Raw genomic sequence first — 72,089 nt, forward strand, 5'->3', positions numbered from 1 at the left:
CAACAGCAATTCGAACGAAATTCGAGGCACAGAAAAATTTGAAGAAAACCAAACAAGCTCGATAGAACAACTCCAAAAGTTTATAAAAGACTAAACAACAACAATACTAATTCTGATATTCAACAGTAAAAGAAGAGAACCACTTTTCAGTTTCTTCGCTCTCCAAACACTGAACCTTTTGGATTAAAAACCAACCTCTTTTTTTCTCAAATTACTGAACTTTTTAAATTTTAAAAATCCAGCCTAGACTCTAAGAAAAACTGGAAGATGAAACGATTTTCTTCTCCAAAACCAGTCCCAAACTCTCTCAAAAAAAATCACCCCAAACTCGCTCCAAAAAAATCCCTCTCTTTTGGTCTTGGAATGACCCTATTTATAACAAAACTCTTGCCTTGAAAGACTTAAACTAATCTGAAATACTCTCCCCACACTTGCACGCCTTGTTCCCCACTACTGCATGCTTTGTCTCCCACTATATTAAACAAATACATTAATTCCCACCACCATATGTCTTGTCCCCCATTATGCACTAAATAATGTATTAATTCCCACCATTATGTCTTGTCCCCCATTATGCACTAATAAATGTATTAATTCTCACCATTATGTCTTGTCCCCCACTACGTATTATTTTAATATTATTAGTACCTAGTGGACGGAGCACTCAAATTAATCATTTTTTAAGACTCAAATCCCGAAAATGCCCTTGAAAATACTGCAATTTACCATTCTACCCCATCAGCTATATCCAATCCTCCTAAGTCAGTTAACCAAACTTTAGTAGCTGTAACCAATTCATCTAATTAATTTCCAATTAATAATCAAACTCTGCATAACAAACTCGCCAAAGAAACTCCTAATCGACAACGTTCATGAATTAACAACAAAGTCAAATTCATATCCGAACAAACTTAACGGAACAAACGAGTAGATTCAAATCACTAAACTCAATTATCAGCTGACCTCAAACTAAATCAAACAACATCATAACAAAGATGAATGATTCAAACTAAATTAAAAACGAAGGACCAACACATAAACACTCGACATTAAATCACTTGATGAAAAACTAGCGAACTTCAAACAAAAAATGAACACGAATTATCTCTAATACAAACAAAGACCTGGGTTCGAATTCAAACCAACCCATCGGAACACAAACACAATCATAGAAAGAAGAAAAGGAGCGGAAGATGAATTCACTGAACGAAAACTAAAAGAAAAGAGAACGGAAACCTGCTAGTTTAAAGTCCGGGTTCGAACGGAACCTCGACGTACTGTTTGGTTGCTTGGTAGAGCAGCTGGTGGACGTAGAGATGGTTATGGTCGTTATGTGATGGAGCTGGAGGCGAGCTGACTGGTTGAAGACGAAGGGAGCTTGGGCGTTTGGTTTGCATGGAGGTCGACGAAGCAGCGGCCATGACGAAGAAGAAGAAGCAGCAACGTTTGGTTAGTTTTGTCGCCGGCTTGGTGGTTGCTCATAAGCGATGGGGCTGGATGGGGTGTTGGTCGTCGATGGTTGGAGCTCGACGACGATGGGTGAAGCAGCAGCAGCTGGTTGGAGCTCGACGAAGGCAGCCATGGGAGGGTTGATAGGGATGATGGGGAGGGTAGCCATGGATGGCGATGATGGGGACGATGGGGAGGGCAGTCATGGATGGAGATGGTTGCTGCTAGACGTGAGGGGGAAGGGGGTGGTTTGGGGAAGATGAAGAGGAAAGGGGGCGGGTGGTTTTAGGTTTTTTAGGTTAGGGTTTTTTTCAAAAAATGAAAAATGAAAATGGAAGAAGGGGGGTTGTTTGTTTGGGGTTATGGGGCGGACCGGGTTGGGTCGACCCGGTGGGGGTTTTTTGGGTTGGATAAGGGGTTATTTGGTTTGGGCCTGGTTGATTTAATTTAAAAGGTGGCCCAGTCCGATTTTCTTCTTATTTCTATTGCTTCTTTTTCTTCTTTTATTTTTCTTTAAATAAAACTAAAATTCTAAAAATCCTAAATTACCCTATAAAACTAAATTAATTTATAAGAACTCTAATTAACTCTTAATAACAATTTACACACAATTAAATAGCAATTACGATAAAATCACACAATTTGGACATTAAATGCTAAAAATGCAACGTACATTATTTTTATGATTTTTTTTTGTTCTTGTAAAACAAACTTAATTGCTCCTAATTGTAGAATCAAATCCTAAATGCAAATGCGACATATTTTTGTGTTTTTTATTAATTTAACAAATAAACATGCACGGACAAATACAAATAATTATCCAAAAATGCCACGAAAATTCTCAAAATTGCACACAAAGGAAAATTGTTTTATTTTGAATTTTTGGGAGTAATTCTCACAAAGGGAAAAAATCACGTGCTTACAATTGTGATGCAGCATGAGATGAGGTTCTCCGAGTTAGCTCGTCATGCTATTTGTATGGTTCCAACAGATAGAGAGAGGATTAAGAGGTTTGTTGATGGCCTCACTTATCAGCTTCGTATTCTCAAGACCAGGGAGAGGGTGATTGGTGCTACTTTAGAGGAGGTTGTGGATATTGCCCATGAGATTGAGTCTATTCGTCACCAGGAGCGAGAGGAGAGGGAGGCCAAGAGGCCTTGAGGATCTGGTAGCTACAGTGGTACTCCTTCGAGAGGTCAATTTCAGCACGGTAGAGGCCGTCCATTCAAGCATGCTTAGCTAGCTCGCCCAGGTTATCGTAGGGCGTCATCGGGTTATGGTTCTCACAGTTCTCATCAGGGTCAGTCATCACTTAGTGCCCTTCCAGCTCAGAGTTCGTCTCGTGCTCCATTAGTCCAGGGCTCTTCTATGCCGAGTGCATCCGCTAGTCACTCTGCTGTGAGGGGTTCCCTTCAGTCCCCTTCTCCAACACCTGAGAGTTGTTATGAGTTTGGTGAGAAGGGTCATATATGGAGGCAGTGCCCTCGTCGTCTTGCGAGTTCATCTCAGCAAATGGGTCAGTCATCGGCTTCAGTGCTAGTTACTTTACCACCACCCGCCCATCCAGCTAGGGGTGGAGGTTAGTCAGCTAGGGATCGCTCCAGAGGGGGGGTCGATCAGGTGGCGGTCAGGCCTGTTTCTATGCATTTCCAGGCAGACCCGATGTTATTGCTTCAGATGTTGTTATTACAGGTATTATTTCAGTCTGCCACAGAGATGCCTCTGTATTATTTTATCCCGGTTCCACCTTTCATATGTGTCATCATACTTTGCTCGTTATTTGGGTACGCCCCATGAGTTTCTTGCTTCACTTGTTCATGTATTTACCCCGGTGGGCGATATTGTTATTGTAGACTGTGTGTACCGGTCGTGTGTGGTGACTATTGGGGGTCTGGATACCCATGTGGATCTTTTATTATTGTGTATGGTGGACTTCGATGTCATTTTGGGCATGGATTGGCTATCTCTGTGTCGAGCTATTCTGGATTGTCATGCTAAGATAGTTACATTGGCTATACCGGGTGTGCATGGATCAAGTGGTGAGATGTGACTGATTATGTTCCCAGTAGAGTTATCTCATTCTTGAAAGCTCAGCGTATGGTTGGGAAGGGTTGTCTTTCGTATCTAACATTTGTGAGGGATGTCGGAGCTGAGACTCCCAGTATTGATTCCATTCCAGTTGTGAGGGATTTTCCCGATGTGTTTCCTGCAGACCTGCCGGGCATGCTACTGGATAGGGATATTGATTTTGGTATTGACCTGGTGTCGGGCACTCAGCCCATTTCTATTATGTCGTATCGTATGGCACTAGCGGAGTTGAAGGAATTAAAAGAACAGCTTCAGGAACTCCTTGATAAAGGGTTCATTCGGCCTAGTGTGTCACCTTGGGGTGTGCCGGTTCTATTTGTAAAGAAGAAGGATGACACTATGAGGATGTGCATTGATTATAGGCAATTGAACAAGGTAACGATTAAGAACAAGTATCCTTTACCTCGCATTGATGATTTATTGGACCAGCTTCAGGGAGTAAGAGTGTTCTCCAAGATTGATCTCCGTTCAGGTTATCACCAGTTGAAGATCAGGGACTCGGATATTCTGAAGAAAGCTTTCAGGACCAGATATAGTCATTATGAGTTCTTGGTGATGTCTTTTGGGCTGACCAATGCCCCAACAACGTTCATGCATTTGATGAACAGTGTGTCTCGGCCTTATCTTGATTCGTTTGTCATAGTCTTCATTGATGATATTCTGGTGTATTCGCGTAGTCAGGAGGAGCACGCGGAGCATTTGAGAGTTGTGTTGCAGAGATTGAGGGAGGAGAAGCTTTATGCAAAATTCTCCAAGTGTGAGTTTTGGCTCAGTTCAATAGCTTTCTTGGGGCATGTGGTGTCCAGCGAGGGTATTCAGTTTGATCCGAAGAAGATAGAGGCAGTTTACAGTTAGACCAGACTGTCCTTAGCCATCGAGATTCGCAGTTTTCTTGGTTTGGCAGGTTATTATCGCCGTTTTGTTCAGGTATTTTCATCTATCGCATCGCCCTTGACCAAGTTGACTCAGAAGGGTGCTTCATTTGTATGGTCATACAAGTGTGAGGAAAGCTTTCAGAAGCTTAAGACAGCTTTGACCACAGCTCTAGTGTTGGTTTTGCCATCAGCTTCAGGTTCATATACTGTGTATTGTGATGCTTCAAGAGTTGGGATTGGTTGTGTATTGATGCAGGAGGGTAGAGTTATTGTTTATGCTTCTCGTTAGTTGAAGCCCCATGAGAAGAACTACCCCGTTCATGATTTGGAGTTGGCTTCCATAGTTCACGCATTGAAAATTTGGAGGCATTACATGTATGGTGTGTCTTGTGAGGTGTTTACTGATCATCGCAGCCTCCAGCACTTGTTCAAACAGAAGGATCTCAATTTGAGGCAGCGGAGATGGTTGGAGTTGCTTAAGGATTATGATATCACTATATTATACCATCCGGGAAAGGCCAATGTGGTGGCCGATGCCTTGAGCCGAAAGGCGGTGAGTATGGGGAGTTTGGCATATATTCCAGTTGGGGAGAGACCTCTTGCAGTTGATGTTCAGGCCTTGGCCAGTCGGTTCGTGAGATTAGATATTTTGGAGCCCAGTCGGGTATTGGCTTGTGTGGTTTCTCGGTCTTCCTTATATGATCGCATCAGAGAGCGCCAGTATGATGATCCGCACTTGCTAGTCCTTAAGGACAGAGTTCAGCATGATGATGCTAGAGATGTGACCATTGGTGATGATGAGGTGTTGAGGATGCAGGGCTGGATTTATGTGCCCATTGTGGAAGGGCTTCGGGAGTTGATTCTGGAGGTGGCCCATAGCTCGGGGTATTATATTAATCCGGGTACCACAAAGATGTATCAGGATCTGAGACAACACTATTGGTGGTGGAGAATGAAGAAAGACATTGTGGGATTTGTAGCTCGGTGTCTCAACTGTCAGCAGGTGAAATATGAGCATCAGAGACCGGGTGACTTGCTTCAGCAGATGGATATTCCCGAGTGGAAGTGGGAGAGGATCACTATGGACTTTGTTGTTGGGCTTCCACAGACTTTAAGGAAGTTTAATGCTATTTGGGTGATTGTGGATCAGCTGACCAAGTCTGCATACTTCATTCTTGTATGTACTACCTATTTTTCAGAGCAGTTCGTAAAGATCTATATCCGGGAGATTGTTCGGTTGCATAGTGTCCCAGTTTCCATCATTTTAGATAGGGGCACTCAGTTTACATCGTAGTTTTGGAGGTCTGTGCAGCAAGAGTTGGGTACTCAGGTTGAGTTGAGCACAACTTTTCACCCTCGGACGGACGGGCAGTCTGAGCGCACTATTCAGATATTGGAAGACATGTTACGTGCTTGTTTCATTGATTTCGGAGGGTCATGGGATCAGTTTCTACTGCTTGTAGAGTTTGCTTATAACAACAACTACAAGTCGAGTATTTAGATGGCTCCATATGAGGCTTTGTATGGAAGGCGGTATAGATCTCCGGTTGGTTGGTTCGAGCCCGGTAAGGCTAGATTGTTGGGGACAGACTTGGTGCAAGATGCCTTAGAGAAGGTGAAGGTGATTCAGGAGAGACTTCGTAAACGCACTCGAGGAAAAAAGAGTTATGCTGATAGGAAGGTTCAAGATGTGTCCTACATGGTTGGTGAGAAGGTTCTGTTGAAGGTTTCACCTATGAAGGGTGTTATGAGATTTGGGAAGAAAGGGAAATTGAGTCATCGGTTCATTGGGCGTTTTGAGGTGCTTCGGAGGATTGGGGAGGTGGCTTATGAGATTGCCTTGCCACCCAACTTGTCGAGTATGCATCCAGTAGTTCATGTTTCTATGCTCTGGAAGTATAATGGGCATCCGTCTCATGTTCTTAATTTCAGCACGGTTCAGTTGGATAATGATTTGACTTATGATGTGGAGCCAGTAGCTATTTTGAGGCGTCAGGTTCGAAAGTTGAGGTCAAAGGATATAGCTTCAGTGAAAGTGCAGTGGAGAGGTCAGCCCGTGGAGGAGGCTACCTGGGAGACTGAGCGGGAGATGCAGAGCACATATCCTCACCTATTTGAGGCTTTAGTTATGTTTCTTGATTCGTTCGCGGACGAACATTTGTTTAAGTTAGGGAGGATGTGACGACCTGGCCAGTTATCTCATGTACCACCCTATTTTCCCCATTTCTGTTTCTTTATTCCTTGTTATCTGTGTTATGTGGCATTAGGTTGGTCGGATCGAATCCGGAATGATTTTGGGTAAGGTTTGAGACACTTAGTCTCTTTTGAGGAAGCTTAAGTTGGAAAAGTCAACCAGATATTGACTTGTGTGTTAGAAGGCTCAGATGTGAGTTCCGATGGTTCTGTTAGATTCAGGAGGTGATTTTTGATTTAGGAACATGATCGGAATGAATTTCATAGGTTCGGAGTAGATTTAGGCTTGAATTTGCGAAGTTGATATTTTGGCGATGTCCGATTGGTAGGCGAGATTTTGATATAGGGGCCGGAATGGAATTCTGAAAGTTGTAGTAGTTCCACTGTGTCATTTGGGATGTGTGTGCAAAATTTCAGGTCATTCAGACGTGGATTGGTTGGGTTTTTGATCAAAAGCGGAATTCGGAAGATTTTAGAAAGTTAGGCTTGAATCCGATGTGTTTTGGTTGATTTGATATTGTTTGAGGTGTTTTGAAGATTGGAACAAGTTTGGATAAGGTATTGGGATATGTTTGTGCCTTTGGTTGAGGTCCCGGTGGCCTCGGGTGAGTTTCGGGTGGTCAACCGGATCATTTTGAAGTTAAGAAAGTTGCAGAAATTGCATGTTCAGCAGTTGCAGGTATTTACTCTTCGCGTTCGCGAGTGGACCCTCGCGTTCACGAAGATTCAGCTGAGGGAGGTGGAAATTTAGCCTTCGCAATTGCAAGGCAGGTTACGCGTTCGCGAAGGTCTACGAGATTGTGCATCGCGTTCGCGGGCGTGTAGTCGCATTTGCATAGAAGGAATTGAGAGGTTGAGCTTCAGTGGAATTAACCCATCGCGTTCGCGATGGATGGAACGCGTTCGCGAAGGTTCGTCTGGTTAAAGCATCGCGTTCGCGAGGGTCTTGTCGTGTTCGCGTAAGAGGATTTTGGTCAAAGTTATTTTTGTGCTTTGCAAACGCGAGGCTTTGACCGCGTTTGCGAAGAAGGATTTTCAGGCCTAGGCAGAAGTTTAAAAGGTCGTCTTGTCCGTGAATGTGGGGTTTATTTCCTCCATAGTTGGTCATTTTTGGAGCTTTTTGAAGGAGATTGGAGAGGGATTCAAGGGGAATCACTTGGAGGTAAGATTCTTGGACTTAAAACTCGATTATTATGTGAATTCCACCTAGAAAACATGGAAATTAAGCCAAAAATTGAAGAACTGGGGCTTGGAAATTTAAACCTTTAATTGAGGATTTGAAGGACCATTTGGGGTCGGATTTGAAAACTTTTAATATGTATGAACTTGTGGGCAGATAAGGAATCTATTGATACAAAAATTATTGAATTCCAAGATGTGGGCCCGGGGGTCGGGTTTTGGTAATTTCGGGATTTGTGTAGTATTTTGATTATTTTCGCTTGGGTTTCGTTCCCTTAGCCTATTTTAATGTCCTCGTTCTGATTTTGGATAGATTCGACACGAGCAGAGGCCGATTCGAGGGGCAAAGGTGTCGCGAGCTAGAGATTTGACCGGTTCGAGGTGAGTAATGATTGTAAATGATGTTCTGAGGGTTTGAAATCCCGGATTTGCACATCGTAGTGCTATATTAAGGTGAGGCACACGCTCGATGATGAGTGTGGGGTCGTGCACTATTGGGGATTGTGACTTGGTCCGTCCCGACTGATGATTTTACCGCGTATTTGACTAAAATCTATTTGTTATCATCATTATTTGGGCTGAATGTCATATTTGGGCCTTGTCTCAACTATTTGAACCTTTCGGGGATTCTTACTGGTATTTCCACACTGTTTTGACTTTATACTTGAACTCAGTTATGTTATATTTCACTGTTTTCATACTCATCCATGTTTACTCTATTTTAACACTTACACGATCTTTTAAGTGATATTTTGGGCTGAGAAACATCTTTTACTATTGCCCGAGTGGCTTGTGAGGATTTTGGACTGAGTAAGGCCGAGGGCCTATGTTGTGAGGAAACATTTGATAATGATTATGGGGACGAGGGCCTGAGATATGGTCGCCACGAGGTAGCTTGATTGATATGAGGCCGAGGGCCTAATGATGATGCCACGAGGTGGCTTGATATTGCGCTTGGCCGTAAGGGGCCCCTCCAAGAGTCTGTACATCCCCAGTGAGCACGGGTACCCATTGTGATGTGAGATTGAGCCCGAGGGGCTAGTATTGTTCTATGTGATTTGCCCGAGGGGCTGGTACCGTTCTGAGATGTTGCCCGATGGGCGGATTTGTTGATATTGTGCCCGAGGAGTGAGCCTTTATGTGTTTATTTTTCATATTTGATTGTCAATTACCTGCTTAATCATTGAAAAAGACTTTTCATGAAACTACATTGAGTTAAAGAATTTTACCTATCTTTCACTGATTTACTGTTTTTAAGTGGTTTTACTACTTCATTATAGATGTTTTGTGCCTTATGTGATTTCTTGCTTTCAGTCTTTATTTATATTTGTTACTCACTGAGTTAGAGTACTCACTTTACTCTTTGCACCCCTGTGTACAGATTCAGGCGTTGTTGATCCTGCCAATGCGAGTTGAGAGCTCCCGGCGGACATTCGGAGTTCACGAGGTAGCTGTTTGACGTCCGCAGCCCCGTGTCTCCCTTTTATTATTTCTATCTCATATCAGACATTTGTAATAGTTTGTAGACTTTTCAGACTTGTATTAGGTATTATAGATGCTCATGACTAGTGACACTCCGGTTAGAGCTATGTATGGGTGTTCTTCCGCGTATTTATGTTATCATTGTTATTTCAGATTTATTTTATCATGTCTACACCGTTTCTTAAATGCTTAGCTGTTAATAATTGGGAAATTAAAAGTGTCAGCTGGCCTTGTCTTTGTAGACACCTGATTTTTGACCCTCCCCGAGAATTTTCACATTTTTAGCGTGAATATGTGAAATTGAGTCTAATATAGCCATTTTAACTATTTTTACTTTATTTCGTTGCAAAAAGAAAAATAACAAAAAAATATATATATAAATTTTAGTTTATGTATTTCTCATAAACTTGAAAAAATACAAAAACTGCACTCTATTTTTGTACTTTATATAATTTCGAAAATAACCAAAAATATAGTTCTATTAATGTTTTGTAGTCATTTTAATTTTTTGAAAAATACAAAAAAATATTACTTCATATTTTATCCTTATATAAAAACGAAAATTACAAAAAATAGTTTTATTAATATTTTGTAGCTATTTTAAATCTTGAAAAATATATTAAAAAAGATATAGTTTTGTTTAAATATTAGTCTTATTTTTGTAGTTATTTTGCTTACATAGGATTAGTCAAACAACGTTGTGTTCTTAATCGGGTCCGCGCAAAAGAATAATATTCGGGTTCAAATTACCCGCTTTTAGGCCTAATTTTCGGACCTAACCCATAATAAACCGAGTCCATGACACATGGGGAACCCCACCACGCGTGGGGGACACGAGTCTCGAACCCCACCACACATGGGGCTCATTTCCCTGGGCAAAACCATGTCAAATACACGGACAAACATTTTTGAGAGGAGGACTTTGGAAAGATTTTTGGGAAAAAAGCACTGTTCCTCATCTTCTCCAAAGGTGGAGAAGACTGAAAACCCTAGCAACTAAACAGACCCTTCCCATCTTCCCATCGTCGTCGCACCCCCCCGTCGACAGCAACCCACTTCCAGCTTCCCCACAACCACAGCTGCTCCCCGTCGTCGCACCCCCCCCCCCCCCGTCGACAACAACCCACTTCCAGCTCCCTCCATCTCATCACCTTCTTCCTTCCTCTTGAAAAACTGGAAAAAACCTAACGACCCTACTGTCCAAAGGTGATAACTCCCGTGAGACCACCTGCCCCGACGACCCACTGCCGTTGCCCAGCTCGATCATCCAAACACCACCCCCACGCACAGCCCGAACAAAAACCCAGCAGTTCCGCCATTGTTAGTCCAACAAGCAGCTATTGTTGCGTGCCAAGCAGTCGTTGTTGCGCTTCCAAGCAACGCACAGCTGCTCCTTCCTCGCATCCAAACGACCCCTTTTTCTGCTTCATCCTCCTCGCGTCGACGCCGTTCAAACGCCCGTCAGCAGCCCCCCCTCGCGTCGACCTTACTGCTGTCAACGTTGTTTCATCTTTCGCGAGCAGCTGTGGGTTGCTGCGATCCTGCTTGGCCGAGTTTTCTGTTTTCCGTCGAGGTCGACTTTGGTTCGTCGAGGTCCGGTACGTTGAGCTTGACGTCGAGGTTCCGTCGTTCTGTTATTGGAGAGGTGTCCGACAGTTGTCGGTCCAGTTGGTTGTTGTTCTTGCTTCAAATAGGTGCATACGCATTTTTAAACTTGTGATATTTGCTTAAATGGAATGAAACGATCTGGATTTCCTATGCAGTGTTTGTGTATCATCTTTGTTGAATTGCTCTTCATTTTTACCATGGATATTATTACCTATTAGAATTTGTTTTTTTGTTTAATCTCGGATGGCTTCACTAGTAGGAAATCGTAGTTGTATTAAGTTTGCCCTTAAATAGTAAAAATGAGACGAGCCTCGCAAAAAAAAGAAAAAAAGAAAAAAAAAAGAAAAGTGCACAAGCCGCGGGGCCCTCTAAATGTATATATTAAATACTTAGATTCCGGGACGGGCCGTTTAGCGAATTTCGCGGCCCTACCCAAAATAATAACGCGCTAGTTGCTTTGGGCACGTCTTAATAATTTATTTTCCTCGATTCGGGTGCACATTTATGTGACCCAAATCCAAATCCCAACCGAGTCGAGATATGTCAATAACTACGGGTGCATTGATGTAATGTGGTTCGAGATATATCTTCACGACGTTGCAATTCTCGTAAAAATAATAATAAAAGCGGTCAAGAGTTAAAACTTGCACATAAGTTCATATTGTATAAAATCAGATAATCAAGCCGAATATAACAGTTGAGCGACCGTGCTAGAACCACGGAACTCGGGAATGCCTAACACCTTCTCCCAGGTTAACAGAATTCCTTATCCGGATTTCTGGTACGCAGACTGTAATATGGAGTCATTCTTTTCCTCGATTCGGGATTAAAATTGGTGACTTGGGACACCCTAAAATCTCCCAAGTGGCGACTCTGAAATAAATAAACAAATCCCGTTTCGATTGTCCTTTAATTGGAAAAAACTCCCCTGCGCCCCCGCGGGTGCATAAAAAGGAGGTGTGACAGTCTTCATGAGAGGCGTCATCACGACCGGATCCGGGTTAGGGTCGTGACACTTCGACGAAATTCATTTTCTTCGATTCGCTTACCGTCTCACCTTCACGAATTAACTTATCATTTGTTTGAAATAACGTAATACTTATAATCCCAAAATAAATCTCATTCCCGAACTTACGTCGATTAACTTACGATGAAACTTCAATGTACGAAAATGCGGGACATAACATCTCATTTCCGATCTTATATCAATTTACTTGTGGCGTACTTCCACGTACGAAAACATGGGGTTTAACAATAACATATGTTCAAAATCCAAAAGAGAAAACATAATACTCTTAGTAAAAGTATTATATAGCATAAATTAAGTTTCAACATAATTTAAAAAAATATAATACAAAAAGAAAAAGGAAAACATAAGTCTATAACCTCATTCGACGATTAGATTCTACTTTAATGACATCGCATATTATATGCTAAGTTTGTTAATGATTTATTATTTCTAATATTAGGATGAGTAATTTCAAAGCTAGAATAATAGCACAATTATGCTAGATGAAGAAAAAAATGAGCAACTATATGGAATCACAAAAAATAAAGGTTGGAAAATGAGAATATTATTTAAAATTTAAAAATTAATCTATTATTTTAACATAGTTAAGTTGCATTTAACCTCATCCAATAACAAAGTTCAACTTTAATGACATCACTCATTATAAGTCAAGCTTGTGGATGACTTATTCTTTCTAAGATTACGAGGTATAATTATTTTTAGAAAAATTAGAATTATAATGTAGCTAAGTGTAATACAAAATTAAAGAAACATAATCAAGAAAAAAAATAAAATATGAAAAATTATGTAGAAACACGTGAAGGTTGAGAAGTGATAAATAAAAAATAAATAATGTAAAAAAATAATATTTGATAAGAAGAATTTTAAAAGTAAAAAAAATAAAATAAGAAGAAAGAAAGAATAGAAATAAAAAGTAAATTAAAAATAAAAGAAAAGTGATTCAAAAAATAAACAAGCAATTCCCAGCTTCTCCTTGAGAATTATAGAGTGTAATTATACACCATCGATTACATACGACTATATGCTGACCAAGTAATTACTTGGTCAGACAAACATACTAAAACTGTGTAATTACACTCAAATTCAATTACAGGGTGGCTTTCCAAACAGGTCCTAAGTGATTTTTTGATTATTTTTACACATATTAAAAAATTCACTTTTAGCATTAATTAAAGGTAAAATTGACCGTATTAACCTTAATTTGCTTATTAAAAATATAACAAGAAGTTATTTTCTTTTTGATATCTAAAAAAATTAAATATTGTAGGCCACAAAAAAAATTAAAAAATCACTTAAGATAGACCGGAGAATATATTGGCAAGTTGCCGAAAAAAAGGTGTGCCTGAATAATATGGGACCATGGGCTTGAACTGTGGCAAATTGCAAGAAAAGTTAGTTGCGCTTAAGTTTCTTTATGAGTGAGTGATCACTCTATAATTTGAAATTTGTCACATCCCCAATTAGTCACTTGTTTATTAACCTACTGCTAAACAAGATAACATTCTTGAAAAAGTTTTACAGCTAACATTAATTTATACACTAACTACGATTCTAAAACAATGAAACATATGTGCGTGACAGATCATAATCACTATTTACTCACATATAGTTCAGACTTCAGATTTAGGAAAAAAATTATTTGGATAGGGCAGTGGCCACATGGTTTTATCTCACTTATAGTTCTTGTCTTTGGGACCACCATTATCTTGCCAGCTCATTATATCATAGACATAAAGAGAATAATTTCAGCAAACAGTTACATAGATGTGTTAGGATGGAAAATAAGCAGGGGTCATGCGGAAGCTAGTAAAATAAACCTTCAACGACGATAGATCAGACAACAAAAGAGAAATATACCAAAAAGAAACATAAACATTTAACGTGGTTCGGCCAATTGACCTACGTCCACGGCGGAGATGAGCAATCCACTATATAAAAAAAAGAGTAGAAAATATCGAGAGAACAACTTCACGAAGAGACAAACACAAGTAACACGCTAACACTTGTCCCATAAAGTTCTCCCTTTAAATACGAGTCTCAAACCCCATATGGCTATATTGTGGATAATGCTAAATGAGAAGAAGGATCCTCAATTTATAGAAGTCCAAATCTTTTCCTACAAGAAAATGGAACATTTTCCTACAAGAAAAGGGACTCACCAAATATAGAAGAATTATATTTTTCTTCTAGGAAAAGAAAAACTCAATTATGATAAATATGTTGTCATTTCCTTCATGAGATAGGAAAATCAATTATGGTAAGAAAAGCTGGACAAACACCTAATAATTCTCCCCCTTGGCTTGAATATTCTGACGAAATAAATTTGATCCACCTTCTTCACATAGCCTTCAACAGGTCACATCTCCAAATCTCTACAGCAAAGTTTGTCTCAACGTGCATAGCACACCGGTCAAATTTCTCAAACAAAAATCATGATTATCGTCAAATAGATTGCAGCTAGAACTAAACCCGTCAAGATGAACCTGTCTTGAGCTTCGCTCTGATACCACTTGTTAGGACCGAAATAAGCAGGTGGCATGTGGAAGCTAGTAAAACAACACTTGAACAACGATAAAATCAGACAACAAAAGAGAAATATATCAAAAGAGACACAAATATTTAATGTGGTTCGACCAATTGACATACGTCCACGACGGAGATGAGCAATCCACTATATAAAAAGAGAGTATAAAATATCGAGAGAACAACTTCACGAAGAGGCAAACAAAAGTGACACGCTAACACTTGTCCCTTAAAGTTCTCCCTCTAAACACGACTCTCAAACCCCGTATGGATGTGGATGCTGCTGAGTGAGAAGGAGGATCCTCAATTTATAGAAGTCCAAATATTTTCTTACAAGAAAAGGGACTCGCCAAATATGAAAGAATTATATTTTCCTTCTAGAAAAGAAAAACTCAATTATGGTAAATATATTGTCCATCCACAATGTAGCCATATGGGTTTTGAGAGTCGTGTTTGTCACACCTCCTTTTTACCTGCACCCCGCAAAGGGGCGTAAAGGGAGTTTTTCCAATTAAAGGACAATCGAAACGGGATTTATTATTTAATTCAGAGTCTCCACTTGGGAGATTTATGGTGTCCCAAGTCACCGGTTGAATCCCGAATCGAGGAAAAGATTAACTCTGTATTACAGTCCGCGAACCAGAAATCCAGACAAGGAATTCTGTTAACCCGGGAGAAGGTGTTAGGCATTCCCGAGTTCCATGGTTCTAGCACGGTCGCTCAACTGTCACATTCGGCTTATTTATCTGACTTTAACAATTATGAGCTTATATGCAAGTTTTAACTCTTTACCGCTTTTATTATTATCATTATTATTTTAATAGAGAATTGCAACGTTGTGAAGACGTATCTCGAACCACGTCACATCAATGTACCCGTGGTTGTCGACACATTTCGATTCCGTTGGGATTTGGATTTGGGTCACATAAATGTGCACCCGAATTTGAGAAAGTAATGTTATTTAAAGTACGCGCCTAAAGAGATTAACGCGTGGTTATTTTGGAAAAAAGGTCGTGAAGTTCGCTAAGTGGCCGATCCCGAGTTCTAAGTAATTAATACATACATTTGTGAGGGCCCTACAATCTATGTGTTTTACTAGGCGAGGCTCATCTCGTTTATTTTAAAAGGACAATCCTAAAGTGACTACATTTTTCTATTAAGTTCGTCTCTAAAATAAAAGAGAAGAAGTCCTAATTAGTTACATGTTTATAAGCTCGTGCCTCTTATTAGTTATTAGATTAAGACAAATGCAAACGGAAAATTGCAACCGAGCTTACTCAAAGGGAGATTGTATCGTTCCTTGTTCTACTAGTTAATAATACTAAAGTTGAGATTATGAATTGAACACGAGATTGACACACAATAATATCAAAACAAACTAACTATTCTTTGATTAATTTAAACTAACATTATTAGATGAATGAGTTATTAGAAGAACCAAATGTAATACCAAGCCATTTTTGAACTCTTTTACAACTGTCGAAAATACCTCAGTATTTGAAAATTGACGTTAGGCTAACATTATTCAAGTAACCATTTCGTTAGCTTTGAACCTATATGATGATACCTTCAATTCATTTGAATCCAAAAAAAAACTTGGAAAAACGGTAGCTCACATGGTCTAGATACAGTCCAGTTAGGTACATTTACACGAACCAGTCTTATTACAGAAAACTAAATATTATACATATGCAACCCTATGACTCATTAATCAGTCAACTACATATTTGGACAAAGAAAGGAAAACTCTATTTGAGCACAAATCTAAACAGGAGGAAATCAACAGGAACAAAGCCTGGTCAACACTTTATTTCGCGTCAAGCCAAGAGTGTACAAATGTGTACCTGGAAGGAATACAATGGGGAAGAAGAAGAGAGGAAGGTCAGCAGCAGCAGTAGCAAACATCAGTTGCAACAGCAATGCAACAAAAGATAACCAGCAGCGACTCAGGAACCAGTTAAAATTCCCAGCAATACCAACAGCAACACAAACACCCAGTAACTGACCCCAAAACAGCTTGATAGTAACCAAATATCAATCAAAACACAAGCAGAAACACCCCTAGAATTCAGTAATCAAGAAAACTCGAAAATACAACTCCATAGTTAAAGCTGAAGCTCTTTTCAGTTTCCATGGGATAATACTAGTTGAACTAGACTAACTCTTAAAACTCTCTTTCAGTTTTTCAGAATGTTCAACACCCTTAAGATTTCCAGCATGTTCCTCTCTTTTTTTTAACTGTGTCCAGCTCCTCTCCTTTATAGCAAAACTTTTTTTTCCCTTTTAGCTCTTAGGAGCATTCAGCTAATTAAGAGAGTATTGCTGGCCATGATATTCCCTGATAGCCACTACTACATGTTTTTCTCTTTTTTAATCCAAGGTTATGGGTGACTTAACTTATTTAATCAACTTCTCATGCCATTAAGCCTTGTTCCCCACTATTACTAAATAATTCATTAGTTTATTGGTACTTTAGTACCCTACTGTCAGTCATTCAAACTAAAGCATTTTTCAAGTTTTGACACCCCAAATTACCCCTGTGATGCCCTGAACAACTATTCTACCTCAAACCCCTGCGACCACATCAGTTATAACCAATTCTTAAATAAGAAACCTAATCACTAATTAACCTAAACTAATCCTTAATTAATGACTGAAAACAAATGAACTGACTCTAAACCAATAAACACATCAGCTATAACCAATTCAAACTTATCAGGATCAGTTAACGAATCAAGCTAGAAACTTAGTTTAGATCAAATATCATCAGAATGAAACCAATGATTCCGGGCAACATATATTGAACTATTAAGTTCAGATTGATTCACACAGATACAGTGAATAAGCTAACCAATTCTAACCTAAACAAGAACAAATGAACACTGAACGAAACAAACTGAACTCATATGAAAAAACATGGTGAATAACAATGAGAAAGGGAAATTGGAACAATTTGAAACAAATGATACCAACAGGCTTATTTCAACACAAAATTAGAACAGAAAAGAAACAGGAGGGTAAACCTACTGGAATGAACCAAAAATTAAACTATTATCATGCTAATCTAACATTCAAGCATAACAGACTAATCGACGACACTTATTCAATCGATTACACAAATTATAACATATAACAATTGACAACAAACAGAAGCAATGATAAAATTGGACCAAATAAAAGGTCTGATGGAGAAAGAAAAGAGTAATTGATAAAAGATGAATTTGAACGCATCTTAAACAAACAAACAACAAAACATGAAAAACAAACAGAGAAACAGAAGAAATACCTCCGAACTCAGACCTATCTCTCACTCGCTCTGCTCGTAACTCCGACTTGAGCCTTTTGGGGTAAAAACAGACTTTAATCGAGTGTTCTCAACTGAGAACACTCGACTAAAGTCGATTAGAACCCCCAATTTTTCCTCAGACTGCCTCTAGGTTTGGTGTTAGGGTTTGTTTGTTCGATTTGGGATTTGAATAGTTTCGATGAGATTCGAACGAAACTGGGGTGTGATTTGGGACTAGGGAGGTCTAGTGGTCAACGGGTGTAAGTTTGGGGGCGATTGGGTAAACTAGGTTTTTTGGTCGGATATTTCGATCTAAGATTCGAAAAGCTCTGTCATGATTCGAGGTTAAAAGGGTATGGATTCGGAAAGAGGAAGGCATAGAGGTTCAGCGGTGTTATTTGGGTGGCCGTCGGCGTCGTTGCCGCCGGGTTTCAAGCGAAGGTGTGGGGTGGCGGCTCTAGGGTTTCGAGGGGTCGTTTGGTATGTGGTTTGGGAGACGACGAAGAGGGGTCGGGAAATGGGGGTAAGGGGTTTAGGGTATTTTGGTATATTAGATTGATGGGATTAATGTGGGCCGTTGGATTACAAAATCCAACGGCTGTGATCAAGCCCAAGCGAAACGAGGTCGTTTTGTTTAAGTGCTGGGGCGGGTTTGGGCTGGACCGGGTACAGGGACGGGGTTGGGTTGGATTTGGGTAAGAGATGATCCTGGCCATTTGAGTGATTCAATCCAACGGCACTGAATGAAAGTGGCATAGACGACGTCGTTTGGGACGTCTGAGTGGGCTGATCAGTTGGACCGGGTTAGACACAAAGTTTGGGCTGGATTTGGTCAAAATTAACATGGCCCAGTCTGATTTCTCTTACATTTTCATTTTTGTTTTCTTTTTATTTTCTTCCTAAATTATTTTTCTAAAATTAGAAACCACGTTAAAAATACTAATTATCTTCTAATAACAATTATCACATATAATTAAATGCCAATTAACAATAAAATCACACAATTCAACATTAAATGCTTAAAATGTAAAGTACATTATTTTTTATGATTTTCATTTTCGTAATATAAATCACTGGCTAATTAATCCTAAATTGTAAATGTAAATGCAACATATATATTTTTGTATTTTTCAATAGTAAAAATAGAATAAACATGCACAGACAAATACAAATAAATCACAAGCAATACACAACTATTTTATTTTGAATTTTTGTGGGAGTAGTTCTTGTAGGGCAAAAATCACGTGCTCATAGTGTTTAGGGGAAGAACTTTACAGGACAGGTGTTAATGTGTCACTTGTGTTTACCTCTTCGTGAGGTTGTTCTCTCAATATTTTTGTACTCACTTTTATATAGTGGATTGCTCATCTTAGCCGCGGACGTAGATTAATTGGTCAAACCACGTTAAATGTTTGTATCTCTTTTGGTATATTTCTCTTTTGTTGTCTGATTTATCGTCGTTCAAGTGTTGTTTTGCTAGCTTCCGCATGACACCTGATTATTTCGATAGATGATCCAATTGTACTTCTTTTTTTGTTTTCCACCTGATGTTCGGTATCTGCATTGAGGCCCGACTAAATTCGGATTCGCTCCGAAAAGTTCCACATTAGGGGGTAAAGCGTTATATAACAAATGTGACTCCATACCTAGGGCTCGAACCGAAAACCTCTGATTAAGGATGAAAGAGTACTTACAACTCTGTCACAACCTTTGTTAGGTCAATAGTACATCTTTGATCATAGCAATATAATATTTAATATGAAATCAAAGATACTATATAAGACTTACTTTGTTTCTTTGTAATTAACACAAATTTGTGTTATTTTATTTAAAACTAGAATAAAAAAGTTGGATGTGGTTCCACATTATTTCCTTCGATAATGCTAAATGTTCTTTATTTACTACTATATCCGGGGGCAGACCTACATTGATGGTTGAGGGGTTATTGGACCCCATTAGCCTCGGTAAAACCTCTGTATATTATATCTTATATATATCTCTGCATACAGTTGGGACCCCTTAAATATTTTTCGTGTGCCCCTTGACAAAAATAGACAATTGGAAGGGTGGTTTCGTGGGGACGCAACTGGAGGTCGTGGGTTCTAAACTCATTTTCACCACTTTGTCGTGCTTTACTTTTTACTTTTATCTTTTTTTGAATTCAATTATAGTTTAGTATTAATATATAATAGGTAACTTACTTAATTTTATTATTTTTCAAATTCCACCCTTAAAATTAAAAGCCTCAAATTACAATTTATCGCGCTTCAAAAGTAAAAAAAAAAATGCAAATCCTAGTTTAGTTTTAATATATAATAGTCAACTTACTTAAGTTTAATCTTTTTCAAATCACTCCCTTAAAATTAAAAGCCTCAAATCCAATTTATCGCGCTTCAGAAGTAGAAAAATGCAAATCCTTCTTCCACAACTTTCTTCAACAATCACTTTGACAAAGTAGCGGATATTCGTCAACTCTGACTCGGCAATGACAATTAATTAAGAGTTTGAGGCTTTTCTTCAGTTTTTTAACTATTAGCACACTCTTAATCTTGATTTGTTTAGTAAGTTTTTTTTATAATTTTTGAAGTTTGAACACCCTTTTGATCATAGATCCCTTTTTTAATTGAGAAAAAGCTACAAATTTTAAAGTTTGAAATAGTCTTAAATCAAATACCTTCCCTTTCCGTAGCACCTATTTTGCGAAGAAATCTCTCTCTTTGTTCTATGCTTTCTATTTCTTTAGAACTTCTTTTTATTTGTACTTGGATGATAAGTCATCATAATCATTGAGTTTTCAAAAAGTTGCTCGTCAAATTTTATCGCTAGTAATTAGCATACAATGGTGTTCCCGTCGTACTCAAATCCTAAGTCCGCCTCTGACTATATCATTATATCTTAATAATTGTGTAAATGTATCAGTGGAGTAACAAAATACAAGATCCAATCGTGTATTGAGTCTTCTATTTGTCAAGTAAACTCAAGCTATTCATCTTTGCTCTTGGACATTTTTCATTTTTTAAACACAAAAGAACGTCCATTCCATGTGATATCCAGTTTTAGGTTCTAAAATAATTTAGTGAAGAAATGATTACGGCGAATCTTCAATTTATGAGAAAAGATAATTTTAAAAATTTCTACAATGCTAAATGAGGAAACTTATTCCATGTGACATCCAGATTTAGGTTCTAAAATAATTTAGAGAAGAACTGATTATGGGGAACTATGAGTTTACGAGAATAGACAATAAATTTCTAAGGGATCGTTTGATACGATGAATAAGCGAATAATTTTGGGATAAATTTTCATGCTCATTTTTAGAGTCACTTTACGTGCAACTTCGACCTTACTTGAAAAAATCATAGCAAAGATGGTAAGTCCCTAAAGGGAGAGTATAAATATAATAGGGAAATATTCATAAAACACTATCTTTTAGTAGTAATTAGTCATCTATAGATATCATTTGTTATATTACGAAATATAGATACCTTTTATGTGGTTATGAGATGTATTTGATGTATTTAAGCGCGTGAATCAGGGAAGTCCACCTAATTAGTTATTGTATTCGAGTGTATTCGACTGTATTCATGGAGTGAAAGATAGGATTACAACTGGACAGATTATTGTATTCGACTGTATTTACGGCGTGAAATAGGGGATTACACTGTTTTTAAAACGGCAATTGAATCAATTAACATAATAGACTCCTAATATAACTCAACAAACTCAATTATAACACACAAATTTTGTATTTTTCAGTTATAAAAAAGATTCTCAACCGCAAAATACTCTAAAAATGTAGCAATCTTCAGAGAAATTATATAATACATCTGAATACATAAATTATATTAATTAAAAAAAACATATGAATACATTCATGGCATATAGCGAGACAATGAATACAATGAAATAGATAGAATACAGAGGGATACGTTGAAATACGATGAGAAAAAAAAATACTGAATACAATGAAATACATAGAATACAACGAGATACATTGAATTACAATGGAAAAAAAGATAGTGAATATAATGAAATACATAGAAATACAACGAGATACATTGAAATGCTCTTAAAAAAAAGGTAACAGAATCTTCAAATTGCTCAACCCCAAACTTCAGACGACCTATTTTAGTCGACAATTTTCCGACGACCCATAGGATTCCGACCATGATTCCATAAGCAGCGATGAGAGAAAGAAGAAGAAAACGAGAAAGATCGCTGAAGAAGAAATTGCTAGCATCCGTAATGCATATGATATCAGTAGTCAATTTCTGTTGTGAACCCTGTCTTTCCTGTCTAAAAGTGTCTTCTATATCTTGTTTATTCTCCACTTCTTCTGATATGACACTAGCCCCATGTGTTCCTGCTTTAGAGTCCTTGCCGCTAGAAACATCAGAAATCATAGCCTTGGAGTTTATCAAAATCGGAATTTTCCAAAAAAAAAAAACAATCAAAATGTCATTGCAATCCTTGTAGGGTTGATTTTTAGGGTCGGAGGGTTTGATTTTGGATCCGAAAGTGAAAACGTATTGTAGGAATATGCCGTTGCAGTCATCGGATGCGGGAGCCGGAGCAATTTCTGAAGTGGGCTTTGCACAAATCCGGTGGAAGGAGGAGGAAATCGGAAATTTTAATGGGATGAGGGAAGAGAATGGGATGTATCAAAATAGAGAGAGAAAGAAAATAGTATAACTGATTAGCGTATTTAGTGGCTTAGGGCTAGGAGGTAACCAAAATTAAATATTTTGCTATAAACCTTAAAAGGTATCTATAGAATATAATTTTTTTAAAATATTATTTATTTAAAATAAATAAATAAGGTGTTAACCTTTGTTTTTGTTATATGAGGTAAAAATTCCAAATATACAAGACCCACGTGGACAAAACACATGGGAAATACAGAGAAACAAGTCTAATGACCCAACTAACACATTTAAAGTTGTGCAAACTCTGGCCAAAGTGACCAATATCTCAATAAATTTTATTGTTGCAAACACATTCAATATAATAGTTTGACTTCTGAAAGCAGAAATATGTCAAATAATTTGAAATGTATGAAGGATATAACAAAGTATTATGAACTACTCAGCATTCTGTCTCAAAAAGGATGGTGGGGTTCGATGAACAAGAATTAACACATGTTATCATTATTATAGTTTAAGTTATATACATCATGACGTAAGCATCCACTATTACGTATTTTACTAAGTAACTTGTCTTATTTTCAAAATGACAAATCATACATTTTAAGGAGTATTATATATAAATATTGTTTGAGAGACCTAATAACGTAAGAAATTATTTATGATATACATAACTACAACTCTTATTATATTCCTAATTCCCTTACTGGGTTCCTTATCAGGAAATCCAAAACCTTTTGTCCTTTGGTCTAAACTTTAGCTGAACATTTATCAAACTTATTTGAGGAAGGAAACTTCCTATCTTCTCTCTCACTTAAATCTCCTCCACCCCTCCACCCCCACCCACACTTTTCATATATATGGCCATATAAATCTCTCCTTTTTTGTTAAAACTTTGAACACTATTATTCCTCCAAATGGCTTCCATGAAAATGCTTATGTTTCTTCAACTCAACTATTTTACTTTCTTCTTCTTGTTACTTGAGGCCACGGCTGAGCTTCACCGGTTGGAACATCCGGCGAAAACCGACGGCTCGCTTAGCATTTTGGTCGTCGGGGATTGGGGACGGAAAGGAACCTATAACCAAACTGAAGTTGCTCATCAGGTAATTAAGATTAGTCTTAATTCCATAATTTTCTTAAGTAGTTAAGTTCACTTTAATTACCTAATTCCATAATTTTCTTGGAATGCAACTTTGAAATTTTTTTAAGAAAAAAGAAAAGAGTGTAGCTTATAGGCTGTAAAATAAATTGTACGGAAGTAGAAAGTAGATTAAGATCAAACTGAGTAACAAGAAGAAAAGAACATTTTACCTCATTTTTTCTAATTCATATGACACAATTTGATTCGTTACAGAGCTTAAAAAAATAAAATAAAAAATTGACACTATAGTTTAAATATGTCATAATAATCGTGTGGCTATAAAACTTTTAAAATTTGTGATCTTAAATACACCGTAATATATTTATATGGCTATAAAAAAATTTATTAAGGGTAATAAAAATCTATATTAAATATAAAGGGATATGATTCTTTTGAAACGACCTAATAAAAATATATATCATATGGTAAGTGAAACCATCGCCAGCCAATTGAAAGAATACAAGTGTTGGAAGACAAAAATTATATTCCATCCTTTAATGCCTATTTCCCACTTCTCATCGCCTTTGGTTGTCAGGGGAACTAAAGAATGATAAATACCTTGCAGATTTCAAATATGTTCCTATAACCTGTGATGGATTAGATCATTTACACGAACTCAATAACTTTTATCCAAATCTTATATATATTAAAAGATATCCATAAAAATATTGACAATAAATTTAATTATTCTTATATATGATTTGAACTTATTATAGGAACTCTATTAGTTTTAATTCTTTCCGCCTCTAATCCTATTCCTCGATGACAAATAACTACTCCTTCCGTCTCAAATTATAGGTCGTGTTTATCTTTTACATGTCTTTTAAAAAAACTATTTCTCCCGGTTCACAATAAGTGACCAATTTACATTTAGCACGTCCATTAAGAAAATACTAAATTCTATACAAAAATACCTACTATGACTAAACTACCCCTAATTAAACATTTAATGTGAGGAGTAAGAAAACTTTTTAGGGATATGTACATATGGGTTAGTTTGTAAAAACAAATTGAATTCTTTCTTGATTACATAACTGGACACTTATTTTGAACCAAAATAAAAAAGCAAATTGGTCACTTATTGTGAACCGGAGGGAGTATTAAATATGAGAGTTTTTGACTGTTTTACCCTTATTTATGTCTTAAGATATAATCTCTCTTCAAGAGCAATTAATTATAAGGATAAAATAGGAAAAATATAATTAATTTAGTCTTGAACTTCTAAAATGACAAATAATTTGAGACAATTATTTTTGAACCGAAAATTTGAGACCAAGGGAGTAATGACACTGTTACCACAATTAATTAAGCATGTAGGTCCTAAAAAATGTCGATTATCTCACTAAATGAAAGTCATAATCATACTTCGACACTAATCAACTCAGCTCTTTTTTGTTGCTTATCGTTCAACTTCATTTTGTTTCTCTTTTGTATTATTTCTTGAATAAAGACATTTGATTAATGCCTCCTAACCTCTATGGTCTTTATCAACGTAGATATGAAATTGACAGAACAATAAGCTATATGAGTACTCCATATCTTTAATTTACTTCTTGAGGTCCCATTTTCTTTCTTTGTTTTATTCAATATTGCCACCTAGCTAATCTATATTGTCTATTTCTAACTTTATTTTTCTTTTGTCGGTTCACTTAAATTTGACTACGTGGCTTCATATATGCTGTTTTTACCTTTTTCTTTTATTTTAAAAGGTATAATTTGCCACTAATCACTACAAATATTAACCTTCCACTCTTAAAGTATGATTTAAAAAAAAAATAACTCGAAAACCCCCAATATGACACGATAAATGTAGATATTTGCAAAGGAAGTAAAATGTACGCCTGCCAATATTTTCAAAGATGAATAGGAGTAGATAAATGGTTAAATATAATTTCTCTATTTTATAAATCCTAAAATATTGTTTCTTTATCTCGAATTTTATGTAGATGGGAATAATTGGAGAGAGATTAAACATAGATTTTGTTGTATCAACTGGCGACAATTTCTATGATAATGGATTGACTGGTGTCGATGATTCAGCTTTTGAGGAGTCATTTAGCAATGTTTACGCTGCTCCGAGCGTACAGAAAAAGTGGTACAATGGTGAGTTTCTTCCTTTTTCCCCTTCTAACCAAAAAATCTTATATATATACGTACAAATATATTAGAGTAATAAAAAGTAGGGGCATATTAAAATTTTAAATTTGATGAGTTCAATGTTTAAGATTCAATATGATATTTAATTATTTCTTGCAACTTTAAGTAAATTCACACACACATATATATATATATGTAAGGGCTGTTGGCCATAAGAAATTTTTTACTTTTTTCGAAAAAATTTCACTATTTTCGGAATCAGTATTTGTCCATGAAATTTTCAAATTTCACTTAAAGTTAAATTTCAGAATTTTTTGAAAATTTGAAAAACTTCAAAAAGCTGTTTTTCAAAATTTTCACTTTAAATCACTCTCAAAAATTTAAAAACAACTCCAAATTGTATTCATATCCAAATACAATTTTAATTTTCAAATATTATTTTCACTTTAATTTTTTTTCACTTTTTTCTAAATTTTACAATTCTTATATCCAAACGCCCACTAACAAATGCATGTGGATATATGTACTTCCCACGTTTGATTTTATGCATGCATTTGTGGCTATCATCTTTCGAAAATTAATTGGGCAGCAGCTAAGTACTATTTTGGACCACTGTAATATTTAATATGTTGTTAAAAGATGGTAAGGGTATTTATCAGGAAAATATCAGGCACAATACTGGTGAAATTCATGGATAAATACTTATTCGCATACAATATTTATATAAAATCAATTTTAATTTTTATTAACTAGTGATAATGATGCATGTGAAGACATATGTTTATGTTTCCAGAGAAAAATATTTTTTAAAAACTATTTGGGCCATTTTGAAAATTTTATTTGCTTATATATTTTATTGCAGTTTTGGGGAACCATGACTACAGAGGTGATGCTTTAGCACAATTAAGTCCCATCCTCAAGCAAAAGGATAGCAGGTGGATTTGTTTAAGGTCTTATATTGTTAATACAGGTAAAAAAAAACTTAATTAAGTTAAGCTTAATTAGGAAATTTTAATTATTAGGTGAAAATTTTAAATTTCACTAATATCTAAACATTTTATCTCCTTCCCTTGGCTTGAACAGATGTGGCAGAATTTTTCTTTGTGGATACAACTCCTTTTCAAGATATGTATTTCACAAATCCTAAAGATCATACTTATGATTGGAGAGACATTTTGCCTCGACAAGATTATCTTGACAATATTTTGAAGGTAGAGTTAATTTACGTATTAGTCGTTTTGGTAAACTGAATTTTTTTCAAGACGTTTAACGTTTTAGAAAACACAAACCTAAGGCTCCGTTTGGCCATATAAAGAAATCACCTTTTTCCGAATTTTTTTAATTTTTTTTTCGAAAATTGACCATGAAATTTTTAATTTTTACTTAAAAATTAATTTCGAAATTTTTTGAAAATTTGAAAAATTTCAAAAAGCTATTTTTCAAAATTTTCGTTTTAGATCACCCAAAGAAATTCAAAAATAGCCCAAAATTATATTCATGTCCAAACACAACTCTAATTTCAAATACCATTTTCACTTAAATTTTTTTAACTTTTTCTTTTTTTGAAATTTTATAATTCTTATGTCCACACGCCCACTTAAAATTAAATGTGTTTTAAATTTTGACCAAATTAGGACTTGGACTCTGCATTAAAGGAATCAAGTGCAAAATGGAAGATTGTTGTTGGTCACCACACAATTCAAAGTGCTGGCCACCACGGTAACACCAAGGAGCTTGAAATCCAATTACTCCCTGTCTTGCAGGTAAAGAATTGGGCAAACTATAAAATTAATGATTTGGCCGAAATTAGTTGTATTTGCTAGTCAAAAAGTATATAAAATATGTATATTTGTTTTCTATAACACACACATATATAGACTGTTAATTTTGGAAGTGGCTAAAAATATATATTTCTCTAAAGAACTTTGAAATACAAATTCTTGTAGTTTTTATATCAAATTTCCCGAGATCTTTATTTTTGAAAATAAAATACAAGTGATATTTGCAGGCAAACAATGTTGACTTTTTAATAAATTGAAACAATAATATTGTTTCCTAAGTACTTCTTTCTTCTCCTTTTCTTTTTCCTTCATTTTTCAGGCAAATGGTGTTGACTTCTACATAAATGGACATGATCACTGCTTAGAGCATATAAGCAGTTCAGACAGGTAATATTAAACACAACTAAAGCTAAAAAAAATGGACTTTAATTTAATTCAAATAAAAAATTAAAAAAGGGGGTCAATTTTTTTAAAAAAAAAAACATTTTTTTTTTGCAGTCCACTTCAATTTTTGACAAGTGGTGGAGGGTCAAAGGCATGGAGGGGTGATATCAATTGGTGGAACCCAAAGGAATTGAAATTTTATTATGATGGACAAGGCTTTATGGCAATGCAAATTACTCAAACAGAAGTTGGACTCCAATTCTTTGACATTTTTGGCAACGTTTTACATAAATGGAGTGCCTCAAAACCCCTATTTTCCATTATGTAAATAGCTCCTAATTAAAAAAAATGATGGATTTAATTTGCTTCTGCTTAAGCAGTTAAATCTCCTTACCATTGATGTAATTGAAAATTAGTGCAGCTTCTTGTCTATAATTCATTTCCCTCTAGTTGTCTCATTTCATAGGCGGATGTACTGCACCTACTACCTTCTATTGCCATATTCATGGGAAAATGACCAAATTTGCTCTTCTACTTTGTGGAAATGATTAATTTTATTCTTTATACTTTTAGCAGAAATACTCCCGTCGGTATTCAAGCTGTTCAAAATATACGTCTTCTCTATTAGGGCTATATCCAAGGTGGACGTCCAATCTCACACGAAATTAATATTTTTGTGAAGTGGACATCATCTGGCACGTCACCTCACCATGCTCCCAACCCATTCTACCTCCCTCCCCCTTTGCAATTCTTCTTCCACCACCATCACCTCCTCACCAACCACTACCAACATATAAATTAATATATCAATGAATTTACTCCATAGAGTTTCGTGCATGGATCCTAAAGCCTAAATCATGGCATGGCACAGTAAGTTCACCTAGTCTTTCGCCCAGCCTTCACCTTTTTCAATGGCCAAGTTGAAGCGTTCAACGTCGGCCTACCACCTTTCTATTTTTTGCTTTCTAGAAAATTCTCTTACCAGATGGTTGTTTGCTGCAGCCTTTAAGTCTCGCCTAGCCTCTCCCGCCGTTCTCTAGGAAACTAGCGGCTCGCAACTATTCAGCCATTCTCTAGGATATAGGAGATGTGCCACTGATTGGGTTCATAACACAACCATCGTTTTAATTGTGTTCTAACCAAAAGCCGACGTACATGATATTGTTAGAATTCTTTTTTTTTCGAATTTTGTTCACATGTTAGATCTATGAATTAACTCATCATTGTAAAGGAGCCGAAATAAAACCAATATTTCATGTTCGGTTTTGAATTAAAGACGTTAAAAATAATAAAACATGCAAGCAAGAAACATATTGTACACAATAATCATTCCTATCTCTATCAGATTACATAGAAAACAATCAATAATACACTAAAATACACTTTAATTTCGATATTCATCTTGCTCTTATGTAACATTTACCCCTAGCTATTGACTAGCTAAATAAGAGTCCTTTGACACTTTGAATTTGTGTAAGACATTTCCAAAAACATCGTAATACACAAACTCAGCTTCTAATTTGTTCAATTCAACTGAAACAAATCCTTGTCCATCATAATAAAATTTCAATTCCTCAGGATTCCACCATTTAATATCTCCCCTCCATGCTTTGGATCCGCCTCCGCTTGTTAAAAATTCTAAGTTGCTAAACAAATAATTAACCGTTAATTAATAATGATTAAGTAATAATAGTGTATGCAAAGGTACATATGTGTACTTGACGTCTGGTTACCTGTCTATGCTTCCAATGCGTTCCAAGCAGTGATCATGGCCATTAATGTAAAAATCAACATTACGTTCCTAAATGGAAAAATTGGATAAAGTTAACAAAAATTATAAATCCAAAAAGAAATTGTGAAGATCAGCTCATATTTAATTTAAACCTAAAAAATATACATGTGTAGTAATTAATAAATTACCTGAAGTATTGGAGTTAATTGTTCAGCAAGCTCTGTAATAATACCATGATGTCCAGCACTTTTAATCGTATGGTGACCAATCGCCATCTTCCATTTTGCAGTAGACCTACTTAATGCCAAATCCAAATCCTTTTTTGAAAACACCAAATGAGAAATAAGAAAAAAGGGTTTAGAGAAATTAAAGAAGAAAAGTTCTTAATATATTAATTCTATAAAGTATTATATATATAACCATTTTACATGGCACGAAAAGTCTTCGAATACTACTAAGGGCCTGTTTGACCATAAAAAGAGATTATTTTTTTCGTTTTTTTTTTTTACTTTTTTCGAAATTAGTGTTTGGCCATTTAATTTTCGATTTCCACTTGAAGATGAATTTCAAAATTTTTCGAAAATTTGAAAAGCTCCAAAAAGCTATTTTTCAAATTCACTTCAGATCACTCACAAAAATTCAAAAACAGCCCAAAATTATATTCATGTCCAAACACAACTTTAATTTTCAAATATCATTTTCACTTTTTTTCTGAAATTTTACAATCCTTATGTCCAAACGCCCACTAATGCTCTAGCAGAGGCGGATTCAGTGTGAGAGTTACGGGTTTAATTGAACCCATAACTTTCGACGCGGAGTAGAAATTTATGTGTAAAAATTCACTAAAATTGCAAAAATAATTGATTTGAACCCATAACTTTAAATATATAATGAGTTCAATGTTAAAAATCTTAAAAATTGAACCCATAGAATTTAAATCTTGGATCCGCCTCTGTGCTCTAGCCTCTATGTTTTTCTATCTTTTTATCTTTTGTGTTGTAAATTTTGTGGAGATATCACAACTCTTAATAACTCGTAGGCCAAAAATAATATGAAGTACCATATCATTACTGCCTCCGTATCATTTTATATATCTTAGTTTGAGATCATGAAATTTAAGAAAGTAAATGCAACTTTAAATCTTATGATTTTTGAATTAAAGATGTATGGAACGTACTAAAATGTTCTTTAAAATTTCAGTTTTAAATATTCCATGTAAAATATTTGAATTAAAGAGTTATGAGATATCAAAAATAATATTTTTTTAAACAGACTAAAAAAAACACATAAATTATAACAGATGGAATACTACCTTTAAGAGATCGTTGAGATATTTGTCCCTTGGCAAGACACCTTTCCAGTCATAAGTGTGATCTTTTGGGTGTGTAAAATAGTCGTCAACAAAGGGGGTGGTGTCTATGAAGAAAAATTCCACAATTTCTGCCTCACCAAAAAATAAGGACAAGAATATCAATATTTGCTCTTAATTAGAATATGCACCTCTCTTTAGTGTTAATTTCTTTATATTATTTGAATAAGAGAGTGAAAATTAATTAAAACATTGGATCTTGCACCTTTATAATTTTAAAAACCCCTAAATCTCAGAGTGCGAAAGTTAAAATATTTAATTTTCGAATGAGACGACGATTCTTTTTCGAAAATAAAAATTGTAGTCAAATATTCTTATTTTTACCTGCATCAAGAACATAAGATCTCAAACAAAACCATCTTTCGTCCTTTTCTCTAAGGACTGGACTTAATTGCGCCTCTACATCACCCCTGTAGTCATGGTTTCCCAACACTGCCACAAGAAAAGAAAAAAGTAGGAACTTAATTATACAAATTAAAACGATATTTTATATTCAGTTTCATGCAATATATTTACACGTTAATTTAGTTTTATCTTCTTTATGGTTAATCACATGGAATTAACGCATTTACATAATCTTGTTTATACGTCCCCATAATTTTTCAAAGGCTTGTAATCATAATAAACTACAATCAGGGCTCAGGGTAGATCTAGAGTGTCATTTATGGGTTGACGTGAATCCAATAATTTTTGTTCAAATTATATATATATTCATTACATATTTATAAATAATATTTATTTTTGAACTAATTATTATTTTATATTAATTTAAAATTGTTTTAGCTGCCTATAAGAACCAATAAACTTAAACTCATGAATCAGCCTCTAAATAGTAAGTACAATAATGGTGATGAAAAATTTGCATAAAAGATTTACCATTGTACCACGTCTTTTGCAAGCTAGGAGCTGTATAAATATTGACGAATGAATCATAAAATGCAGGATCATCTACACCTTTGAGCCCATCGTCATAGAAATTGTCACCAGTTGATATTACAAAATCAATATTTAGCTTCTCTCCTATCTTTCCCATCTACACATTTAATAAACCAAAAACAAACAAACAAAAAAGAAACTTAAACGATTATTATTACATAATAATGTGTCACAAATCAAAACACAAAAGTTTAATATTCAAGTTCTACCAATATTCAAATTATAGCCACACCAAGTTCTCGATGAGCATGTTTGTTTAAGTAATGTTTTGCTTTAAAAAAAAAATACTTTTACAATAATAGGTGGATCCACGATTTAAAGTTTATATGTTTCTACAATAACCTTACGTTAATACATATATAGTATTTGAGCAAAAGTTACTTGCACATACAGAGGCGGATCAAGGATTTAATGTTTATATATGGGTTCCTGCAATGACCTTGAGTAAATTTTCAGTAGTAACTGAGTTCACATTCAAACATTTATAGATACTTAGTGAATTTTTGGAACACATTTACACTGTTTGGACAAAAGCTACTGAGTTCACGGGAACACATAAATCGCAAGCTGGATCCGTCCTTATGCACGTGAGCTTGTATGTGCCATTGTAGATCCGCCTCAGTTTACAACTAACTTTAACCGGGTAGGTCAATCAAATTCTAGCTATTTTTAGTACTACTCTCTCCGTTTCAGTTTATGTGAACCTATTTCTTTTTTGGTCTGTTCCAAAAAGAAAGAACTCTTTCTAAAATTTGGAAACATTTACCTTAAACTTCCAATTCTACCCTTAATGAGAAGCTTTTATAACCACACAAATACTCTGGACCCCATTTTAACTTGTTTAGGACCACAAATTTTAAAAACCTTCATTTTCTTTTTAAACTCTGCGTCCAGTCAAACAGATTCACATAAATTGAAACGGAGGGAGTATTATTCACATAATTTCAATCCAAACACCTTTTAGCTTAAGTAAATGTTTACTCAGTCCAACTTGACAAAAGTACATCTAAAGTCGACTGTCCAAAAATATGCCACTGTTAATTTCCTTGTTCTTCTCCTTTGCTTTATGATGTTACGTACCCCAAGAAAACAGTACAAATATGGATTTAACGTTAAAAACTTAAAGGGTGTCTAATACGTAAGAAAAATCGACTTTAAAATGGGATACAGAAGAGTAAAAAGAATTTCTGTTGCTTAAAGTAATAAACTTTTTGGATGAATGACTTTTGGAAGAGTGGGGAATATGCCTTTTCCCTTTAACTCCATCACCAAATAAAATCAATCTGGTATCTCCACAGAATTATTTCTTTTTTATTTGCGTGAAGAAAAAAAACTTGTCTCTTATACTCTAATAATATATAGAGAGATGAATCAATAAGGATTGTGGTTGAGTGATCTTCGTTCTTAATCAGAAATTTTGATATCGTTAGACAAAGTTTTATTCGAGAAACCTAAAAATAAATAGAGTAATTTTTATATATTCAAAAATTCATAAGCTTTGAATCCCCCACAACTCTTCCTTCCCCCAACCTACCCGTAATACAATAGTCACAAAAAAAAGTAGGTGTTCAAAGGTCAATAAGAAGTTTATTAAATTAAATACGGCATTATTATTATTATTATTATTATTATTAAGCTGCAAAAATTTAATTTTTAAATTGATGCGTCACATGCATAATTAAAAGTTAAACGTAGAGATATAATGAAAAGTAGATTCAAAATTATATTAACAGCCTATTATTTTGCATTGGTGGCAAGATTTATTGTCTCTCCCTCCTATACCTATTGAAATATCTATCATTTAATGCCAAGCTTAAAATCAAAATTTCAAATTTTTCTCTCTCTTTCTATCTTACAATAATATTATCAGGGTCAATCCGGTATTAATTTATCAAACACCAACTTTCAACAGACTTATATAAAACTCGAAAACAATAGAAAAGAACTCTAAAAGTGGTTTTTTTACTTTCTCACAATAACTTTTTATTAATCACCAACTTTCAACATTTAAAAAATTCTATAAAACCAGAAACTTTATAAATTTTTAAAAGAAAAAAACACCAAGGGACGTAACTGGTAAGTATTATGAGAGGAATTAAAACTTGAAGAAGACAATCATGTTTTTTTAACTGACCATATACTAAAGAAGAAGAAGAACAACAACTCATATATATGAAAAGAAAATAATGAGATTTCAGGTTCAAATCCTAGCGGAGAAAGAAAAGAAGAACCTGAAAGGCGACATCGGATTGATTATAGAGCCCTTTCCTCCCCCAATCTCCAACCACTAGAAAACTAAGAGAGCCATCAGCTTTCACAGATTGTTTGAGATATGGAAATTCAGCAGCACAAAGAACAAAATACACTCCAAAACTAGCCAAGAAAATTAGATACTGAAAATGCATAGTTTTCTTGAGAAAAAAAAAACTGTCATTTGATATGAAAAAATGAAAGACTTTAATTTGGAGGGAATTATCACACAAGATTGGCCTCTTTGGTTTTATGAATGAAGAGTATATTAATGGAATATAATATCCAAAACAAAATTCTGTACTTCAACTATTTGGAAAGGAATATGATAAGAAATTGCAATGATGTGACAGCCTTATATCTATGTTTGAAGCCAAGGTATCGTGCCTTTTATTTATTCAAATCCTTGCTTGTACGTATATCTCACATGGCTATAAGAAAATAATACATATTTTAAATCATATGATATTCGAAATTACGTAGAGTCCATTTATGGGAAATTCTATTATGAATTTCTCTATTTTCAAGACTTGAACTGAAACTTTTGGTTACGAGTGGAGGATCTATTTCATCCTACCCTACCACAATTCTTAGCGGTAAAATACTACTTCCTCCGTTCTAATTTATGTGAACATGTTTGACTGGACACAGAATTTAAGGAAAAATGAAGACTTTTGAAATTTGTGGTCCTAAACAAGTTAAAAAGGGGGCCAAAGTATTTGTGTGGTTATAAAAACTTCTCATTAAGGGTAGAATTGTAAGTTTTTAAGTTAAATTGTTTTCAAATTTAGAAATGAGTCATTCTTTTTAGAACGGACAAAAAAAAATATAGGTTAATAGAGGAGTACGAATTTACTTAAGAGTTACTGGTCTATATATTAAGCCAAAACCAGAACAATAATTAAACGTTTCACACGTACTTTCATGTGAACAGTTAGTTGGAAGTTTCGTGTGGCTAAGTTGATAGGAGTATTTTATTTTCTAAGTGTGGAAAAAAGAGAATTACCAACGTGTTGCGTTATTCAATTAATTTATATTTCAATTTCAAGTACAATAGATATTTGAACCCTGACACATTTACTCTTTTTTTAATCCTCATTTTACATGGTGGTGAGTTGGAGTTGGTGAATAATAGTAAAAGTCACGGCGTGCCATTAGAAAAACAACTAATGGAGTGCTTTATTAATAAATAATTAAATCTAATTGTTGGAAGAGGAAAAAGGAAAAAGAATTCTCCTAATACTTGACTTTGAAAAGGAGTAGGAGATCCTAGAAAATGAAGAGAGAGAAAAAAACTAAAAAAAGAACTGGGGCAGGTCGTAATAAATGCCTTTAAGATTCTGCCAAACTAATTCCATAATCCTGGTGGTTTAATAGATCTCGCAAAAAATTTCAAGCTTACTATTTTTTTCAATTTGGGATCCATGACCGTCTCATTCAAATTTTAGAAGGGTAATAAGCAGAATGTTAAAAAAATTTGTTGACATTCGGCCTAAGGGGCAAAATGTCTCAAGAATAAATGCTCGAAAGAGTGTAAAGTGTCGCTTTCCAGACTTCTTGGATTTAATTAAATAATTTAACAAAAAGTGTACACTTATTTGGCTCCACTCTAATGTAGTCACTAGTGATGTCCTATTGTAGTATTGCACGACTTGAATAGGAAGCTTTTCTTTCTTTCTATAAGCAACTGTCAATAAATTTTCCGTTCTTAGAATTTAAATCCAAGACCCGACCACCACACGGCAGGAAATGTGGGACACCCTACACAAATCGCATATTCAAATAAATATTGGGTACACAAGAAAGCAAGCCTTTAATCTCTAGTGTTGTGTTTTAAAATCAAATAAGCTTAAGCACAAAGCGTACAATATCACTAGTAGGCTCTGTAATGTTACAAATCATTGCAGGCAACCTCAGGCGATAGTGGGGCAAACCTCAATGTTCAACTGAATTAAGATGAATCTCGCATCTTTGAGATAATAGTAGAGCAAAACTCCGCAAGGAAGCTTAGTCCGTGAATGGGGTATACATATGTAACACCCAAGACAAATTCCACATCGATAGAACACAAGAGACATGACGGGTATATAAGGAAGCAAGCTTCTAAACCCTGTAACATGCGGGCGGGCCTAAGCACAAAGCATATGATATGAGTAATGGGCTAAACTATTACCATAAACGGGAGACTTTATGACCAGAGAATAACGCTGCTCAATTTCTATGTTTTGATTATGGGTGTTTAACGGGCTAACCGGGCCGGGTCGGGCCTCCATTTTTTGGACCCGTACAGGTTACGATCCGGACCGATTCCGGGTTGGTTCTTAACGGGTTCGGGTTCATCCGGGTAAAAACTGAATCGTACGGGTTACAGGTTGAGAGGGTCGGATTTAGTGTAATTTTAATATATATTTTTTTTGGAATTTTGTATAAATATTGTAATAAGTGCATTACAAAGTACTAACATAAAGAATACAATGGAGATTGGGAAAAAATGCACTTATTGCAAGTGCTACTTTTATTTCTTAATTCAAATTTCAAAGTTTCAAACTTACAAATTGAAAGGTTTACATTTTTTTCAACAAGTAAAATAGTATTTCAAGTATTTCAACCGATGTTACCACGAACAAACGTCAAGCAAGTATTTCAATTTTGAACTTCAATTGTTCAAAGTTCAAACTTCAAATGACAAAACACAATAAATTAAATTCAAGAAAAGAGAGCCAAATAAAATTAGATTGAAGACTTGAAGTCTTGCAAATTGTAGAATGAGAGAAATTGAGATTGAGAAATGAGTATTGAGTGAATAAATGAAGAAGAGGGGGGGTATTTATAGTTTTAAAGAATGTTAGTTTTGTAAATTGAAAAAGGGTTAAAAATTAAAAAAAAAAAAATAGGCTATTTGTGTAATATTTCTGTTGGCCAACAGCCAAAACATGGTCTGACAGTTGCCAACGATCTGTGGGGCCCCCAAGTCTGAAAAATTTTAAAAAAAAAACTAGTCGTTTGAACCGGACCGGTTAACCCGTAAGAGTTACTATTCACTCTACCGGGTTCAACCGGTTCCGATTACCCGTTTGGGCCAGCTGAACCGCGCCAACCCCCCCAAACCCCCTTACCCAACCCAGCCCAGCCCCTTATTACCGGTCCGAGCCGGTTTCGTGTTCTACCGGTCTGGGCCGGTCCGGAACCGGTCCAACCCAGCCCGTTTAACACCTTTAGTTTTGATTAAATCTTGAAAGGAACGAAAGAGAATGATCACAGGAAATCAACACAAGTGTTACCTCCTCCATCTCAGATAATAAGCTAAGAGATTATAGATTCTACTGACACAATATGACAACAAATAATCAGCTAAAAATTAACAGATTCTACACACAGGTTAATAGTGACAAGTACAAGAAGTGATATTGACACAATGATAGAACAGTTATTCTACTAGGACATTTTTACCTTCTGCTTGGCAGTAGTATTTGGCCCTAGCAGAAATGCAAGCTAATATGGTTTTATCAATTTCCATGTTAAATAGAGGTAAGAATATATTTTGATCGTCACAGACAAGGAAAAAGATTTTACCTGTCAAGCATCAGCATAAAAAAGAAAGTGTTTCAGACAACAGGAAAATTTGCAATGCAACCAAGGGGAGGAGTAAGAAAGCACCTAAAAGAAAATGTCCAAGTTCATTTTAGTATAAATATTTTAGCATACAAGTTTGCTGATCTCATATATGAGAACAGGGCAGCAGCTGACAGAAAGAAATCCTCATTACTTCTATTCAATGAGTTAAAATTTTCTGTGGAGCTATAATATAGTTTTGAAACTAAGTTCCTCATTTAATTTAATATACGAGATATATATATTTATGTTTGATAAGACAACAAAAAGGAAGAGCAAGCAAAGGGGATCATGGAGAACAGATAACTCCCTTCCTTTGCTCTACTGGATGTGTGAATGGCCGCTCTTTACATTTGGCTTCAAAACTCACTGCAGTTTCTAACCTAAAACTTTCCCTCCGACAAAACAGTCACCCTTTTTCTGTTCTGGTTCCTGCACTGCTTCAACTGGTTTACAAGCTGCTGAAATCAGCAGTTAGTGTTGTTCTTCATCAGCCACTGCTTTCTCTGCACCACTATCATCTATCTTTCCGTTGCACTCTTGTGTTTCTACTTCACTATCCATGTTATCTTTCAGAGAAGCGCCTGCATTGTCCTTTTCTGAGGAAGCTGGATTTTCAGCAGGATTGTTGCCAGTGGCTGAAGCTCCAGATCCTGGAGGAAGGAAAACGCCAGTGCCAGGGAGTGGAAGTCGTGGTGCGGGATGCCTAGGAGGGGGTGCTGCCCATCCACCTGAGGCAGGTGGAAGAGCAACTGGTGCAGGAAAAACCATAGGTGGTGCAACCGCAGCGGGAACAAAAATTGGTTGGATACCATTTGGAGGAGCTAGCTGTGAACGAACAGCTGGAACAGGTAATACGCCGGTTGTTGGCATGGAACCATAATGCTTGGGCCCAAAAGGATGACGGATATGATTTGGTGACCTGCTAGGAGGAGGGACCCACTGGGAGGCAGGACCTCCTGCTGATGAAGAGAAACGCTGACTATCACCAGACTTGAATCTTCTTGGCTGCACCTTTGTAAAGGTCACAAGTATACGCTGCTTACGGATGGATGGAATAGCATGTCTAGCAAAATCGGTTGATCTTCCCTGCATTACAAGTACGGATCTGTGCATTTTCATAGCAGAAAGATTAGTAGGTGATTAACCAAGAAAAACAATTAAACAGACAAAAGTAGCAAAGTGGAAAAGGAGGCAATGGAACATAAAGTACCGCGTGTGTGTGTCTGTTATTTTCGCATTCTTAGTCCAAATAAGTGGGATAATCTTGATTTTGGTCTCATAGAAACACATTAATCCTTCTAGTAATTGTGTAACTAAGTGGATACGATTTGCTGTGGCTTCTACAACTTTTAACCCTTCCCATTTGCTGCCAAGTCCATTAAGACTCTTTTCTGGTCCTAACTTGTCACCATCACAGCATTGCAAGTTACTGCAACCTCAAGTTATTTTAGGAAGGGGGGGTGAGGATTTGTAGTATTCAGTACAAAGTAATTGGAATAAGGGATGTTTGTGGAGGTTTGAGGAATGGATGGAAGGAACAAAAGACATGAAAAGTCCATGATATTGTTAAAACTTCTTTCCAATACCTATAGCAAAAGGACTAAATCTACCCATTGAATGCAATTTGAAGGTTTAATGTGCTAGGCTGGATAATGTAGCAACTTAATTTCGAACCAAGTTATATCAATGAAAAGTGCAATTTCCACTATACATGCACAAGACAAACTAGTAAATAAAACAAAAGATATAACAAACCAAACAACAAAGCCCGAGGAAAGGATTACCCTGGTGCAAAAGAAAGTTTGAGAGAGCCTCGATAATCGCCAGGATGGTCCGCACCAATCATCTTACCGAAAGTCATTTCACATTCTGTCAAGAACAACATAGCTACAGGCCGCCCGTACCAATAAGGCCACATATGAGGTTGTGAGTGGTCCCCCTACAATTACAAACAATGTATCAAGTCTGCTAAGCTTCCTAAACAAAATCGCCATGACCGTAAGAATTACAACTACTGCTTGTAACCTCATTGAAGATGTCAATAGTGCAAGCATCTGGCTTTGCAGTTAAAACTTGCATAGCACTTAGTCGTTCAATAGCATCTTGGAACAAGCTAGGAATCACTTCCATTTTCCGCTCTGCAAAATTTTGATTAACCCCATAAATACACAAGAAAGCAAAGATATATAAGTTTACCCTATTTCATAAATGTTAAACATGCCTTTAAATGTTGCAAAGGCAGCTTCATCTTCAGGAGGTGCATCTGCAATGGGTAGGCCCAACTGGATCATCTCCCTTCCGTGCCCCTTCATCGGTCTCTTCGAGATTATAAATGTCTGCGCTGCTTGTCACAACATTTCTAATCATTGACATCTATATTAAGGCGTCAGATACAAAGGATAGCACTTCAATCACAAGAATCTAATATCCAGATGTGCTTTCTTAATTATTGCTCTTGCTCATCTAGCATTTGAAGAATTTAAGAATACTACAGGATGCACAGTACTCAGATATTTGGTAATAAAGTCTCTGTAATGGTAAACCAGCATAAAGCGCACACTGAAGCTGCATCTGTATGGCAATTGTTTTTCGACTGAGCGTTTTTCCCAGTTTATAGTAGTCCTAACGAGTAAAAGTGTTAGCCCCAAGAAAGTATTTCACACAAGTTTGGAGCAAACCACACCAGTTCTATTGTTTAAGGATGTAACTACATTCCTCTCTTCTATTACTACAAATAACGTGCTACATGCCCAGAGCAAATGTAAACCATTTTCAATTTTTACTACTAGTAGCAATCACCAGAGAACCATGCCCCAGAACAACCTCAGCTACTATCACGTGCTACTGAACTTTAGGTTCAACCAAAGACATTGAGGATTAGCATCCTAATCTTTTTATCAGTAGAAATACTTTTCTAATATAGAAGACTTCCTGAAAAAGTTACTTTATTACATTTTGTTTTAGATAAGAACGGACTAATCAAAGACGAAGATTAAGCAGATGAAAAAAAGAAGGAATAGTACAATGCAAAAACTGCATGATATAAAATATAAGAGACAAAGTAAAAGGACGAAGAAATGAATACATGACCTTAAATTTATGTAAAAGACCTAGAAATACCTGAGGGCAGAGGGCCAGCTAGCCTACAGTTCAGAACTCGGTGGATAATGGGTTGTCCCTCTACCCTTCTCCACACTTAAATACCGGCACTTTGTCTGTGGTAGAGTTCAAACATGTGAAGTGCACCTAATCCACACATCACATGTTTATTTGCTTTGTTCAACACTGTTATAAATAGCGCTCGCCTCTGCGCTAATAGCGTGAGGCGAGGCAATGCAAGGCAGTGTCGCTACAGACCCTCTGTTGCGTTGGGTTTCAAAATAGCGCTCGCCTTAGCCTGTGTGGCGAGAGGCGACAGTGTCGCGAGAAGCGAGTTTAGCGTCGCTTTTTAAAAAAAAAAGGGCAAAGATTGAACAAAAAGGGTCGCGATTAGGGCTTGACAACAGAGCTTCTTCAACTTCGAACAAAACAACAGAGCTTTATCTGAACTCGCGATTAGCCGATTAGGGCTCGCATTTACTGTGCCATCGTCTTCTTCATCTGAAAGCTTGAGGTTTCTGCCAAGTGCCATCTTCTTCTTCATCAAGTTTCTGCCATTGAAAGACCAGGTATGCTTCTCCGAGTTTCCTTTCTTTCTTCTTCTTTCTTCTTTCTTCTTTCTTCTTTCTTCTTTCTCCTTCTTCTTTCAATTTTTTTTCCTCTGTTTTTTGTCGAAAAGAACAGAAACAGAGGTCTGTTTTGGTGCTCTATTTTTCGAGCAAAATACAGGGGCTCCTTCCTTCCTCTTTCTTCTTCTCTTAATTTTTTTTTGGCTCTGTTTTGGCAAAATAACAGAGGCTTTTTCGAGGCCCTGTTATGGCAAAATAACAGAGGCTGCTGCTTCTCTTAACAAACACTCTGTTTTTTTCCAGGCCCTGTTTTGTTTGCCTTTTTTTCAATTATTGACTTATAGTCTACTATGAGTCTATGACTATCTATTGAGTCTTTAATTTTTGAATGATATATTTATTAATATATTATTGTTATTGAATTTTTAGTTATATGTATATAATATTTTATGTTTTTGTAAAAATTGTCGCTTCACATGAAAAAGGCGAGTGCTTCGCTATGCGCCTCACTTCACTGAAGCGGGCCCTCGTCGCTATTTGTCGCCGTACGCTATCCAAAACACTGGTTCAAGAAAAATAAATGTGAATTGGATATGCACACTAAAGTTGAAATCTATTATATTCTATTTTTTGGTAATTCAGCTTAATTTCGAAGTTCATCCTCAGGCGACTGAACATTACACTATTTCCCCCAGTAATAGCAGAAAAACTCAATCCTGCATGGTCTAGCACTGACAATTCGGGATTTGCATTCAAAAGGCAGATTCAGAGTAAAAAAAAAAAGCTAGCTTATGACTTAACTCTAGTGAAGGCATCGTTCGTAGTCTCCAATGATCTTGCTTCACATTCCAAGATAAATTCACCCTTAAAAAGAGTCATACATAACTTATCTCTATTAGAGACATTATTATTAGTGCAGCATGCTGACTATTGAAGTCTCACAACCTAACCAACAAACACACTCACTAAGGCAATCCATCCACAATATACGTCGCAGACGTCTTATTTCCCCAACAAACCTTTGATCATGCTCAGAAATAGTCTCAAAAGCAGGTCAGACACTTGGGTAATACATGCACACAACACATCTAATAAACCTGCATACAGTCTAAAAGAAAATATCTTTTTGATGGAGATATGAGATGCAAAGAGGATATATTTTACTGAGAAGCAACAGATGAGGAAATTCTGGCAAAAGGTGCGAAGTTATTTTCAATTATCCAGCATCCATGTCAACATCGTGTTGTCAGGTGTCTGTATGTGGGTCCATCACACATATTCCTTCAGAACATTAATGTGCTTAAACCCAATTCAACCCCTCTCCTCCCCCTCCCAAACACCAAAACAAAACGAAGGGTAAAAAAGGAACTAGGACTTTTTTATTGTCACGTCACCACCCCAAACGCAGATTAAACTACTTACCAGAAAGCTGTCCTCTTCTCCCAGAAGCTCTCAAATCATTTACCAAAGTAACAAGTTTTGAAACTTCTGAACTGCTTAGCAGTTCCTCGTACAGTTTCATGCCATCAACAACATTAACCTACAGAAGACACCGCTGCATCTTAGTGTAAGAACAAAGAGATTTTAGTCTTGCACTTAAGTTTTTTATTTATATGTAGGATTTCAAATTGCACCAAGAAGGTGCTAATATGTACAGTAAAAAGACTTCTGATTCCCTTTTATGCAGGGAGTCCAACAGGTCAACAAAAGTATTACATGATAGGCAGTATTCAAATTACATCAAGAATACAAAAACTGTAATGTCCTAAACTTCACAAGATGTGTTGATGTATATTTGTTCTCAAATTCAAAAAGAAGGAGCTATAAATTTTATCATTACCGGTTTCCCATCACATATCTCTGTAGCAACAAAAGTTTTTGGTACAATTGTAACATTCTGCTTCTCGTTTGGTACTTGGCTGGATCGGGATTCATTCTCCACATTCCAAGACCCTTAAAAGGTAAACATGCAAATGATATTGATTGAGGATTGTAGTTAGCTAAGATAAACAAGTAAAACGTAAACAAGACCATATTACAATCAATGTCCACAAACATAAACAGCACAGGTAGGAAACATAATTCCCTTAATAGAAGTAGTTGATATGGCTGATCGGGTTGATAAGGAGGGGGAGGGGGTTTGATAAGGAGGGGGGTGGATATGTTATATGGCTTATTAGTGAATTATAAAGCACGATGCACTCCTTAAAAATGCAGCTCGAACAAACAATCGAAATCTAAGAAGATCTCAATCAGAAAAATAAACTGCGTACCATCAGACTTTGAATCACGTTTATGATCAGTTTTGTCTATTTCACTTTGTGAGTCAGCAGCTTCTATGCAAACTGAACTCTTCATTGAGCTATTTCCTTCTGGATTTCCAACCAATTCTGTTTCATCGTAAATGAAAAAGAGAAAAAATTGTTTTCTTAGCTTAAGATGCATAAGAGAAGCTACAATAAACATTTACGCGTTTGCAATTAAAACGATGAACAAATTTTAGTTCATATGGATGTACTTTACTCTGGTTCACCCATTGGTTTGCGACGATGTGATAATAAGGAAGTTATACAATGTACAAAAACAAAAAGATAAGTAAGCCTTGCATCAAGTTAAAGGGATAAATTCCATTCAAGTTCAGAATAATAACCATTACATGATCAAATGATTTCCTCAAAAAAATCTGATTAAGCTTGATCATGAGGTACCAATGGCCAGTTGAAGCATGTAGCTTTGGAAACAATTAAAAGATAGAATATGAGTCTAGGATATGCCAAAATTATTTTGCTAATTTTGAAGTGCATTCAATCATATGAAGCTAACTAAAGGCATTCATTATCCTTGCTTCAATCAAGATTCTGTCATCCTAACTATCTTGACAGAATAATCTGCAAGGCCCGAATTATATCGATACCACAAGATACAAGCTCCAAGACTCTTCCCAGTGTCCAATTGCCTTATGGATGATAAAACTATAAAGTATCTCAGCAAAAGAAGCAATCCCCCCACCCCCTAGGCTATGCACAGAGAAGAGGGATCACCGGACCCCGCTAAACTCGGCAAAATTCTAGATATATATGTGCATATATGTTGAACACGTTTATATATTTTGCTGATGGAGCACTAGTTGAGCAGTCAGCTCATGTGCCCCGCCACATTCAAATCCTGGGTCCACCTCTGCCCCACCCCCTCACACTGACAATAAAATATCCTAGCATTAGAACTTCTTCGATTCACACTCAATAGCTTGAACACATAACTGCAAGCACTGTTGCAGTTTAACCTTGAGATGTCCGCAATACCCTTGCAACCATCAGTTAAACTTGTTAACTCGCATAGCAATAAATGCATATTCTGCTCCGAAATATTTTGAAACACCTAGTAAAAACTAAAAGATTAAGGAGCAGTCCCAGCTTGAAAAGGGTGGACCAGATATTTTTCAAACCAGGACACAAATGAAATGAGAAAAACTCACCTCGTCATGGGCAGTTATCGTGTTGTCAGTCTCACAAAATATTCGAATTCACAGATGATTTCACTTATTCTAAAGTGGAAATTATGGTTTTTAACAAGTAGCACTCAATCTGCCTTTCCATTATTTAATGTAATCCCTTACTAAATAGGTAATAGCAAATTACATTACACTCTTATTAAGGGAAACTAACAAATATCATTATCATTAAATGGTGATAAATCCAAATCTCCACAACTCACGAATGCCAATTTGCTAAATTATTAATAATCACCTTATCTTGTCTCTTAACCAGTAAATAGAAAAGTAAGCAAAGATTCTGAAATTTAACACTTTCCTAATAGGTGATCTATTTCAATTTAGTAATCACTAAAGACCCTATAGAATCACATATTCCTTCAATCAATAAATTCCAACGAACACTCCTTTAATCAGAACACAAATATAAAAAGGTTTAAGTTATGTGCATTGGCGCTGTAAAAAATAATTGCAAGCAACTTATTTACTAAGCATTCATTGGTAACCTACCTTATTGGATTTTTAGCTGCTACCTAGTACCTTATTGTGTCGGTGGTGCAAGATCTAGAATTCAAGAAACGCCAATCTGGGTTTCTTAAATCTGGGTTTGTAATTTCAAGAAACGCCTACCAACTCTGCATCTTTTGCAACCTTTTAGCTCTCATTTGCTACAGGAGGGGCCTCCAAGTGGTAGCGGTGACAACCCCCGGCTTTGTTTGTCTTCCTTGTGTTGTGTGTGTATTTCAGGTTAGGGACTCTTGGTGAGCGAGACGCGCGGGTGCAAACAAAAGGAACAACCCCGACAAGGGTCAGCAGGAGTTGGATGCGAACGTGCTAAGTGGACGCAACTTCGACATATATTCCAAGACAACTCCCAGGTTCTACCGGCGGGACTTGGTACCTCCCGTTTTTCAATGTCCCCTTCATTGTGTTAGTTAAGTTGTTGCAGTCATAGTTCATATTAGTGTATCCATTGTATTAGTGAGCTAATTAGTTGTAGCCTGTCTTTGCCTATCTTGGTCCATTGCTTTGGGTGTGTTATTGATTCCCCTTAGTCTGTCATAGGTATAGTGGCTGTGGTCTGGGATGGTCGAGTGAGGTCATGTCCTCGGGTGGGAGGGTGGGAGGTAGGGCAGGGGTTAGGGGGTGCGCCGGGAGGCAAGAGAGGTAAAAGGAATAGGGGTGCCTATAGGTTAAGAATCGGGTCATGGAACGTAGGTACATTGACAGGTAAGTCTATAGAGTTGGCGAAGATTCTCCAGAAGAGGAGGGTCAACATAGCGTGTGTCCAGGAGACAAGGTGGGTAGGGTCGAGTGCGAGGGATGCAGACGGGTATAAACTTTGGTACTCAGGAGTCGAGAGAGGTAAGAATGAAGTAGGTATCTTGGTGGATAGGGAACTTAGAGAGTCTGTGGTTGAAGTTAGACGAGTGAATGATAGATTGATGGTTATTAAGTTGGTGGTTGGAGAGTACACCCTGAACGTCATTAGCGCTTATGCGCCGCATGCGGGCCTATCTGAAGAGGTTAAACAGGGCTTCTGGGAGGGGATATATGAGATTGTGCGCCAGGTCCCGCCTGCCGAGAAGCTATTCATAGAAGGGGATTTCAATGGTCATATTGGGGCAAGCGCAGGTGGTTATGGCGAGGTGCATGGAGGACTTGGCTTTGGGGAGAGGAACGGAGGAGGTACCACGCTGTTGGACTTCGCTAAGGCTTTTGGGTTGGTGATTGCGAACTCTAGATTTCCGAAGAGGAGAGAGCATTTGGTTACTTTTCAAAATGGGGTAGCGAAGACTCAGATTAACTATCTTCTCCTCAGGAGGTGTGACATGCGGTTTGTGTAAGGATTGCAAGGTGATTCCGAGCGAGACACTCGCGACACAACATAGACTCTTGGTGATAGATGTTGGTATTAGGTTATCGAGGAGGAAACGGTCTGCTCGGGGATCACCGAGAATCAGGTGGGGAGCCTTGACTAAGGATAAAGCCCAAGAGTTGGAGTGTCGGTTGCTGGCTATGGGAGCTTGGAGGAGCAGTGGGGACGCAAACACTATGTGGTCAGCAACAGCAGACTGTATAAGGGCGTCTGCGAGAGAGGTGTTAGGGGTCTCGACTGGTGTATCTGGTAGGCATAAAGGTGACTGGTGGTGGAATGAAGTGGTCCAAGGTAAAGTGGAAGCGAAGAAGGCGGCATACCTGAAGTTAGTGGGGAGCATAGGTGAGGAGGAGAGGCGAGTGTGCATGGAGAGATATAAGGTAGCTAGGAAAGAAGCTAAATTGTCGGTCACAGAGGCGAAGACTGCAGCTTATAGCCGTATGTACGAGGAACTAGGGGAAAAGGGCGGGGAGAAGAAGTTATTTCGGCTGTCCAAGTTGAGAGAGAGGAAGGCTCGAGATTTGGACCAAGTGAGATGCATCAAGGACGAGGATGGTAGGATACTGGTGGAAGATGCCCAGATTAAGAGGAGATGGCAAACTTACTTCCACAGACTTCTGAATGGAAAAGGGGATCGGGATATTGTGCTAGGCGAATTGGAGCATTCCGTGAGTCACCGGAACTTCGGGCACTGCAGGCGTATCAAGGTTGAGGAGGTCGTGGGGGCTATGCGTAGGATGAGTAGGGGAAGAGCAACCGGACCAGACGAGATTCCAGTGGAATTTTGGAAGGGTGTAGGGAGAACAGGTTTAGAGTGGTTGACTGAGTTGTTTAATGTTATTTTCAAGGCAAAGAGGATGCCAGACGAGTGGAGGTGGAGTACGGTGGTCCCATTGTACAAGAACAAAGGTGATATCTAGAGTTGTAATAATTATAGGGGTATCAAATTACTGAGTCATACCATGAAAGTATGGGAGGGGGTCGTTGAAGCAAGGGTGAGGATGACAGTGTCTATATCAGACAACCAGTTCGGGTTCATGCCGGGTCGTTCAACCACAGAAGTTATACACCTTGTTAGGAAGTTGGTGGAACTGTACAGAGAGAGAAAGAAGGATCTGCACATGGTGTTTATTGACTTGGAGAAAGCGTATGACAAGGTTCCTAGAGAAGTTCTATGGAGATGCTTGGAGGTAAAAAGTGTGTCGATTCCCTATATTATGGCGATTAGGGACATGTATGATGGGGCTAAGACTCGGGTTAGGACGGTAGGAGGCGACTCTGAGCACTTTCCGATTGAAATGGGGTTACACCAAGGCTCTGCGCTCAGTCCATTCTTATTCGCACAGGTGATGGATGCGTTAACAAACCATATACAGGGGGAGGTGCCATGGTGCATGCTATTTGCCGATGACATAGTTCTGATCGATGAGTCACGAACCGGTGTTAACGAGAGACTGAAAGTTTGGAGACATACTCTTGAGTCTAAAGGTTTCAAGCTGAGTAGAACGAAGACGGAATACTTGGAGTGTATTTTCAGCACTGAGCCGGGGGAAGTGGGCGTGGATGTGAGGCTTGAATCACAGGTTATCCCAAGTAGAGGAAGCTTCAAGTACCTTGGGTCAGTTATCCATGGGGAGGGGAGATTGATGAAGATGTCACACACCGTATTGGGGTAGGATGGATGAAGTGGAGGTTAGCATCCGGAGTTTTGTGTGACAAAAGAGTGCCAACAATACTCAAAGGTAAGTTCTATAAAGCGGTGGTTAGACCGGCCATGATGTATGGGGCGGAGTGTTGGCCTGTTAAGATCTCACATATCCAAAAGATGAAAGTAGCTGAAATGAGAATGTTGAGGTGGATGTGCGGGCACACCAGGATGGACAAGATTAAAATGATGATATTCGGGAGAAGGTGCACGTGGCTCCCACTGATGACAAGATGCGAGAAGCGCGACTCAGATGGTTCGGGCATGTAATGAGGAGAAGCCCAGATGCTCCAGTGAGGAGGTGTGAGCAGCTGGTTATGGAGGACACGAGAAGAGGTAGAGGGCGGCCTAAGAAGTATTGGGGAGAAGTGATCAGGCAGGATATGGCGAGACTTCAGATTTCCGAGGACATAACACTTGATAGAAATTTGTGGAGGTCGAGTATTACAGTTGTAGGCTAGGAGCTAGTTGAGTCTTGTGTTACTTTGTTCCATTGTGAGCCTAGTCTGGTAAGGTTTTAATCGAAAATTACTAGGGGCATTGTCGTGTATTAATATTTCCTCTTTTCGGTGCTAGATCTATTTACTAGCCATCATTTCTACCTTGTATTTTTCTTATGCATTTTAGGTTTCTATTTTTCCTATGATCTCTATGGTGAAACTAATATTCTCCCCTTTTGTTTTTCTTGTTTTTCTTATTATCTTGAGCCGAGGGTCTTTCGGAAACAGCCTCTCTACCCCTTTGGGGTAGGGGTAAGGTCTGCATACATACTACCCTCCCCAGACCCCACTTGTGGGATTTTCCTGGGTTGTTGTTGTTGTTGTTGTCATTGGTAACCTACAATATATGGCAAGTTTACCTACTACAAAAGGTTAAATAACACTGGTGTTATAGCAGATTACTCATCATTTATTTTAGCTTACTAATTATTGTTTAACAAATAGAATTTCCTTTTAAGTAACCTGATTGTGTAAATCTTTTCTACACTTCCAGTGTATAGTACTTAAACTAAGGACTTTCCAAATATATGATCAATTTCAACTTAGTAATCACTAAAGACCCCATAGAATCACGTCCTTTAATCAATAATTTCCAAGTAATAGTCCTTTAAACACAAAATATAAACACCATCATATCTAATACATAAAAAAAGGAAAACATGGCAAGCATTGCATAATCTCACCTTTCTTCTCCCCTTGCTTCACATCTATTTCTTTTTCTATAACATCAATCTTTCCGACCCCATTCGATTTACTATAAAACTCTTTACTATTAGCATCCATAGAAAAATTATGACCCTCACTTCTCCAACCCCCTCCTCCTCCTCCTCCTCTAGACCCCCCACCATTCCTCTTATTATTAAAACCCCCTTTTTGCTGCTTCCTCCACTCAACCTGATGCAATGCATAGATCACTTCAGCTACTGAAAAGTACTGCTGCATATGCAACACAGTGCTCCAATTCCCTCTCCTTTGTTGTACACATCCAATTACACCATCATATTCACCTGGCTGCTCACCTACTAACCTTAAATGATGACACAAAGCATCAATTATAGCATTTGCTGCTGCAAATTCACCTCTTAACCATGATATAAACCCATCCCTTTCATCACCCATAAACCACTGCTGCTGATGTGGCGGTGGTGCCACCGCCTCTCCTCCACCACCGCCGTGCATTTTCTCCGGAACCAACGTGGCATTTCCCGATTGCATTGTTAACGTGTCTAGTACTATCTATTACTATAACTATTAATTATTATTAATTTTTTTTAATAGATCTGGAAAAAAAGGGGGGGTTGTTGTAAATAGCAAAATAAATATGGGAATGTTGAATTCTTGAATTTTTTGGTTACACCCAGAAAATAAGACAATGTGTGAGATGGTGCTGAGAGTGTAGATCTGAAGAAGGTCACTGTGTGAAGATCTACAAAGGGTTTGAAGAAGAATTTGGCTTAATGAGCACGCGTATGTTTTTCTTTTTTCTAGTCCTAAAAATGGTGGTTTCTTTGTGGGTTTCTGTTTTTGACTCACTCTCAGACTCTGTTTAGGAATTCAGGTTCCTTTTTGTTTGTTTGTTTTGCTTTTTCACCTTTCTCTTTTATTTTTATTTTTATTTTTATTTTTTACTTTGTGTTTTCAATGGTCCAAGATGTCTACTGGTACTAGTCTACTCTACAATGTGATTGGAGGTGGGCTCAGAGTTTTTGAGGCAGGAAGAATCTAGAAGAATATTCTGAAAACTATTTAATGGTTTTTTTCCTTAAGTTTTATTCATCTTGATTTAAAATGCTTTGGATATTTTCACAAACACTATTATTCAATTTTTACTTTTGAGCTTGATTAGTTCGAATTCTTTAGAAAGTCCATTTTAAAAGTAAAGCGCTCCCTGCCAACTCTATTTCCTAGAGCTTGAAAGCAAACTTATCGAGCTTGATTAGTTTGAATTCTTTAGAAAGTCCACTTTTAAAAGTAAAACTCTCCTGCCAACTTTATTTCCTAGAGCTTGAAAGCAACCTTTCGTCATATAAGAGATTTCACCACAACATTTGGTGATTATTTATATTTTTAGAATTTAAACCTTTGTGATAAATATAATGGTTTAGTTGTTATTATGCAAGATAATTAGGGTAGTGCAGTACACAGGGTATTTTCTATTCACGCAATGTCCGGAAAAGGGTTGTATCATAACGTTTGTAATGTAGACAGTCTACCCTAACACAAGTATTAATGGTTGCTTCCACATTCGAACCCGTGATCTATAGATCGTACAGAGACAACTTTACCGTTGTTCCAGGACTCCCTTTGTTGTTATGCAAGATATGTTTAATATTGTATCTTAATAAAGAATAACTGTGATTTTGAAGAATTTTATTCGAAACTCCGAGTTATTTATTTTTGTAGAAATGAAATAACCCTAAAAAAAAGTATATAATTGGTTCATAAGGATGACATCAACTAATTTCAGGTTGAGGTGTCTAATTAATAAGTTGTCATATTCAATAATTCTTTCTCTATGACATTATCCCCGCCTAACTTTGCCATTTAGATGAAGTACAATTATATCAAGTGGTGTCAAATTTAGTGGTGTCTTGTTTGAAATTGTCGTTAGGGATATAGTATATATGCTCTAGCCAATCTCATATTTGATGATGCGAATATATTTTTGTGAACGTTATTCGATATAAAAATATATGGCATTCTTTTATCATAGTTATTATTAATTATTTGATTAACTTGATAAGGTCCTTGATTAAATTTTGAGACTTGTCATCGTGATAGAAATTATGATAATGAGAGCAAAGTCTCTTACAATTTAATTTAAATTTGTTCTTGATTGTAGGATTATTAATTTGGACACTAGTAATCCGATTAGATCAATATTTATGTGATCGTATTTATGGGATAAAGATTAGTTGATCTCATTAATTAAATCACATAGATAGATGATGCATATAGAGATATGATTCATTGAACCGACTTATTGGATAATTCCTAATGGTTAGAATTATCATAAACTGTCAGTAAGATATTCTCTTGAAGAATGTGATGTAAGAATTTCCTTTGACCTGAGATTGTCATAATAATTGATAAGTTATTTGTTGTGCTTTAATATTAGACATCTTTGGCCTTAGGGCGATAGTTGAAAGGATATTGGGTACGATAGAATACTTGTAGAATTAGTGATTCATCAAGATGAAATCTGTCAACTCTTGGTAATGAGTTTAAGCTCCATGTTGTCATGAATTATAAATGATCAAATTAAAACCTTGGCCAAGGCAATTGAATAAAAGAAGAAAAGAGTTTCTTAGGTCATTCAATGGTCGATTATATTTGACATGAACACATAGTTGGTCGCCTATTAGGATTTGACAGTTGAACCATAACCTAGGGTGATCCAGAGCTATAAGTGCAGACATGTGACTTTTGACCATTCCCAAGATTTTACATATTTTAGCATTTAAATACTTAGTTTAGGTCTAATATAGTTATTTCAATTAAGTTTGACTCTTTTACATTATTTTTATCACAAAATTGAAAATTACAAAAAATAGTTCCATATGTCCCTATTTAATTCATGTGTTAGATATTTTTAGAAGGATATATTACTTTGAATCTATTTTATTTTAACATCATCTTTGAAACTATCAAAAATAGTTTTAACTTTAATTTTTAGTTTTACTTTTAAATATAATAATTTATTAAAATCAATTAAGAGTTTTCGTACGTATTTAAATTGAATTTTAACCTTTTCTTGGCCCAATTTTGTAAAATTTTCAAGCCCAATCTTCTTGGCCCAATTAACCCTTACACTCTAACCTTTCTTCTTCATAAACACACAAGACCTTAAACCCTGGAGGCCACGAAACTAACACCCCAAAAAAATGAATCAGCCGCACAACACCTTTCTTCTCCATTTTTCAACCCCAAAACCCTAAAACTCCCATCAACCGTCACTTTAACCCCAAAACAGCCGGACCCCCCTAATTTTATGAGTCAATCGCACACATATAACGGAAAGGAGATACAATCTGCACTAGCAGAAAGGAACGAACAAAAGGGATGAAACCGGCTTGAATTTCCAGTGCTTTTTTGACTTTGGTTCTTATTTACAATATGAAGGATTTTTTTTTTAGGATGTGGTCTTTATACCAACTGATGGGTAATTGAAGCAGATAAAGGGAAAAAGGGAATCAAAAACGGACAGGGGATAGTTGAAGCGATTAAACATTATAAGTCACTTTAATCAAACATTAAAGAAGCAAGATATATGTAATCGCGAGATGGTGGAAAAATAAGTTTACTTGCAGCCGAGTTCCTAGTGAGGTCGTCGTTCGAGGTTACGGATCCGAGTTTCGGTTACGGTTCACTCATAATTCAATTGGAGCGGATTATTTGTTGTACATCTTGCTGAGTTCTTAATTAAAATTGGAGAAGTCCCCACTTTAATCGAGGTCCACTTCTCTTTCTCCTCCTAAATTTGACATTATTTCAGCACTTATTTTAATTAATTTTTCTACTATGCTTATTTGTGCCTAGTTTACTTACTACTTGAAATTCATGTGATAAATGTTTAGTTATGGATTGTATGTTTGCTTCGTTCCTATTTGTATTTATTGGGTAAGAATTGAAGTAGGATAAATTCTAGTGACATGAATTATTAAAGCAGATGGGCAGGGAAATACCAAATGTGCATAACACGTGTTGGTCTTGGTTTAATTAACAATGGAACTTTTTTTTATGTGTTGAAGCCAAAGAACTTTGGATATTGCATGGATTCTACGTTGTTTTATCTCTTTTAGTTAAATTAATCGTTAGGGGCATGCCTAGGCCGACCTCACTTGGGTAGGCAAGCTTAGTATTTTTTTTTTAGTTTTGAGGCGAGAAGTCGTTCCCTTAGTTAAATTTATCCGGGGAATGCCTCGCATAATTTGTATATATTTTATTAGGGGTATGCTCCGAAGTACTTGTATTTGGAGGCCCAAAGTGGAATTCGTAGTATTTTTTTTTTATTAGGCGGGAACGACCTCGAGCCTGTCTCGTGTTTGCTTTCCCTTTTCTGTGTTTATTACCTCAATTGAATATTTTAAAAACCAACTAGATCGAGTACACAACCGTGACTTTCATGGGACTTGGGGAGTGCCTAACACCTTCTCCCCAAGTCAAATGAACCCTCTTACCCGAATCTCTGGTGCTGACTTAGTTTCGAAGTCCAAAGTGTTTTAAAAGGAAAATTTATTTCTTAAAAAAATGGTGACCTGGCATACCGAAACTAATGTCAAGTGGCGACTCTGAGTTAATCCTTTTAAATACAATTTTTTGTCACTTTCTAATTGAAAACCCTTTTCGAGCTTTACTAAATCTTTTATTTATTTTTAAGAGAGTTAGTGAGGTTTGTAAAAAAGGGGTGTGACAGCTCTGGCGACTCCGCTGGGGACTTGCAGGTTCGAGCTGATACTTGATCTTGTTGGCTTTTAGGATGTTCCGTTGAAGTGTCTGTTTTCTTTATTTGCTTTGTTTTTTTGGTCTGTTTGTCTTATTTGTTTTTTTGTTGGTTGTTTGTTTATCGCTTTTCCTTATGTGTTACTGCTTTATAAATTGTCATCGACCATGTGCCGCCCCGAATTGCCTTGTTAGTGACCCCAAACTTAGATCAGCCTTTAGGTCATTCTTATTTGCATCATGTCATTTGGACCTAGTAGGGCTCGGTCCCAGGCACCATGTCCGTTGTAGGAAGCCTATCCAAATTTTGTCAAAATGGGCTCATGGCCCAAAATGATATTCAATCATCTCTATGCGATACATGTTGCATCTTTGAGGGTAAAAAGGTCATTTGACAGACCGATGTTTGGGAAAGAAAGGTGAAAGATGAAGCAAGTAGGGCCCAGTTATATTTTTCTTTCACTACTTTTTCAAAAAAAAAAAAAACAGAAAAAAATGAAAATGAAAAATCCAAAAAGATTTTACACTTTCCCATTATTTTCCAAAAAAAAATCCAAAAAGATTTTACACCTTCCCATCATTTTCCAAAAATCCAAAAATATTTTACATTTTCCATCATTTTTCAAAAAAATAAAAAATATATATTTTTTCCAAATTAGTATCATTTTTTTTAAAAGCTTTCTCCCATGTCCAATCTTCCTGAACTACGCATACCTGATTCTCGTCTTTCGGGGTAGGATACATAGGCAGCCCACATAGGGTTCGGTCTTCCTAGTAAGTCTTAGCTTCTTGGTTTTGCGGGGTCTTAGCCAAATTTTGCATATTTAGCCACTTTTGGCCACATCGGCCATTCTTGCAAAATGGGGTCATTTTCGCAAAAGTGGTTCAATAACCCATGTCTTAGGATTTTGAGTCCACAACTAGGTGTCATATTTCTTTAAGGTCCGTCCTTTTTGAGTTTGCATCTTTAGCCACTTCTGGCCATATCGGTCATTTTTGCAAAATGAGTCATTCTTGCAAATTAATTTTGGGTCATGATTAACGGGAGTTTGAATTCATATAAGCCTTAGTGAGGTATATTTTCATGTCTTTGAGGTCACCTTTGTTGAGTTTGCACATCTAGCCACTCTTGGCCACGTAGGTTAATTTTAAAAAATAGCCCAATTGTATCTTGCATATGTCCAACAGGAGGTGTTGTGGTGTCGCATAGTGTCTTGAGTCACTGATTTATTTAGTCTTATTTTTCTCATTCAGGTATGGATCAGTGTACTAGAGCTCGAGCATGACAAATACCCCAAGACCACTGCATTCAGGAGTTGCTTAAAGATACTTTTATGTTTTGAGTTTGTCATTCGTGTTGTCTTTTACATTCTAGTCTTGTACAGTAATATCGAGTCTTTTGTTATATTACTTCTCATTTTGTATTTGAAAAACCAAAAAAAAATTAAATGAAAAATCCAAAAAAAAATTGTTTTTTAGTTTATTTTTGTCTATTACTTTTTCAGAACTACGCTTGATCTGATTCATGAGGGACATGATACGTAGGCAACCTACATAGAGTTCGATCGAATCATTATAAAAGAAAAAAAAAATGAAATTGTGGATATGAGAAATGAGAGGAAAGAAAAAAGTGACAATTAAAAAGAAAAAGAGAGGAAGGAAAAGGAGCAAGCCAAGAAGTGCTAGAAAAGAAAGAAAAGAGAAGGTTGAAATGAACAAAATTGGGATGATGCCAAATGACCTTGTGACCCTCGAAGTCATTCTAGAACCATTATTGTTGCTAGGGGCATTGCACGCAATGTGATATTTCTATCTGATAAATGTCCTAACGCTAACATGTTGGCTTTGTTTTGCTCCTCTTTGTTACTTTCATTATAACAGAGGGTGGTTAGTTTGTGGCACTTTGGTAATTTTTCTTTACAACACAAGGTCAAAAAGCAAGGAAGTCATGGCTAGCAAAGATTTGGACACAGGAGTTGTTGACCCGCCGAGGGATATTGTTGAATTAGAATCAGAACTGAAAGAGGAGGTCCGAGGGTTGAAACATCAGACGGCGGAAATGTATCAGGCCTGGATTAAGGGACATCATCCACCTTCATTCCCTACCAACTATACTGAAAACCATGCCCCCATACCGCCACTATCACAAGCCCAGGTTCCCACTACTGTTGACCTTTCCCCTCAACATGCACCAGGCTTTACCCCTTACCACAATTACCCTGGCACTTCCTCCCAAATTTTCCATGCTTTACCAGCCAAAGCAACCTCATACCCTGCTCCGACATCTGCTCCTATTTTTGTAGCTCCTCCACCAGTTACTCTTCCTCGATCCTCTAGCGAGACTATGTTCAAAGTCCCTGATGCCCAAGGAAAGAGACCCAAGGAAAGTTTTAGGGAGTTTTGGTTCAGATGGAACGAACAAGTTGCTCGGGTCAGTTCTCCGATTGATAGAAAAGATGTTGATGAGCCCCGCCAACGACATGATCCAGTGGGCGTTCCTGCTAAACGCTTTCAGCCTTAATACCGACCCCATAAATATCCTCGTACTCCAAATAATCCTCCACAATGCTACTTTCCTCCACAAAATCCCCAAAGTCATACCTCACCTTCCCAGTACTCTATCCATAATGCACCGCCGTATGCTCCACGCCCGCAAAACCTGCAACGGCTTGCACCGCCTCCACAAATGTCTTACCCACCTCTACAAGCATGTCAACCCCCTACCCGAAAGAGGTTCCAACCAAGGCCAGAGTACAAAATGAGAAGGCAGCAGCAAAGAGAAAAGTCTTTCAGTCCAATCGGAGAATCCTACATAAGCTTATTTGAAAAGTTAAAACAGTCTGGCCTGATTGAGCCGCTCATCGGCTATACTCTAGATCCATATGCAAAAGGTTTTGATCCTACTGTACGGTGCATGTACCACTCTAATGTCCAAGAGTATAACATTGAAGATTGTCGTGCTTTGAAAAAGGAGATAGAAAGAATGATTCAAGAAGGGATAATTGTGGTCCAGGACAGTGACACCCAGAACATTACACAGAATATTTTACCTGCACATGATGATGCACACTTTTTGGGAAAGATGCATGGTGACAGGGAGTATGAGCATCCTTTTGGAAACTTGCTAACTGAGGTTAATGATATTGAAATTGGTGAAGGTCCCAGTAATTTTGATGTGCAACCCAATGGCTAAGATGTCAAGCTTGGTAATTGGAAAGACACTTCTTTCTTGGCTAGCTAGGGAGGAGTTTTGGTGGTTTATTTTGATGTCATTTCTATTGTCCGAGTTATTTTAGGGTTATAATCCGGATATTATCTTGTGGCTTAAACCCTTCTTTTTCTTATTTTGTCTAGTTCGTTTAGTTGTACTAACTCGTTTAGTGTTATTTAGGATTATTCCAGGGTTGTAACTCATGTCTATTTTGCTTGTTTTGTTCAAACCCTTTTCACCATCTGTCTAATGCAATCTCATGTTTTTGTTAGTTCTAGTCAGTTTTGTTTAGGTGATTTTTCCTCTTATAGTTCTTTTCATGTTGACTCTAGTGACATAACATGCACGCATAATTCTCAGTCTGGTCTTGAAAGTTAATCTAATCATGAAGCAATGACACAGTTTTAAATGTGATAAAATGAGGCATTTGAGGAAACAAGTAAAGATTTACACATCCTGAGATAACCTAAAGCTTGAATTGAGTGAAACTGAGGCAATTAGTCTGGGAAATCAAGAGGTTAATAAGAGCATACAACAAGGAAATTCCTCTCAAACAGTTTGAGGTAAATCAGTCAGTGTTGAAATGCATTCTTCCACATCAAGATAAGGTTGAATCAAATTTGCTCCGAACTGGCAAGGGTCATTCACTAGGACAAAGGTATTGCCTATTGGCACTTTCTGTTTGTGTTGATGCCGTCAATAACTGTGTATGATTTCTTTGTTTATCTTCAATTGCATGTTTGTACTTGGCATTTTTAAAGTTTGGTATGACGAGGGCATTTTATTCTGATACCCAAACACTTTTATCTTTTGATACCCCTCTTTTGAGCCTTAATTTGCTTTGTTCCATACACCTCTTTTGGAATCAGAAGTAGAGTTGGGAACTAGAAAAGAAAAAAGAAAAGAGAAAAAGAAGAAGAAAAGAGAAAGAAAAAGAGCAAAAAAAAAAGAAAAGGAAAAGAAAAAAACTTTGTGTTTGAACTACGTTTGACCTGATTCTTGACACGTCAAGATACGTAGGCAGCCTTACGGTTCGGTCATACCAAATAAAATATTTTATAATCCCCCGAAGTCAAGAGTGGGACATTTTTTCTTATAAATCCCATCGAAGCAAAAAAAAATTCCCCAAACTCCAAGAAACTGGGGCAGAAGTTTTAATTTTGCCAAAAGACCTGATTCCAAAAGTTGTAATTTTGAACCCTTTCATCTTAAATTATTTTGAGCTTTCATGTCACCCTTTCTTTCTAACCCTGTCCAAAGGACTACATTACGGTCCAAAGAAAGACCTTCTGACCAATCTTTGAGGATGTCAAATCAAGTGTGTGGTGGAAGTCTGATATTCTTGTATTATGGGGAATACCTTGTTCACATCGCAAAGAGAGAAAATGATAAAATGAGAGAGTCTTATCGGTGAAAACCCTCATGGGCACTGTAAGGCGACAGTGAGTTGAGGAAGAAGAGCAAAATGAGAGAGGCTTGATGGTGAAAAACATTCAGGGCATCACAAGTCAACTGAGGATCGTGGATCAAATAGGACAATTGGAGCGTTGAAGCCCAGTTTCACAGCTTAGAGGCATAACAAGACTTGAAAATTAGACTTGCTTGACAGATCAGGCCGCCTAATCCAAAATGCATGTCATGGTCAGTGGGGAGGGCCTTCAAATTAGATTAGTTTCTACTTTATTCTTTTTCCTCTGTAAATTTTTTTTTCTTGTTAGATACCATCTCTTTCCATTTTTCTCCTTATTTTGTTCCTCTTGTTTTGTTTGTGTCCTTTTGAGTCTGTTTTGTCAAAACAAGTGAGAAATGACTTCAAAATCTGTCATTGGCTTTTTAATCACACAAAGTCGAGTCTGGCAAGCACATCAAAATGACATAAGACCGAGGAGAATAGTGTGTGCACTGAGTTGGTGATAATAGATGTTCTTTGGGATTGATGTAAAATGCAAAGATTGGGTGAATGTTAGAACACGAGTGCAATGCATCATGCATAAGGTATTGGACTTGAACGAATCAGGATATTTCTTGTGATAAGGGTTGTCCGGAAAAGCAGTCGGTTGATAACAAGCAATGTCTTCCAAGTTGAAGTCTAATTTGATCGTGACAAGTGCAAGAGAAATCGCCCTCGAGGTCAGTGCCACAAACTAACCACCACATTTAAACTCACAAGTTTTCTTTGTTTGAAACAGGAACAAAGCAGTGCAAGCAAGTTGGTTCAAAAACAAAAACAAAAAAAATGATGAAAAAGGAAGAGAAGAATCGACAAAGGGAAGTTTCTCAAATCGTTTTCCTTACCTGTCTTGCTAGTGTGCACAAAATGTTGCCATTGCTCTTCACATTTTCCTCCTAAGATAAAAGACCTAGTCTGATGAATTTTCTCCTAGGATTGAAATCTTAGTCTAATGAATTTTTCTCCTAAGATAGAAGACCTAGTCCGATGAACTTTCACCTAGGATCGAAATCTTAGTCTGATGAATTTTTCTCCTATAGGAAACTTAGTCTGATGAATTTTCTCCTAAAATCAAAATCTTAGTTTGATGAATCTTTCTCCTAAGATAACAAAAAGACCTAGTCTGATGAATTTTCTCCTAGGATTGAAATCTTAGTCTGATGAATTTTTCTCCTAAGATACAAAACCTAGTCTGATGAATCTTTCTCCTAAGATAAAAAAAAGACCTAGTCTGATGAATTTTCTCTTAGGATCGAAATCTTAGTATGATGAATCTTTCTCCTAAGATAGAAGACCTAGTCTGATGAACTTTTTCCTAGGATCAAAATCTTAGTCTGATGAATTTTTCTCCTAAGATAAGAAACTTAGTCTGATGAATTTCTCCTAAGATCAAACTCTTAGTCTGATGAATCTTTCTCCTAAGATAACAAAAAGACCCAGTCTGATAAATTTTCTCCTAGGATCGAAATCTTAGTCTGATGAATTTTTCTCCTAAGATAGAAAACCTAGTCTGATGAATTTTCTCCTAAGATAAGAGATCTAGTATGATAAATTTTCTCCTAGGATAGAAATCTTAGTCTGAGAATCTTTCTCATAAGATAGAAATCTTACTCTGATGAATCTTTCTCCTAAGATAAAAAAAGGGGGACCTAGTATGATGAATTTTCTCCTAGGATCGAAATCTTAGTCTAATGAATTTTTCTCTTAAGATAGAAGACCTAGTCTGATGAACTTTCTCCTAGGATCGAAATCTTAGTCTGATGAATCTTTCACCTAAGATAAGAAACCTAGTCTGATGAATCTTCTCATAGGATCAAAATCTCAGTCTGATGAATCTTTCTCCTAAGATAAGCAACCTATCTGATGAATTTTCTCCTAGGATCGAAATCTTAGTCTGATGAATCTTTCTCCTAAGATAAGAAATCTTAGTCTGATGAATTTTTCTCCTAAGATAGAAAACCTAGTCTGATGAATTTTCTCCTAGGATCGATGTCTTAGTCTGATGAATCTTTCTCCTAAGATAGAAAACTTAGTCTGATGAATTTTCTCCTAGGATAAAAATCTTAGTCTGATGAATTTTTCTCCTAAGATAAGAAAACCTAGTCTGGTGAATCTTCTCATAGGATCAAAATCTCAGTCTGATGAATCTTTCTCCTAAGATAAGAAACCTAGTCTGATGAATTTTCTCCTAGGATCGAAATCTTAGTCTGATGAATCTTTCTCCTAAGATAAGAAATCTTAGTCTGATGAATTTTTCTCCTAAGATAGGAAACCTAGTCTGATGAATTTTCTCCTAGGATTGATGTCTTAGTCTGATGAATCTTTCTCCCAAGATAGAAAACCTAGTCTGATGAATTTTCTCCTAGGATAAAAATCTTAGTCTGATGAATTTTTCTCCTAAGATAAGAAAACCTAGTCTGGAGAATTTTTCTTCTAAGATAGAAGACCTAGTCTGATGAACTTTCTCCTAGGATCAAAATCTTAGTCTGGTGAATCTTTTTCCTAAAATAACAAAAAAGGGACCTAGTTGGATGAACTTTCTCCTAGGATCAAAATCTTAGTCCGATAAATCTTTCTCCTAAGATTAAAACCTAGTCTGATGAACTTTCTTCTAGGATGGATTTTTAGTTTTCTTAAGTTATTAATCTTTAGTTTTCTTGAAATTAGGGGTCCCACCTGGATAATAGGGTCAGTTTTTTACTTTAGTCAAGCTTAGTTTATAATTTTCTTCAGGCTCAATCTTAAATCTAGGAGACACACTTCCTAGTTTGGGTCATTCAGGTTTATTTCTTAGCAGTCGCACTTGCTAGTCAAAGTCAAGTCTTTAGTTTTACTCTCATCATTGCATCAATAGCATAAGTAATTTACAGTTTTGGTAATAACTCACAAATCTTCCTAGTGCAAACTGGGGCAGAAAATTTTGTTTGTTTTGATTGCAGGCACACACCTGGAGAACGAGGGAAGACATTTTAGAATTAGTCTCAGAGTCGTTTCAAGTTTCAAGTCTGTAGCAGGCGCCCACCTAAAGAACGAGGAAAGTCATTGCGAAATTCAATTTAAGTTAGAAGCAGCAAAAGCTCGCCTCAAGAATGCGAGTCGACCTTTTGAGATGACCAAAAGAAGAAGTCTCAATCTAGAAAAAAAAAGTATCCAAAATGCAAAAGTGGAGATAAGATGAGGATTGCTCAAGACATGACTGAGTCACGAGCTTTGCATGTCCCGTCATGATCCAAAAAGCTGAAGAAGAATGAACTAGCACCTGCAGTTAGCAAGTGTCACGGTTTTGATCTAAAGTCTGCATGAAGAACCATTCAACACTCAAGATCAAGCTTCAGAAGACTTATAGATAGGAATCTTGTAACTTATAGCTGACAGTCTTAGTTAGTCTTTTTTATTTTTTTGATATTGATGTAATAACAGAACTGTGGACCAGAATCTCGACGGCACCTCAATCTGTTCTCCACCTCGGTATACTTCATCACTGTTCCCACTTCTAAACTACACGTGGCCTGATTCCTTTATAGCCAAGGATATGTAGGCAGCTCAGATACCAGGACTCGATCACATTCTCTTCCTTTCTCTTAGTTTTTGGTCTCTCTAAATAAGAGTCGGGTCAAAAAACCTGTCTAGTCGTTCTTTGTCTAAAAATACTTCGTATTTCCAGTCAAAGAGGGGCAACTGTAGACATGTGATTTTTGACCCTTCTCAAGATTTTACATATTTTAGTATTTAAATACTTAGTTTAGGTCTAATATAATTATTTCAATTAAGTTTGACTCTTTTATATTATTTTTATCACAAAATTGAAAATTACATAAAAATAGTTCCATATGTCTCTATTTAATTCATGTATTAAATATTTTTAGAAGGATATATTACTTTGAATCTATTTTATTTTAATATTATCTTTGAAAATATAAAAAATAGTTTTAACTTTAATTTTTAGTTTTACTTTTAAATATAATAATTTATTAAAATCAATTAAGAGTTTTTTATATTTTTGTAGGTATTTATTGAATTTTTAACCTTTTCTTGGCCCAATTTTGTAAAATTTTCAAGCCCAATCTTCTTGGCCCAATTAACCCTTCCACCCTAAACTTTCTTCTTCATAAACACACAAGACCTTAAACCCTAAAGGCCACGAAACTAATACCCCCAAAAAATGAATCAGCCGCACAACACCTTTCTTCTCCATTTTTCAACCCCAAAACCCTAGAACTCCCATCAACGGTAACTTTAACCCCAAAACAGCCGGACCCCTCCTTATTTTAGGAGTCAGTCGCACACATATAACGGGAAGGAGATGCAATCTGCACTAGCAGAAAGGAACGAACAAAAGGGACGAAACCGGCTTGAATTTCCAGTGATTTTTCGACTTTGGTTCCTATTTACAATATGAAGGAGTTTTTTTTAGGATGTGGTCTTTATACCAACTAATGGGAAATTGAAGCAGATAAAGGGAAAAAGGGAATCAAAAATGGACTGGGGGTAGTTGAAGCGATTAAACATTATAAGTCACTTTAATCAAATATTAAAAAAGCAAGCTATATGTAATCGCGAGATGGTGGGAAAATAAGTTTACTTGAAGTCGAGTTCCTAGTGAGGTCGTCGTTCGAGGTTACGGATCCGAGTTCCGATTATGGTTCAGTCATAATTCAATTGGAGCGGATTATTTATTGTACATCTTGCTGAGTTCTTAATTAAAATTGGAGAAGTTCCCACATTAATCGAGGACCATTTCTCTTTTTCCTCCTAAATTTGACATTATTTCAGCACTATTTTAATTAATTTCTCTACTATGCTTATTTGTGCCTAGTTTACTTACTACTTGAAATTCATGTGATAAATGTTTAGTTATGGATTGTCTGTTTGCTTCATTCCTATTTGTATTTGTTGGGTAAGAATTGAAGTAGGATAAATTCTAGTGACATGAATTATTAAAGCAGATGGACAGGGAAATACCAAATGCGCATAACACGTGTTGGTCTTGGTTTAATTAACAAGGGAATTTTTTTTATGTGTTGAAGCCAAAGAATTTTGGATATTGCATGGATTCTACATTGTTTTATCTATTTTAGTTAAATTAATCGCTAGGAACATGTCTAGGCCGACCTTACTTGGGTAGGCAAGCTTAGGATTTTTTTTTTAATTTTGAGGCGAGAAGTCGTTCCCTTAGTTAAATTTATCCGGGGAATGCCTCGCGTAATTTGTATATATTTTATCTGGGGTATGCCCCGAAGTACTTGTATTTGGAGGCCCAAAGTGGAATTCATAGTATTTTTATTTTTATTTTTATTTTATTAGGCGGGAACGACCTCGAGCCTCTCTCGTGTTTGCTTTCCCTTTTCTATGTTTATTACCTCAATTGAATATTTTAAAAGCCAACTAGATCGAGTACGCAACTGTAACTTTCACGGAACTTGGGGAGTGCCTAACACCTTCTCCCCGAGTCAAATGAACCCCTTTACCCGAATCTCTGGTGCAGACTTAGTTTCGGAGTCCAAAATGTTTTAAAAGGAAAGTTTATTTCTTAAAAAAATGGTGACCTAGCACACCGAAACCAATGTCAGGTGGCGACTCTAAGTTAATCTTTTTAAACACAAATTTTTGACACTTTCTAATTGAAAACCCTTTTCGAGCTTTACTAAATCTTTTATTTATTTTTAAGAGGGTTAGTGAGGTTTGTAAAAAAAGGTGTGACAATAAGGATAGAAGGAATTACTACATTATTCTTCTACTGGTTCTTGAGAGTAAATTATATTCTTTATTCTATCCGGTCGTTAAGGAGTGTTGCTAGATGCCACCTTTGATTAGTATATTGATGTGATCAATTTGCTACTAGTTTAGTATTGAACCTATGAGTCGCACACTAACGAGTACTTTGATCTTTGCTAAAGGGTTAATTATTTTATTGTTTGATAATTAAATTAAAGAATTTAATTAGTCAAATAATTTGATTATTAATCCAAATGAAATATTATTATACTCTTTGCTAGCACAGAAAATATAATTAATATTGTGAACAAATTAAAGTTTTCTATTTGAAATAGAAAATTAAATTGTATCTCTTAATTGAGATATATATATGATATATATTTAATCGTCATAATTGATATTTTTATATATAGGATATATACAAATATTATTTAAAGACTTAACCATGAAATCCAATTTGGAATTGGATTGTTAAACGATACGGCAAGCTGCTTACTTATAGGATTTGCAATTTTCAATTAGAAAATTATTAATATAAAAGGTTTATAAATTAGAATCCAATTTAGAATTGAATATGCAAAGTCTATAAAATTTTGGCAGTCCTCACGTTACCAAATAAGTGGGAATTCGAAATTTTCATAGAAATTCCATGAAGTTTATTTTTGAATAAACTTTTACCTAAAGTAAATCATTACCTCAACCAAATAGGAAAAGGATTTATAGGTGATGCTATAAAAAGGATGATGGAGGAAATTTTCCGCGTAATTTTCTTGAAAATAAAAACCACTTTGTGAAAGTGAAATTGCAATACAAAGTCAAGAGAGAAAATACAATTACAAGAAAATTGTTTCTTGTTCTTCTAATTTGAGTTGAGATTTTTGAGAAAAGTTTCAGCACAAGTTTTTCAATCAATTTGTTCGCGTGTTTCATTATTCAAAGAGTTGATAGCAAGGGTGAGTCTCTGTGTGGATACGCATAGAGTCTTCGCATTATCGAAGAATTTGAAACGAGACTTTCTTCACCAGGTACGTCTTAGATCCGATCTATTGACATGTAAATAAATTTTAAACATGAAAAGATCTGCATATGATTGTTATTGTCTTGTGCAATAGTCAAATTGTTTGAATACATATGGATTGATATTACTTTATTGTGAATAAAATATGTATTCATATAAGTTAAACTATTGAGATAGTTCGTAACTTGAATTTGAAATTTTGTATTGGATACGATGGTAATCTATAATAGGTTATTGGATTCTACTGTTATTTTAATTGTTATTAGTTCATGAGATGTTAATTAATAATAATATTCTGACATGGATTATTTTTTGTGATATATGTGATATATAAGATAAACATGTTAGAAGATGTCGAATTTCGTTTTTATGTCAAGTGCTTGTTTATTATATAATTTTTTGAATTATTTATTACATGTGATGTAAATTATTTTAGGACTAAGCATGTAGACAACTTGAACTAAATTCACATGCTATAAAAGATTTGATCTTCATGTTATTAAAAATTATTTTAGTAACAATTCTCTCCTACTAAAATTTGAGTTCTTAAATAATAAAATATAAGATATTTTATTATAGAGCTATCCATCAAGGTAAATAATTTTACTTATTTTTTATTTATAAGGAGCGACCTGACTACCATGAGACTTATAGTTCGAGAATATGTTAAAATTATTTATTGCATTAGATGTATGAATTGAAATAATTATTCAATTTTACACTAGACTCCTGGACCACCCGAGGGAGTATAAAATTTAATAAGTTCTTTGCTATTATGATGGTTGAACTCAACTATGCCAATAGGATCGAACTGACTATTGGGGGACTATTTGACATAGAGCTATTTAAGGAAATTTTATGGGGATACAATTGGTAAGAGTACCTACCTTTAAAATATATGTGAGAAACGACTTGACTTCCAAGGGGCTCATACATATTGTTAAAGGATTCCTTTACTCCACTAACAGAAATAAAGATTTCATAAACTATAATGAGGGTAAATAGTTTAAAATAATTAGTGGAAATATCATTTAGATAAAGTCCACGTCTTTATGATATATGCAAATATGTTCTTATATTATTGCTTTTTCTTTTCTATATTTTAGATCTCTCAATATGTCTAATATATCACTGCGTGAAATACTTGAGACCAACAAGTTGGTAGGACCAAACTTTGATGACTCGTATAGAAACTTGAGAATTGTTCTCATGGATGAAAAACTCATGGATGTGATCGATAAGCCTGCAAAGATAATCCCACCAGAGAATGATGTTCAAGGCACCAAGGTTTATCAGAAATACTTGGAAGAATGTCTTGCTAATAAACGCATCATTCTCGCTCTATGAGTTCTGAACTCCAGAGGAAACATCAGAATATGGATCCAACTGCAATCATTGAATATCTTAAGAAGATGATTGATACACAGTTGGACATTGAAAACTCTCTAGTTGGACCCCTTGTCAATCATATGATTGTTCTTACCGAAGAACATGAGAAGTTGGGGTACAAGCTTGGTGAAGAGATTTCTGAAGATTTGATCTTGCAGTCAGTATATGATGCTGAATGGTTTCACAGTAAAAAGAAAGGGCATTAGAAGAGAAACTGCAAGGAGTATCTTGCAACTCTAAAGGACAAGTAACAAGGTGAGACATTAATGAAAAATATTTTCAAGGTTTCTTTAGCTACTACTAATTCTTCACTGTGGGTATTAGATACTGACAGTGGTTATAACATCTGCAATATGTTATAAGGGTTCAAGATAAGTAGGAAACTAAAGAAAGGAGAAGTTAATCTACAAGTTGGAAATGGTGCAAAAGTTGCGGCCGTAGCTGTAGGATCAATTTCTTTAATAATGCATGTCACACCTCCTTTTTACCTACCACAGAAGGGGGTATAAGGGAGTTTTTCCAATTAAAGTGACAATCAAAACAGTATTATTTATATTAAGAAATCAGAGTTGCCACTTGGGATAATTTATGGTGTCTCAAGTCACCGGTTTAAATCCCGAATCGAGGAAAGATTGACTCTGTTTTCTAGTCTGCGAAAACAGAAATTCGGGCAAGGAATTATGTTAACCCGGGAGAAGGTGTTAGGAATTTCCAGGTTCCGTGGTTTTAGCTCGGTCGCTCAATTGTTAATATTGGCCTAATTATTTGATTTTAAAACATCTTTGAAAGCTATGTGAATTTTATTCCTTTTAAACCGCTCTTAATAATCCAATTGTTATACGACTAATGATTGATTACACGTTTGCGAAGCATGTCACGGGAACCGTACCCACGATCCACAACATGCTTATTTTATTTAAAAAGATTAAATTGTGGTTGGGTCACATATATGTACCCCCGGATTTGGAAATTAAGCATCACAACTACATCATGGGAACCGTACCCGTAGTTATGACAATTATTTAATATTTTTGTATTTATGTGAGGGCCATATGTTATGGATTTTATTTGCGTATGGCGCACCTCAATTTATTTTAGGAAAAGAATTGTATTTAGCTTAGGCAAATCTTAATACTCCCACTTATATTTAATAAAAAAAATTAAGTATCACAACCACGTCACAGGAACCGTACCCGTAGTTGTAATAATTTAGTTGCGGGCCTAAAGCAAACTACGAGATTCATTTTAATATCTAAGCTACAAAATATGAGGTCCATTGGTTGTATGATTCAAATGTGTGAATGGCACGCCTCAAAACTATTCAACTAAATGAATTAAGGATATTCGTATTTAAAACTAATTTGAAATTTAGTATCACAACTACATCACGGGAGTCGTACCCGTAGTTGTGATGATTTAATTACGTGCCTAAAACAAAACTACGAATGTGCAAGACTGTTGATCAATTTCCTTAAATTTTAAATAACAATGTGAACTCCCATTGCCTAAAACTTAAATGGAGACAGTGTTCTTTTTTTAAAAAAAGAACCTCATTGAGTCACAAATGCAGCAAATCAGCAATCACACTTCAAAATTTAAACCAAGGCTCAACTTCTAATCTAACTAAATCTCAGATAAGGAACATATGATCCTTCATAAATTAAAAACAAACAAAGTAAATTTGATGTAAGTTATATTTTGAATTCAGAACCAGACTAAAACAACATGATCCCTACACATCTATGTACCAACCACAGTTGTACATTATTACTTGATTTAAGAATCAAAAGATTTACCATAAAAGTGTGTAGCAGCAGAACTTAGCAATACCACAGAAGAGTTACATGGCTGGAATAGAGCTTGAATTGCAGCTCTTTTAGAGGTGTGAGGGGCTGATTTCCGGACTGTTTCATGGATATTTCACGCAAGTTTTGTGGATGAAACTACGATGGGTTTTGGGACAAGGTTCAACTGCGCTTTTGGCAGGGTTATGTCGAGTTTAAGATGCTGATTTTGAGGAGATTAGCTGTGAGGTTTGAGCTCTATCTTGGGGGTCTTAAACCATCAGAATTCACACTAATATAGAGATATACTGGCAAAACAAGATTCATTAGCAAATAACTTTCGCACAACACGAAACAAACTTGATCCAAGCAAACATTTGTCATCAACTACGCACTTACACTAAAAATCTGTGGCTCTAAACATGCATAAGAAAGTAAGAAGCAAACATCAAGCCTAAGTCAAGAGTCAATTCCCTTTTATGCATATCACGGCTCCTTTGAATGTAAAATCACTTAACTGCTTCAATTTTGCAAGGACATCGATACACCAACAAGTTCTAATTCAGTTTCCGTCTTGAATAGGCATTACGGAGCAGAAACAATATACTTGCAAAATTTGCAAAATCCAAGATAAAATCATATTGAGCCTTTAACGTGGGTGCTGAAATCTCGCCTAAACCATAACCAAAGAGAAATCAAACTTATGCGTATCTTAACAAAGGACAACAAAGATTTCGCAATGAGAATCAGTTAAACCCAACAAACGAGAACCTAATAGTACCTTGACAAACCAAATAGAATGCAAAAGAGATCTAGTAGTAGAAGGGTACAAGTGAAACTATCAAGCCGAGCACCAAATTCCATGCTCAACGACCATTTTCGAAATCCTAATTCACGAAACTTAGCCTACAAGCGACTTGAATCAGAGGGGTCTAAAATGATTCATGTTCAGAAGGAGGAGCTAATCTTTCAATAAAAAAAAATACAAGACAGGGGTATAGCTATTATCATACCAAATGAGGAACATCTTGCTTAATCAAACAACAAGTTGTCACACAAATGCACATTTTAGGTTAAAAGAAACAAACAAGCAGACCCAGACAGCTGCACTTCTTCATCAATCGTATAACTTGAAACTTAAACTTTCAGGTCTAATAAAATTATCAACTCAAGCCCATAGGATTTACACCAAACGATTAATGTTCACAATCACTCTAGCTTTCGACACATGAATTACAACACCAATTGTTTCTCGATCAAACAGGGCTATCAATTGACATAGGGACACAACAGAACAAGGAACAACAGCAAGTTTAGAGCAACATGCGCGTAGACTAGATTATCAACAGGCAGAAAAAAACACTTATTTCCAGCACTCTTTCGGGCTCCAACTGAGAAGAGTATACTAAATGTTCATAAAAAATCACAACAGAACACGTCGCTAGAAGGATATTCAGCTAATATTTTAACAACTAGCCGAGCTTCAACCAAACAAAGCAAACTAATGAAAACAAACAACAAGAATTCGAGAGTAAAGGCGTCGCAGATTCATGCTCTGCTAGGAGCCACATATTTCATCAAAATGCAACTTATCACATCGACAATGCATAAATTTCAGCTTAATCAGGACTGAACTTCTTAACCGTTGTCACACCTCCTTTTTCCTACACCCCGGAAGGGGTGTATAATAATGGAGTTTTTTCCAACTTAAAGTGACAATCGAAACGGGATTATTTATTAAGAATCAGAGTCTCCACTTGGGATAATTTATGGTATCCCAAGTCACCGGTTCAAATCCCGAATCGAGGAAAATATTGACTCTGTATATCAGTCTGCGAACACAGAAATCCGGGTAAGGAATTCTGTTAATCGGGGAGAAGGTATTAGGCATTCCCGAGTTCCTGGTTCTAGCACGGTCGCTCAACTGTTATAATCGGTCTATTATCTGATTTTAATACATGTTTTAACCTATGGTTCAATTTTAACTTTATAACCGCTTTAATTTATTATTAGGAAGATTCAACATTATTTAAAACACGCCCTGAACCACGTCACATGAAATGCACCCGCGGTCCGTGACACATTTTGTTTAACGTTGTTGAGATTTGGATTTGGGTCACATGAAATGCACACCTAGATTTTAGGAAATTAATTTAAAAATAGCGTGCCTAAAGCAACTACGATGTTCGTTAATTATTTTAATCTAGCAAATCGAATCCAGCCCCAAAAGTTGGCCAGTTAAGCTCCAAGAAAATCTCTAAAAAGCAATCATCTGACCTTATCTCCTTCGTACCATTATTCTACAGCTCCTAAGATGAATCTAATGAGAAAAGCAAAATGACAAAATTTCTAATGAAACAAATAACAGTAATAAACAATAGTTCTCCTAACATGGATAAACATATCAGATAGGACAACACATTAAAATCAAAAATAAAATGACTAAAACATTGACATACAAGGCATCATGGAAATCAACAGAGGAGTTGTTAAGGAAGAACAGGACGGACCTTTTTGAAATAAACTTTCTTCAGTTTATTGATATAAAATTCTTCCAAGTTCAAATTATAGAAGGATGATGCCAGCTACAACTTAAAGGCGGACAAGACGTCGGGATGGTGTTCAAATAGCCTCGATGGAGCTTCAAACCTCGACTCCAAACCGCACTCGAAACTCGCCGGAAAAAACTTCAGGTCCAACTCGGAAAGCTTAAACAGAGCAGCGGTTGTAAGGTGAAGGGAGTGAGAAGAAGGGGTTGGTGTGTGACAATAACGAGGGAGAGGTACAGTAGTCACGCCGATGGAGCTGGTCGAGAATGATGTTGGTTGCTGCTGCTTTCCGGCGGATTCTGGTAGCGGCTGTGGTGGTCGTTTGGAGAAGGTTCAGCCGCTAGCTTCTCTAACGGTGTGGAATGGGTTTTTTCGTTGGCTTTGTCATGAAGAAGATGAAGAAGCTACGTGGGGATGGGGTCGTTTATGGATGCTGAAGCTTTCTTCAAGTCTGTGAAGAAGAAAAGAAAACCGAGCGGGGGGGGGGGGGTCTTAGTCCAAAAAAAAATAGCGGATCCAAGTTTTTTTTTGTATAGGTTTTTAGGTGTAGGTCACTATTTAGGCATTAGGTACTATTATATAGGGGTGGAGATTAGGTTAGGGGTATGGACCAAGGAATTATGGG

General features: G+C 36.4%; 3 protein-coding genes across 4 annotated transcripts; 1 reads left to right on the plus strand and 2 right to left on the minus strand.

Moving 5' to 3' along the window:
• Positions 1-23,005: 23,005 nt before the first annotated feature.
• Positions 23,006-28,296, plus strand: LOC104223043 (purple acid phosphatase 3). Its single transcript, XM_009774391.2, has 7 exons — positions 23,006-23,462; positions 25,447-25,603; positions 26,460-26,567; positions 26,681-26,808; positions 27,232-27,360; positions 27,698-27,765; positions 27,877-28,296. The coding sequence occupies exons 1-7, from the start codon at positions 23,274-23,276 to the stop codon at positions 28,088-28,090; spliced, it is 993 nt and encodes a 330-aa protein (XP_009772693.1). The 5' UTR covers positions 23,006-23,273; the 3' UTR covers positions 28,091-28,296.
• A 706-nt stretch (positions 28,297-29,002) lies between these two features.
• Positions 29,003-34,338, minus strand: LOC104223044 (purple acid phosphatase 8-like). The gene is made up of 7 exons (XM_009774392.2): positions 34,031-34,338; positions 31,740-31,896; positions 31,188-31,295; positions 30,807-30,934; positions 29,683-29,811; positions 29,496-29,563; positions 29,003-29,408 (listed from the first exon to the last, which is right to left on the minus strand). Exons 1-7 carry the CDS (start codon positions 34,202-34,204, stop codon positions 29,192-29,194), a joined length of 981 nt encoding a protein of 326 aa, XP_009772694.1. The 5' UTR covers positions 34,205-34,338; the 3' UTR covers positions 29,003-29,191.
• A 3,369-nt stretch (positions 34,339-37,707) lies between these two features.
• On the minus strand, positions 37,708-50,463 carry LOC104223045 (RNA demethylase ALKBH10B). Of its 2 annotated transcripts, XM_009774393.2 has the most exons (8): positions 49,590-50,463; positions 43,606-43,722; positions 43,173-43,285; positions 42,755-42,872; positions 39,886-40,005; positions 39,690-39,802; positions 39,449-39,603; positions 37,708-38,769 (listed from the first exon to the last, which is right to left on the minus strand). In XM_009774393.2, the coding sequence occupies exons 1-8, from the start codon at positions 50,119-50,121 to the stop codon at positions 38,136-38,138; spliced, it is 1,902 nt and encodes a 633-aa protein (XP_009772695.1). In that variant the 5' UTR covers positions 50,122-50,463; the 3' UTR covers positions 37,708-38,135. The 2 variants fall into 2 exon arrangements, with proteins under 2 accessions (XP_009772695.1, XP_070027980.1); XM_070171879.1 differs by lacking the exon at positions 43,606-43,722.
• Positions 50,464-72,089: the final 21,626 nt, after the last annotated feature.

Source organism: Nicotiana sylvestris, chromosome 4, assembly GCF_000393655.2.
Source record: "Nicotiana sylvestris chromosome 4, ASM39365v2, whole genome shotgun sequence".
Taxonomy (NCBI): Eukaryota; Viridiplantae; Streptophyta; class Magnoliopsida; order Solanales; family Solanaceae; genus Nicotiana; species Nicotiana sylvestris.

Coding starts and splice junctions, on each gene's coding strand:
- LOC104223043 (XM_009774391.2), top strand. CDS start 23,274: ATGGCTTCCATGAAAATGCTTATGTTTCTTCAACTCAACTATTTTACT. Junction 27,361..27,697: donor AATTACTCCCTGTCTTGCAG/GTAAAGAATTGG, acceptor TTCATTTTTCAG/GCAAATGGTGTTGACTTCTA. Junction 27,766..27,876: donor CATATAAGCAGTTCAGACAG/GTAATATTAAAC, acceptor TTTTTTTTGCAG/TCCACTTCAATTTTTGACAA.
- LOC104223044 (XM_009774392.2), bottom strand. CDS start 34,204: ATGCATTTTCAGTATCTAATTTTCTTGGCTAGTTTTGGAGTGTATTTT. Junction 31,296..31,739: donor GCAAAAGACGTGGTACAATG/GTAAATCTTTTA, acceptor TTCTTGTGGCAG/TGTTGGGAAACCATGACTAC. Junction 29,812..30,806: donor ATCTCAACGATCTCTTAAAG/GTAGTATTCCAT, acceptor TTTTCAAAAAAG/GATTTGGATTTGGCATTAAG.
- LOC104223045 (XM_009774393.2), bottom strand. CDS start 50,121: ATGCAATCGGGAAATGCCACGTTGGTTCCGGAGAAAATGCACGGCGGT. Junction 43,286..43,605: donor ACGTGATTCAAAGTCTGATG/GTACGCAGTTTA, acceptor TTACCTTTTAAG/GGTCTTGGAATGTGGAGAAT. Junction 39,604..39,689: donor CTATTGACATCTTCAATGAG/GTTACAAGCAGT, acceptor TTGTAATTGTAG/GGGGACCACTCACAACCTCA.